Here is a 72089-nt window from a genome sequence, read left to right on the forward strand (position 1 = left end):
ATATCAAATTACAGCATGAATTGAAAGTTCTATGCCTTCACTTGATCACTACACTCTTAACAATACAATACCGGTGGATATTTAAATAAACTTGCGGCGCAAAAAATAATAAATCATTTTAGCCGTTTCTAATTCACTCAAGAATTATTGTTGCAACACTGCATATGGAATATATAAAATGATCAAATTTACAGATCAATGATGATGATGATGAAACGATTTAGGGAAATCACGGAAAACCTAAATCAGGATGGCCGGAGACGGGATTGAATCGTCGTCCTCCCGAATGCGTAGGGGAGCGCCGCGGGAGACCCGCGCCGCCTTACTAGGCAAGGTCCTAGTGGAGGTGGTGGTGGTGGTGGTTAGTGTTTAACGTCCCGTCGACAACGAGGTCATTAGAGACGGAGTTCAAGCTCGGGTTAGGGAAGGATTGGGAAGGAAATCGGCCGTGCCCTTTCAAAGGAACCATCCCGGCATTTGCCTGAAACGATTTAGGGAAATCACGGAAAACCTAAATCAGGATGGCCGGAGACGGGATTGAATCGTCGTCCTCCCGAATGCGAGTCCAGTGTGCTAACCACTGCGCCACCTCGCTCGGTACCTAGTGGAGGTGGTTTGCCATTGCCTTCCTCCGACCGTAATGGGGGATGAATGATGATGATGAAGACGACACAACAACACCCAGTCATCTCGAGGCAGGGAAAATCCCTGACCCCGCCGGGAATCGAACCCGGGACCCTGTGCTCGGGAAGCGAGAACGCTACCGCGAGACCAAGAGCGACGGACTACAGATCAATAGCAACAGCAATTCAGAGGTACCAGGTACCCATACTGAAACACCGGTATCAGTATGTTTGTTTTTATTTTCTTTTAGGGCGCAAAATCAACTAAGGTCATACGAGCCCATGTCAGAACCGTGGAACATTAAGATGAAGAAGGGATTAAAAGTGACTGCACTGAAGCCCATTTCACAGAAGGAAAGAGAGCTAATAACGAGGACATCCTCTTAGAGAAAAATCCCCGAAATACGCCGCTGAGATAACGAAGGTCCCGAACTAAAGATTAAATGTCCTTCGCCATATTGCTATGACGGATAAAAAGTAAAACGCGGTCGACAGCCCGCGTGTTGTTCGCAAAAATGAACGATAACTCAGACGGGGACTACGTATTACAGTGTAACCGGTTAAAAAAAAGGGGTATTCCGCCAGGAAATGGCGAACCGTCAAAGCTTGAGGACAATGAGCACAGAGCGGTGGGGGGTAACCGCTAACAGATGGCGATGGCTAAAACCTCAGCGACGCAGCACAGCAAAGTGATCTCGTTCGCGGTGAGAGGGACGGGAGCAGCCGCTGCGAGAGGTTTAACTCCCCGGAGCTACAGAGTAGTATTTCACTCTTCATCCAATTGTATACTTCAATAGTTTTAACACTTGTATATAAACACCTGTTATGTTATACAAATTGCCAATCAATCATGTACAACATAAATGACAAGTCCTCAGTTAGACAGTTCTCTACCAATGTTACGCCCTCACAGAATATGGTATCATAACCATATAGCGTGTAAGATCGTAATATTGTCTATTTTAATTGTTGTGTTCAATATTGTCCACTGCGTAAAATGCAATTTCAGCGTTAAAAAATAAGTTTGCTACACAACAATCTGTGCAAGCGGATTTTATCTTTTCCTATTGCGTATGGTTACCTTAGGACTAGAATCCTTTGCAGACACAAGTCAGTTGTTTCCTGAAGGTGACCTAATAAGCTGAAAACTAGTTAGAAATGAACAAAAATCAGTAGAACAAAAACAGCTTATTTGTTATTCAACCTTAAATATTTGTTGTATTCATCCGATGTAAAAGCAAATCTATTATCTGAGGTCAGACGCTAGAAGTGCAGGTAATAACCTGAGAATGAATGAAAACTTTCGAAAATCGCCAATAAAAATGTTATCTGAAATTCTGACGAAAATCTTAATTAATGTATTGTGCCACTGCAAGTATGGTGGCTCTGACTTCCAATATCTGTAAGCTGGAGATAATTTCTAAAGGAGACACCAAATACGAAAACTTGAACGAGACAATAAAAGCTGATAAAAGGATCGATATAAAAAAAAATGGAAAAATTACAATCAAATTCAAACAATAGCCGTGAATGTATCTTGCAACAGAAACAACTTCTTTTACGTAAACTTGTACGTTATAATGCGCAATGGTATTTTCAGAAGAAGCATTTGATTTTGAATACATTGTCCGGGCGCAGTCGGTCTCAGATTCGTGAAAAGAGCGGGGAATTCGGTAGAACTGAAAGGCAGTCCTCGAAGCTTTCATCGGCAACGCACCCACGTGCGAACAGGCAGCAACAGGCGAACGATTCCGGCCAACAGCTCATTACCTGCCCAACGCGGTCGACGGCATTGTTCGCGCGCGTGTCGCGACAATAACAAACTCCACACGTCTCGGCGATACCGTGAAAGTCGATAGATCGCCGCGCTCGATAGCAACTAGTTAACGCAACGCGTCGTGAGCGGAAACTGGGGAAAATTTCAGGCATTCCTTCCCCCTGCTCGCACGACTGGACGCGCTAAGAATAAAGATTGCGTTCGTGTGCTCAGCACACTCTCCACACACGCTACTCTTTTTCTCTCACGTCATACACCAGAGAGTGGGAAGAATTATCTGGTCGTCGCAAGGAACGCACGCAGTCGACGCATCTTCTTTCTTTTCATTTGGAATGTTGCTGGTTGCCTCATGACTCTCTAAAATCCGTATTTTTATTCAGACTGTAAGCGTGCTTAATTTCAATACCGAATATTAAAATATGAGATGCACTGTAAATTTTAATTGGTAGGCTCACCAGAAGAAATGTTAGCCGCCCTCTAAAAGAGCTCTGGTGCGCTGTACCTGGTGCAGAATTAGTACGAGGACCTCGTGTGACCCTCCGACGCAGATGGAAGACAAACTTTGAAGTGGTGCGTACGTCAGTCGGATATGTGCTATCACTCAAGTAAAATTCTGCGTAATAAAAATTGATTTGTTATGTAACTTAATACACGCCCGGGTTCCCGGGTTCGATTCCCGGCGGGGTCAGGGATTTTCTCTGCCTCGTGATGGCTGGGTGTTGTGTGCTGTCCTTAGGTTAGTTAGGTTTAAGTAGTTCTAAGTTCTAGGGGACTTATGACCACAGCAGTTGAGTCCCATAGTGCTCAGAGCCATTTGGACCATTTTTTTTTGTAACTTAACAGGCACATCCGATCACTACATAAAATTGATTCGAATTAGTGGTCCCCTTTATAAGATCCCCCTCTCACTATGCTGTACTACTACCTTGTTCCGTCTGTTGCTATAGTCCCTACTCACACGTCACATTATAAGATGGCCTTCGGCTACTTTATAGGAGGAGGAGGATATTAGTGTTTAACGTCCCGTCGACAACGAGGTCATTAGAGACGGAGCGCAAGCTCGGGTGAGGGAAGGATGGGGAAGGAAATCGGCCGTGCCCTTTCAAAGGAACCATCCCGGCATTTGCCTGAAGCGATTTAGGGAAATCACGGAAAACCTAAATCAGGATGGCCGGAGACGGGATTGAACCGTCGTCCTCCCGAGTGCGAGTCCAGTGTGCTAACCACTGCGCCACTTCGATCGGTGGCTACTTTATAGATGACTTTGATTTGTGCTTGGATTTTTTACTACTACCTGTTTAATTGTAGCTATCAATGAGTGTTTCATCAATCAGATTTTTTTGTTCATAAAACGTTCTGTTAGGTAATGCTGAAAAGCAGTTATCGTAAAGAGAGAGTGATTATTTGTTTTTCTACGGTACACTAAACTCGCCACACTGCTGTATTCGACAAGTAGTGTTCGAAATTTCACACTGGAACTTGGTATTTAACCACCCATGCTACCCACGTCTTTAAGTGATTAAACACTTATGCGACCGACATTAGCCTCATAAAACAGTAAACTGTCATTGTCCAAGAATTCTTTACATCATACATGTGCCCTCCACGAACGCCCGTCTATGACAAGATTCCCACACAGACTGCAACACTGTTAGAAGGCTAAGCTATGCGACAACGTATCCACAACAGCGCGTCAGGGAGGTGACAGTAGCAGAATGCCTGCGCCAGTATCGTACATATACTCTTGCAGCATGATTACGGTATATTAATAATTTTTATTTATGGACCGTCTGACAGCAACTGAATGCAACACTATAACCATCATCCTACAAACATGGAACAAAAAATGAAAATAATGAGAATAAGCAACCATGACAAACATCTTATACAAATGCAAGAAAACTTCCACATCCAGAAAGCCATAGCAGAAAACAAACATGTGATAAATGAACAAACACACATCAGCACAGGCTCCCTACTACACTTAGTAAAGGAAATGATAACATAATAAAAAAATAATAATAAAAAAAATAAAAAATAAAAAAAGAACTCTTCCCCACATCATCTGGAGACACACACACACACACACACACACACACACACACAGGGAAAAAAATATACACACACACCAGGCACAAAAAATATATATCACACCAAAAAACACTCACACACACACACACACACACACACACACACACACACACACACACACACACACAAACGCACACACAAATGTATACACGAACAGACCACAGATACTTCAATAGTTACACTCATAAGTTTGGCAATAACATTCGATCTTTGGCAAAAACATTTGACAGTCGTCAACAGAAACCAAAACATTGCTTTAAAACAAGCGTTCTGTGCATAGTGTTGTGGAATGGCGAAAAAAACCGCAAATTGTCGTTCATAAGAAGAAGAACAACACCAAAAATGCAACAGGAGCGTAATATGTAGGAAATTGTCCACGCAACCTGTAAGTACAGTTCTAAACATTACTACTTAATAGGAAATACCAACCACCAGAACTGTTTATAACCTATAGGCACAATGACAAAAATGTAAATAAAATAGCTAACATATGTACATATTCCAGGCCACTGATGATGCCTTGCAGAAAATAAAGGCGAAACGCGTATGGCACTAAAATTGTGTTTTATTCAGTTGCTGTCAGACGGTCCATAAATAAAAATTATTAATATACGGTAATATTGCGCGCAACTGAGGAGGACAGGACTATAAAAGTTGAAGATGTCTTGCAGCATGAGTCCGAAAACGTCCTCGAGGCAAAAGCAATAGCGCAGCACCCTTCTACTGGCGAGGCAATTACTGAGGGCAGCATTACTGCCCCATCACCAATGTGAGAGTGCGTGGGTTACAGTGAACCTGCGGCGGTGCATCGGCTACGTGCTGCTGGACGCCTAGCAGAGGTTCCGTGCGGTGGCCATAGCTGAGAGCCAGCGCCGGTATTACAGCGGAACGACTCCGGCAATGTCTTCGGTGGGATTTGCAATAGCACTGCAGCCGTCTGATGGAGGGCAGTATTAGCAACGTGGAGAGACGTCGGCACGGAGCCGGCGGCATGCAATGGCGAAGAAATCTCCGTGCCCCTTCGTCAATGTGAGTCTACGAAGGTCACAGTAGACTGTGTAATGGTCGCCTGGTCGTAGATATTGCTAATTGCTATAATCGCACTATTTCACTCCCATTTACGGAGCTTGTTAGCACTTGATGTTAGGTTGGCGCCATTAAAATGCATTGTGTTGTAGTAATCGCTGCTACTTGCTGGATCGCTGCTGTCTCTCGATGCTGATGCTGGCTCTAATTCTGGTTGTCTAGGGTTAAAAACATGAGGTCCCGTGTTTTTTATGTGCTTTTGATGATAAAGAACGAGCGAAACCAACAAATATGTAAACTTCAAATATTTATTATTCTGGTGGCCATCTTAATTCCACTGTCCACCAAAGACCATGACTCAACACAAAGTAGTACTTCCGTTACATGTTCTTTGCATTGTTTATCCACCTCAAACAATAACACACAAACACACTTTACCAAAGTGACATTCCGACTGCCTCCTCGACCGTTCTTGCTGCTTGTACTTATAACATTGTCAAAGAACTACTAAAAAGAGATATAGTTTACAAGTCACATGTACATCTGTTATCATAATTTGTGCAGAAAAGTTATTAATTTGCATCGAGTGACATAATTTAACATGTTATTAAAATGACAGACAGATTTGTTGACTTGACAGAATAATTCTTTGTTACAAAAAGGCCGTTTTTAGAAGTTTGTCAATTGACTTCTCTAATTTGCATAAATAAGTAAATAACATGAATTATTAAGAATTACATTGGTTTTCGTCTAAAATAGGATTTCTTACGTGAATACTGAGTGAAAACGCTCCTAGTGAACAAATAGGTTTCACTGGGTGATTTTTATTTAAGGAGATCCAAAATACCTAAGTTGGCCACTATTTTTCGTACTTCATATTAATTATTTAAGATGAACTTAGTGTTTTTACATGATGACATTTGCTGTATCAGTGATCAAGTGATATAAACTTTTGTGTGGGTCAGTTATTCAGTATAATTTAATGGGTTGACTGTTTATGGAGACATGTTATGCAATCATTGTTAACATACACAATAATTTTTCTATAATCATAAATACTCTTTAAACTGGTTGAATTTGGAGGGTATCGCATACTTCGGTACAGTAAAGCCTTTAATATGTTCCGTTACAACTGCAAGCAGTGCATAGGTTACAAGCTACTGGAAACCCAGCAGAGGTTCCATGCGCTGACTGTAACCTAATGCCAGCGCTAGTACTATAGATATACACTAGGAGAATGACAGAAAAAAATGCCCTGGAGCTATAGACAGAGTAGGAACGACACGTCACATGGAGGGAGATGCGGCTCCTTAGCGCAGCGTTAGCTTCTCGGAGACGCGACGGCAGGTGGCCCATAGGCTGCAATGGCGAAGAAATTACTGTGACCCATCGTCCATGTCAGGGTGGGAGGCTTATAATATGGCGGCAAAAGTGCATCAGTCAAAAGCTACTGGAGACTGGAGAGGTTCCTTGCGGTGATGGTAGCCGAGTGCCACGCTGGTGTCATAGACATACGCAAACAAAATGACTCAAAAAATGATCCAGGATCATATGCAACAGTGCAGAACCCGTCCAATGAACAAGCAGCGCACGGGGCAGCATGAGTGTCTTGGAGGGACGTCGGCAGAGAGCCCGTAGTATCCAGTGGCGAAGAAATTTCTGTGCCCCATCGTCAACGTCAGGATGCGAGACTTATAATAAATAGACAAAACAGCATCTGTCACAAGGTACTGGAGCCTCTGAAACTTCTTTACAAATTTTTTACTTAAACTCAAATAACTGGGAAGTTAAAACTTCTAAATTTAATTCTGAAACTGCTGAGTGATATTGAATGCACTGTCAATTTGCTATATTTTTATCATTTAATTTCTGACCAACAGAATTGTTTCTGACGAATACAACTCAGACTTATTCATTTATAACCCACAATATACGACGATAACGTAATCTGACTATTAGTTAACACAAAAGAGTAGCTCTGAATAAGAAGAAATCCAACAATAACCCATACATTTCATAAGTTACTTATATCACAGAAAATCTTCATTACACTGACTGGAGAAATACCGCAAGCACCAATACAGCCAGCTAAATAGAAGATTCTAACTACTGAAGGCTCTAACTACTAACAGGCATGTGGTTAGCAAAGGAAAGATTTTGTTTCAGAGCAAACAATTATTTAGCAAATTTTATCTTAATAATGTGACAGCCAGTTAAAAACGTATATAATCGTTGACATCCAGTTCCAAAAATTATATAAACGTCCACAATATTACATTTCCATGTCGGACACACGTCCAGATCGCCTACACTCGAGACCTCCAGCCTCCATCACTGCTAACTATTAACTTCCAGCTTCCATCACTGCGAGTCCGACCAGCCACACAGAGTCTCTTACAGAGGGCGCACAGCACATGAATGGTGGGCTCCATGTGGTTCCCAAGTCGTGCAGCGACCGTAAACCATAAAATTACCAAATATGCCTCAAAAGCGATTAAATAAAACATGGTTTTGCGACTGGTTGCTGGATATTTGGTAATTTTACTGTCTGAGTTATTAAAGCAGTCTATCGCGCTGCCAACATACAAACATATAAAGAAACTACTTAAAACACAGGAGAGGTTCCCTGCGGTGTTCGTAGCCGCGTGCTACGCCAGTATCATAGATGTACACTAGCAAAATGACTCCAGAAATGTCCTGAAGCCATATGCAATAGCATAGCACACGTCTAATGAACAATCTGTCTATGAAGGCTTCATTAACGTCTTCGGGAGACGCTAATGACGAGGCTGTAGTAATCAAAGGCGAAGAAATTTCTTTGTCCCACAGTCAAAGTCAGGGTGCGAAGCTGATAATAAAGCGGCACAAGTTCATCGGTTACAAGCTGCTGGACACACAGGCGACTTACCATGCGGTGATACAGGGTGTTTCAAAAATGACCAGTATATTTGAAACGGCAATAAAAACTAAACGAACAGCGATAGAAATACACCGTTTGTTGCAATATGCTTGGGACAACAGTACATTTTCAGGCGGACAAACTTTCGAAATTACAGTAGTTACAATTTTCAACAACAGATGGCGCTGCGGTCTGGGAAACTCTATAGTACGATATTTTCCACATATCCACCATGCGTAGTAATAATATGGCGTAGTCTCTGAATGAAATTACCCGAAACCTTTGACAACGTGTCTGGCGGAATGGCTTCACATGCAGATGAGATGTACTGCTTCAAATATACCCGTCATTTTTGAAACAACCTGTAGTAGCCGCGTGCAACGGCAGTATCATAGATGTACACTAGCAAAAGCCAGCCGGGGTGGCCGAGCGTTTCTAGGCACTACAGTCTGGAACCGCGCGACCGCTACGGTCGCAGGTTCGAATCCTGCCTCGGGCATGGATGTGTGTGATGTCCTTAGGTTAGTTAGGTTTAAGTAGTTCTAAGTTCTAGGGGACTGATGACCTTAGAAGTTAAGTCCCATAGTGCTCAGAGCCATTTGATCCATTTGAACACTAGCAAAATGACTCCAAAAATGTCCTGAAGCCATATGCAATAGCGGAGCACCGGTCCAATCAGTGAGTATCTTTGCTTAGTAACGTAAATAGAGATCGCAGTTTGGTTCGTATTGAGAAATAATTTAAAGATATAGTTGTATTATAGACAGTTCAACTTTAAGCGCTTTCCACTAGTGATCATAATCTTTCGACAAGCAATTACACATAAGTTTCGTTTGTCTGGAATCAGAATAGCGGGTTTTGTGGCCGCCCTGAGCGGACGCGCTTTGGCGCTTCCGTTTGGATGTTGCGTTACATTGTTGTGTAAAATTGTGATTGTGGTGATGCAGTATTTTAGTTTCCTTCTTCTCGCGTGCTGTTAACTGCTGACGAGGTAGCCATGTTTCCCAGAAACCTTACCTTAAGATTTGGATTTGTCAAAGCAACCCGTAACGTTTAGCCAGATTCACTGGAAATTCATGACTGAATCGTTGATGTTATTGGCATTACGCATACTGCTTCTTTTGTGAATCTGCTTTCCCCGTTAGTGCTGGAATGGATTTTCAGAAACTCGAAGGAAAAGTTGCATTCCTCCATCGCGATAATTCGGTGAGTACAGTTACCATTTCAAATGCTGATTTTGATTACAAACAAGTCAGAGTATTTGATTTGCCCATGAGGTAGAAAACTGCTAGGGTAACTCAGGGAGAGTTAGACCACTTTTTTTCTTTAGGGTGAAATTCATCGGTTTTAATTTTTTTTAACTTCTGGCAGCATTTTCCTATAGATTGTCATTTAAACTTACTTACAGTACATTATTGAGGCCTTTCCACTCAAAGTGCAAGTCACACAACGAAATAAAAATATACATCAGCGGTCCGTCTCTCCCGTAAGTGTGTGGGTGAGATGGACCACGTAAATAATTGTTGCACATGAAGAAAAGAGTGAATGGAAATCACGTATTTTTATTGTAATATGTAGCAATGTGTTGTATAGCTAGAGAAGGCCGCAATGCACGCGTTAAACTCAAGTAGGCTGGCGTGAGGTCTGCAACAGGATACGGAATGAATGCTATAAAGAAAAGTACGTAGCTTCTGGAATACTTAACTTTAATCCACATTTGTAGAACATTGCTCTTGATGATACAGAAGTATTATAGCAATTGAATACGGCGCCTTGCTAGGTTGTAGCAAAATGTAGCTGAAGGCTATGCTAACTATCGTCTCGGCAAATGAGAGCGTAATTCTCAGTGAACCATAGCTAGCAACGTCGGCTGTACAACTGGGGCGAGTGCTAGTAAGTCTCTCAAGACCTGCCGTGTGGTGGCGCCCGGTCTGCGATCACTGACAGTGGCGACACGCGGGTCCGACATGTACTAATGGACCGCGGCCGATTTAAAGCTACCACCTAGCAAGTGTGGTGTCTGGCGGTGACACCACACAATGAATACAGTAAGGCGTTTCAGACCAAAACAATTTTATCAGTTTTTTGTAAATAGTAGGCGAACACTGGATTTTCATTGATTTGTAGATATTGTGCAAACTGTAGGGCATTTTTCTCCTCCCACAGCTATTACATTTATTAGCAAATGATGACCAACATTCTTGGGACCATCGTGAGCAGGAAATAAACTGAATCCAATCGTCTTTTCTGTTGGTTTCGTAAAAGATTTCATCACACCCCGCACATTCATTTTCATCCCATTCGTCAAAGCTATTTTCAGTATCTTCTACAGTCTTCAGTGTTGCAACTTTCTGCATCTGATGAACATGGTGGACTGTTTGCAGCATTTTTCTTTCGTCGTTTCTTGGGTCTCTTTTTCTCCTTCGTAGTGCTCTGCTTTGTTGGTAGTTTTTGTTCCCTTGTTTCTGTCGCCTTTCTTTTCTCTTCCCTCTTTCCCTTTACACTTTTAATATTTTCAGCAGAGTTCGGTGCTTTGGAGGCAGTTGTTGTGTTCCTCTTGAAATTCGGTGTTTTGTCAATAGAAGGAACAGGTGATATTTCTTCCGAAAGCTTTGTCGGTGTTTGCTTAGACATCGGAGTGGTTAGTTTTGATGTGGTAATCGTGGAAGTCTCGAATTTAGTAGTAGTGGTGCTTGAAGTTGTGTCGGCGGAGGAACTCGGCTCTTTCGACGTGCTTGGGGTCGCTAGGTTTGTTGATGAGTTGTGAACTGGTTGGTTGGCTCGAGTGCCAGATTCAGCTCCTATATTTGTTGGCACTGACTCGACTTCCGACAAAAAAGCCTCGTCGGGGAGTGCAGACATACTCAGTGGAATTATTCCACATGCCTTGAAGACACTTGCACCATTTTCGACGGTGGCTGATTTAGCCCACGCTGAATTTAGTAGTTTTCCAAACGGAAGACAGTTTATTTTCCTCCCTGGATTATTTATCAAGAAATTGTTGCAAGCTTTGTAAAAATAGTTTTTCAGTGATTTGAAAAATGTTCGATCCAACGATTGTAACCAGTGGGATGTACGAGGGCAGTTCAATAAGTAATGCAACACTTTTTTTTCTGAAACAGGGATTGTTTTATTCAGCATTGAAATACACCAGGTTATTCCCCAATCTTTTAGCTACACAACACTATTTTTCAACGTAATCTCCATTCAATGCTATGGCCTTACGCCACCTTGAAATGAGGGCCTGTATGCCTGCACGGTACCATTCCACTGGTCGATGTCGGAGCCAACGTCGTACTGCATCAATAACTTCTTCATCATCCGCGTAGTGCCTCCCACGGATTGCGTCCTTCATCGGGCCAAACATATGGAAATCCGACGGTGCGAGATCGGGGCTGTAGGGTGCATGAGGAAGAACAGTCCACTGAAGTTTTGTGAGCTCCTCTCGGGTGCGAAGACTTGTGTGAGGTCTTGCGTTGTCATGAAGAAGGAGAAGTTCGTTCAGACTTTTGTGCCTACGAACACGCTGAAGTCGTTTCTTCAATTTCTGAAGAGTAGCACAATGCACTTCAGAGTTGATCGTTTGACCATGGGGAAGGACATCGAACAGAATAACCCCTTCAGCGTTCCAGAAGGTCTGTAACCGTGACTTTACCGGCTGAGGGTATGGCTTTAAACTTTTCTTGGTAGGGGAGTGGGTGTGGCGCCACTCCATTGATTGCCGTTTTGTTTCAGGTTCGAAGTGATGAACCCATGTTTCATCGCCTGTAACAATCTTTGACAAGAAATTGTCACCCTCAGCCACATGACGAGCAAGCAATTCCGCACAGATGGTTCTCCTTTGCTCTTTATGGTGTTCGGTTAGACGACGAGGGACCCAGCGGGAACAAACCTTTGAATATCCCAACTGGTGAACAATTGTGACAGCACTACCAACAGAGATGTCAAGTTGAGCACTGAGTTGTGTGATGGTGATCCGTCGATCATCTCGAACGAGTGTGTTCGCACGCTCCGCCATTGCTGAAGTCACAGATGTGCACGGCCGGCCCGCACGCGGGACATCAGACAGTCTTGCTTGACCTTGCGGCGATGATGACACACGCTTTGCCCAACGACTCACCGTGCTTTTGTCCACTGGCAGATCACCGTAGACATTCTGCAAGCGCCTACGAATATCTGAGATGCCCTGGTTTTCCGCGAAAAGAAACTCGATCACTGCCCGTTGTTTGCAACGCACATCCGTTACAGACGCCATTTTATCAGCTTCGTACAGCGCTGCCACCTGTAGGAAGTCAATGAAACTATACGAGACGAAGCGGGAATGTTTGAAAATATTCCACAAGAAATTTCCGGTTTTTTCAACCAAAATTGGCCGAGAAAAAAAATGTTTTGCATTACTTATTGAACTGCCCTCGTATATGGAGGTAGACTCATTAAAATAATCCCTTGTTCCTCTGCAAACTCTAAAGTTTTCAAACAGCTTGTGTGAGACGTCCATCAAGTATTAACAGCACTTGTCCTGCTGGTTTCCTGGGAGTGAAATGGATTTTTTGCCAATCCAGGAAAACAAAACTGTTTACATATGCAGATTTTTCAGACATTCTTACAATTGCACCAGGTGGCATTCCATCCATAAATTCCTGCTTTAGGTTTTTCCCCTTCATTACGGAAAAGGGTGCAAGAAATGTTCCTTCGCCATTGACACAACACAGAACAGAGATTGTCTCTCCTTTCTCGCCAGGTGTGACTGACGCAACGTTTCTTGAACCTTTAATTGCTAAAACATTGCCAGGTTTGTTGTTCAGCTGCAGCACAGTTTCATCCATATCGTAGACGTGGCCTGGTTTGCCAAACCATTCGTTTTCGCCCATGACAGTTGCAAGAAGCTTGAAATACTCTTTCACAGTGTCTTTATTCATCCCTTTGGCTCGAGCAGCTGACACACCTTCCGCTCTTCTTACAACTACATTGGGATTAGGTCTAAGAAAGGAATGAAGCCAGTCGTAACCAGCCCTTTTTAGTTCCTTATTGAAAGTATGTTGTTTATTTAGCCTTTGAGCTAATTCAAATGCCATACTCCTTACCGAATCTCTACACGGTGCAAAATCTCGCTCTTGAAGTTTCTTAATGTGAGCGATGACTTTTCGTTCATTCTCAATACCCAGTAAAGACTGAGGCCCATACTACCCTTAGAATAATTTTTTGACTGCAGTCTTCTTTTCAATGTAGTTTTAGGTACACCAAAAGCTTTAGCTGCAGCATTGACACCCATGATATTATCCCACACAGCATGTATGGTCTTCATCAATCCATCTTCGGTCCTTTTGAAATGGAAAAACATGTTATTCGATTAATTTTTAAAATATTAATGTAATTTCCATGGTCAATCAAGATATATTTAATTGTGGTCCATATCTTCCGATTGTCTGGGAGAGATGGACCAAACCGATTTCAGTCTGCAGTTTTAGAGCTCAGTGACTATTTTAGATTACGCACATGCCAACACATTTGTCAAGCTTTCTGTAATAACACTGCAAGAAATACTGTGCAAACTGTGCCATAATACTAAAAGAACGTAACTGCATGATAAAACTTTTCAACTTACCAAAACAGAAAATGGGATTTTTTTTCTGAACTAAGACGATAATGACAAAAACATTTTTGCGAGACGTTCGTTCAACAAGGAGCTTACTCACAAGTGAACGGTGCTGCTGTCTAGCGGCGCATTCACAAAATACGTCACTGGTCCGTCTCACCCAGTTGTACAACTCGCCCCGAGTTACCCTACTTAAAAGGCGTATTATGTAAATACAGAGACACAATCAATTTCGTAATGAACGATGTCCAAGCCAGCATAGACTGCAATGCTTTAGTGGTGTTCGTTCTGTCGATATGCATGTCAAACAAAACATTCCATCTCATATTTTGGTTTATGGTAACAAAGCGCACGTTATTTACAATGGACAGACTTTGACTTGTCACATATGCAACGAAAGTGGCCATCTCCGGCAAAACGGTCCAAAAAAGCTGTTTGTGTTGCAGAATAATTTACAAAAGCGTAAAAAGTTAACACTAGCTGATATTGTGACCGTCGGGTGGTGAAGGTCCCAGCATTACGGAAAATGTGGAAGACAGGCCATAAAACGATCCTGAGGTATTTCTCCTTTACCTAAGAGAGACACTGTAGACAATCCGGCTGCGAAAAGTAGTATAGCTACTAACAAGAGACGTCGAACTTGTGTCGGCAGTAGCACAGATGAAGAGGAAATCAACCTGTCGCTGAGTGCTGTAGGTGACATTCAGAAAACAGTACTGGAAGCTATTGTTTCAGACAATTTTGTCAACATAAACTCAAACTCTCAGTCAAGTATATCAGCAGACATATCGAGTACGCCACCGTTAACCGAACAGGTCGAAGTGACGTCACAGTCCAATTCTGTAGTTCAAGACGCGCCAGTAGATGGCGATGCGCGGCTCTTGGTGACGTCACAACCCTGCGCTGTAGTACCCGGTATGACAATGAACGCAGACACTCACACTAGGATGTAACTGAAAGCACACATGACGAGGTAGCGAGTGACTGTCAATAACAGGCGACGTCACAGCCCAAATCCCACGACGACTAACCTGAGTTTTACAGCAAACGAAAGTGATCACAGAAGTGACCGGACGTTGGATAAATGTTCGCAAACTTTGGCAGACGACATGGTGGCACAAGACTGCCCCTTCAGATTCACCAACGCCGCCCTCAGTGGGAAACTACTCAGGGGGTGGGAGGAGCATACATTCGGTGAAGGCCAGTGTCAATGCAAACCGTAAGAAAAGTAAAAAGAAAGGTTCAAATGCAAACCGGGGCGGTAGTTTCCCGTTTCTCAGAAACTATCCGGCATGGAATGGCGTGAAATGATAGTAGCGGTAATAGTATGGTATTCTGCCTTACGGTAGGTCTCGTCATGGGTTAAGCCTCTTTGTCTGTCCATAGCCAGTCTTTTCATTTCTGAATATTTGTCTCCTTTTATATTGTCCAGCATCTGATATCTTCTTTTTCATCTTCCCCTTTTTCCCTCCACCATTCCTTCTACTTCTTATCATCATCATCATCATCATCATTTAAGACTGATTATGCCTTTCAGCGTTCAGTCTGGAGCATAGCCCCCCTTATACAGTTCCTCCATGATCCCCTATTCAGTGCTAACATTGGTGCCTCTTCTGATGTTAAACCTATTACTTCAAAATCATTCTTAACCGAATCCAGGTACCTTCTCCTCGGTCTGCCCCGACTCCTCCTACCCTCTACTGCTGAATCCATGAGTCTCTTGGGTAACCTTGCTTCTCCCATGCGTGTAACATGACCCCACCATCTAAGCCTGTTCGCCCTGACTGCTACATCTATAGAGTTCATTCCCAGTTTTTCTTTGATTTCCTCATTTCCTGCCATTGTTCCCATCTACTTGTACCTGCAATCATCCTAGCTACTTTCATATCCGTAACCTCAACCTTGTTGATAAGGTAACCTGAATCCACCCAGCTTTCGCTCCCATACAACAAAGTTGGTCGAAAGATTGAACGGTGCACAGATAACTTAGTCTTGGTACTGACTTCCTTCTTGCAGAAGAGAGTAGATCGTAGCTGAGCGCTCACTGCATTAGCTTTGCTACACCTCGCTTCCAGTTCTTTCACTATGTTGCCATCCTGTGAGAATATGCATCCTAAGTACTTGAAACCGTCCACTGTTCCTCCTAATTGGCACTCAATCCGTTTATATTTGTTTCCCACTGACATTACTTTCGTTTTGGAGATGCTAATCTTCATACCATAGTCCTTACATTTCTGATCTAGCTCTGAAATATTACTTTGCAAACTTTCAATCGAATCTGCCATCACAACTAAGTCATCCGCATATGCAACACTGCTTATTTTGTGTTCACATATCTTAATCTCACCCAGCCAGTCTATTGTTTTCAACATATGATCCATAAATAATATGAACAACAGTGGAGACAGGTTGCAGCCTTGTCTTACCCCTGAAACTACTCTGAACCATGAACTCAATTTACCGTCAACTCTAACTGCTGCCTGACTATCCATGTAAAGACCTTTAATTGCTTGCAAAAGTTTGCCTCCTATTCCATAATCTTGTAGAACAGACAATAACTTCCTCCTAGTAACCCGGTCATATGCCTTTTCTAGATCTATAAAGCATAGATACAATTCCCTGTAGTTGTTACAATCTTTTCTGTTTCCATGTTTAAAGATTGGTGTGATTACTGCTTTTGTCCAGTCTGATGGAACCTGTCCCAACTCCCAGGCCATTTCAATTATCCTGTGTAGCCATTTAAGACCTGACATTCCACTGTATTTGATGAGTTCCGACTTAATTTCATCCACCCCAGCCGCTTTATTGCACTGCAATCTATTAACCATTTTTTCCACTTCCTCAAATGTGATCCTATTTCCATCATCATTCCTATCCCATTCTACCTCGAAATCTGAAACATTACTGATCGCATTTTCACCTACATTGAACAACTCTTCAGAATATTCCCTCCATCTGCCCAAGGCATCCACAGGATTCACCAGCAGTTTTCCTGACCTGTCCTGAAGACTGCTAATTACACTCCAGAATGGTTTTCCAGCAGCTTGACCCATAGTCTCCAACCTGTTTCCAAAGTCTTCCCACGATTTCTTCTTCGATGCTGCAATTATCTGTTTGGCTTTGTTTCTTTCTTCAACATAACTTTCTCTGTCTACCTGGGTTCTGGTGTGTAGCCATTTTTGATACGCCTTCTTTTTCCTTTTACAGGCTGCCTTGACTGTATCATTCCACCAAGCTGTTTGCTTCATCCTACTTTTACACACTACTGTTCCAAGACATTCTTTAGCCACTTCTAGTACTGTGTCCCTGTACCTTGTCCATTCCTTTTCCAATGACTGTAATTGACTACATTCAACTAACTGGTACCTTTCAGAGATCGCTGTTATGTACTTGTGCCTGATTTCCTTATCCTGAAGTTTCTCCACTCTTATCCTCCGACATATGGACCTGACCTCCTGCACTTTCAGCCTCACAATCCCAATTTCACTGCAGATTAAATAATGATCAGTGTCATCAAAGAATCCCCTGAATACGCGCGTGTCCCTCACAGCCTTCCTGAATTCCTGATCTGTTATTATATAGTCAATGGCAGATCTGGTTCCCCTGCCTTCCCAAGTATACCGGTGAATGTTCTTATGTTTAAAAAAGGAGTTTGTGATTACTACGCCCATACTGGCACAGAAATCCAAGAGTTGTTTCTCGTTCCTGTTGGCCTCCATATCCTCTCCAAATTTACCCATAACCTTTTCATACCCTTCTGTTCGATTTCCAATCCTGGCGTTAAAATCACCCATGAGCTGAACACTGTCCTTGTCCTTTACTCTAACAACTACATCACTGAGTGCCTCATAAAAACTATCCATCTTATCTTGATCTGTCCCTTCACAATGCGAATATACTGACACAATCCTAATTTTCTTGCAAGACACTGTCAAATCTATCCACATCAATCGTTCGTTTACATACCTTATTGCAACTATGCTGGGTTTCATTTCTTTCCTGATGTACAGCCCTACATCCCATTGTGCTATTCCTGCTTTGACTCCTGACAGGTAGACCTTGTATTCTCCCACTTCCTCTTCTTTCTCCCCCTTACCCGAATGTCACTAACAGCTAAAACGTCCAGCCCCATCTTACTTGCAGCCTCTGCCAGCTCTACCTTCTTCCCAGAGTAGCCCCCATTGATATTAATAGCTCCCCATCTCATTACCATTTGTATGCCAAGTCGTATTTTAGGAGTCCCTGGTTTTCCAGTTAGAGGTGGGACTCCGTCACCTCCAAAGGTCCGAGGCATTTTGCTCTAATTGTTGCCAGCATCATATTTAAAGTACTTCTTCCTTCAAAAAACAGTCCCTCCTCAAACAATGTCCAATCCAGTTCCGTTTTCTCTTTCTGATATCTTTCAGCATGTTTCTTTCTTCTCCAACTCTTCTCAATACTTCTTCATTCCATACTCGGTCTTCCCATTTCACTATTTTCATTCGTCTCCCTATCCACATCTCTAGTGCCTCCAATCGTCTTTCATCTTCCTTCCTCAATGTCCAGGTCTCCGCGCCATATAGTGCAACGCTCCAGATGTAACATTTGGCAATTCTTTTCCTCAGATCTTTGGTTAGTGGTCCACAAGGATATTTCTGTTTCCTCTCGAATCCTTCTTTTGCCATAGCAATTCCTTTCCTAATTTCTGTTGAGCAATACATATCATCCACTATTACACTTCCCAAGTAATTGAAGTTATTCACTTCCTGTATTTCCTTTCCCCCTATTTTCATACGGCATTTTCTCCCCTTTCCTCCAATTACCATGCTTTTTGTTTTCTTCTTGTTAACCTTCATTCCATATTCTTCTGATTTTGTGTTTAGATCATTTGTTCCATCTATCTTGCACTCTCTGCCATCGCAACCATTTCGTCTGCAAATCTTATACATTCCACTCTCAGACCCCCTATATAAGCTCCTCTCCTTCCATCAAAACTTTCACTAATAATTTCCTCCAGATATATATTGAACAGTGTTGGTGATAAACAACAACCTTGTCTTACACCTCTTCCCAGTTCTATTGCTTCACTCATCACACCTCCTATTCTTACTCTCGCTCTATGGTTCGAATATAAATATCTAATTAGCCGTCAATTTGTCCCATCTGACACAGTCAAAACCCTTTTCAGGATCAGTGAACACAACATACACCTTCGTTTTCTTCTCCGTGTAGCTCTCCCCTATCACTCTCAATAGCCCAGTGGCATCTCTAGTTCCCATTCCTCGCCTAAAACCAAATTGCTCATCTCCTACTACGCAGTTCTGATTTCCATATAGCCTTCTGTTGAGCGCCCCCAGTAAGACTTTGGCTGCATGCGGTATCAGGCTCAGTGTTCTATGTTCCTCAAACTTTTTCCTGTTCTTTTTCTTTTCTATAGGTATTAAGATACTTTCTGTTAAGTCCTTTGGCCATTTCCCTGTCATGTATATTCGATTACAGTAGTCAATCAACTCCCTTTTCCCTTCTTTCTCCAGTGACTTTAACAGTTCCACAAGGAATGATAGACAAGGGGGAAAGAAGTCACTTCCATACGCTACAATCGTATACAATTACCACATTAAACATCAATAGGATACAGTCGGATGTTAAAATACTTGCTCTGAAACAGTTTCTATATGAGTCAGTGACGGACAGGAAGTGGTATGCCCACAATTAAATTTTTCCAGTTATGTTGGTTTTTACAATATTTCCACTGAAGCGAGTGTTGGCACTCCCATTTTAATTAAAGAAGTCATCCCCGTACGTAACGTTGATAAATTAAATTGGGGCGAAGTATTGGAATAAATAAAGCACGAGCTACTATTGTCAGTTTATATGCGCCTTCTGGCAGCGGTAATAGAGCTGCAAGATCCACATTCTTCAAAGAAAGCGTAATTTATTTACTGAGGAAAAACCCTCTTCAACTTATAATCGGGAGAGCTTTTTACTGTTTATTGAGTCGTAAGGACCAAATTCCCAACTTCAACTACTCGAGTGACTGTTGTTGATTTAAAATTAAAAGATACGTGGGAAATAAAATACCCAACAATGGTGAACTTCACGTATATTGTTACGAATTTCTGTGGTAGGACTGACAGAATTTATGTATCGGAGAATTTAGCAGACAAAGTTCCGAAAACAGAAAGTGTTTTTCCGATCACAGTGCGTTGTTGACCAGCGTAAATTTAACACCACAACCTACACTAAGGGTAACAGGCCAATGGAATCTACATACATCTACATACATCTACATGCATCGTTATTATCAGAAGAAGACTTAGAAGATGAAGATGCCCTATCCAGAGCTTGGGAAATGGGTCTCCGTTCACTGAACAACTTTCCAAGTGTGATAGGATGGTGGACCCAATGAGCGAAACCGAAGATACCATGCGCCGATGACATCATAGCCCAACAGCAGACTTGTGCTTTCGAAGGACAAGTTTACAAACTGCGGCTATGTATTGCGATGTCATTGCGCTAACACAGGCAAGTAACAAAATGTGGACTGCTTTTCATAGACTTCCATAAGGCGTCTGATCAAATTAATCACAAATACCTGGTAGAGGCAATGCGCCGAATGGATTTCCTGCCAAAAATAATCGACATTATCAAGAACATGGCAATGGGTGTTACTGAACAAATCTCTGTTACTGTCAACTTACAAAACAAATTGAAATAAACAGCGGTGTTACCCAAGGAAGCCCTTTATCCGTGCTCCTGTTCTTATATTGCTGGAACCTTTCCTGAGACAGCTACAGTACAGGCTGATAGGCATTACTATTCAAGGCCTTGATAGGTGGCTACGCGCGTGACGTAGGCGTGATCATCAGAGACCTAGCAGATGAGACACAACCAGAGATGGTACTTGCAAAATATTGTTCGCATCAGGTGCGAAGGTAAATGAAAACAAACGTAAATTTCTAAATATAAAGTGGCTTGATAACTTGCACATTGAGTGGGCAAACCATGTTAATGAACACAAGTCTCTTGGAATAGCATTGACAACTTCCCTTTTAAAAATGATAGCAATAAATTGGCCGGAGGTGGTAAGAAAAATGAAGGGAGCTTTGACAGAAAACTGTCAACGTAGCATAGACCAGTTCCAGAGAGTACAGTTTATCAACACGTCTATTTTATCCTAGGTGTACAACAGGGCACAGGTTGTCCCCATCCCAAGATGATCATGTCCAGCGTAGCAAAGTTTTTGTGGAGAGGGGAATTGTTTCGAGTGCCAGTGAAGACAGCAGGGTTGGATCCCAGCAATAGAGGAATGGGAGTAACCCATATCAGGTCTATAGCGATGGCGTTGTATGTCGAATGGACATTGAGCACAATGTGTAAGGATCCAGGGTGCATTACAGCAAAACTATTGTCAGACCAGAAAATGTAGAGCCGCAATAAGTTTTAAACTAAAACATTCTACGAAGTCTTCTCTTGAACTAAGCTAACTCAGCAAAAAGTTTTTAAACTCCAAAAACGTTACAGCAAAGGCGATTTTAACTGAAAGACGGAAACATGAAATGAAAAATAACTTAGAAAATAAATATGCCGGAATAGCATGGAATGTGGTCTGGAAAAACATCAGTAGCGATGTTCTTACGTCTGACGCTTGAACAGCGTGGTACAAAGTAGTCAGTAACATCATCAGCACTAATGAGGGACTCGTCGCCATCGGTTTAAGTGAGACTAACCTCTGCAGCAAATCGGTACACATGTGGAGATCGGTATATCAACTGGAGGTGGACCAGGGAGGAAATTGCTCAAATAACAAGAACTTCAGCAAACAATGTACCGACTAATATTTTGTTCAGACCTGAAGAAAGTTACTACCCTCAGGCAAGAAATAACGCAGAGATTTGCTTAATGGGCAAATTTACAAGTTTCATTTTAACAATACTGGGAGCGATGAACATACTGAATACAAGATATATATGGAAAATGAATTCGAGAAAACACTTAAGTGCCAGAATCACAATAAGAAATATCGTAACATGCTCCGAATTGTCTTCAACAGAACGGGTATAGGTTAGGGGCACGTGGATTCCCCGTGGAGAGGGGATGGGTTGGGTCACGTTCCCGACCCTTACCTCACCTGCAAGTGGCACGAGGAAAACAAATCAGTAGTACAGCAAATACAAGCATATGACGGCAAATACTGGTGTCTGTTATAAAGGAAGATCTTGAACTCAATAAGGATGCGTTCAGAAGGCTGAAACTGACAAAAAATAACGAAGTAGTGAAGGACTTTGCGATGTCGCTGTTCGGGACTGCTCTTCTGTCCACGTAATCTACCCTGGAAGGAGCACACATCAAGGATTTACTGAGTGATTAATTTGGGTCTGGGAAGTGATGAAGAGGAACCTCAGGCTGCAGAAGAACAAAATGTGCATGCCGAACTGCCACAAATTGAAGGTGCCAATGCAGATGCTAAATGTGTGCTATTGCTGAAGACTGAATATCATTCCTCATTCTATGAATGCTCTGAGAGCAGCATTAGTGTCTTCGAGAGACGTCGGCAGTGAGCCTGTAGTATGCAATGGCGAAGAAATTTCTGTGTCCCATCGTCAATGTCGGGGGGTTCGCCGATTATAGTAACGTTGCAGCAGTGCTAGTGGACACACAGGAGAGGTTCCACTCGGTGATCGTAGACAAGTGCCACGCCAGTAACATAAATACAGACTGCCAAAATGACTCTGAAACTGTCTTCGAGCCAGATGCAATTGCGCAGTGTCAGTGAATGAAAAATCAGACTCTGAGGCAGCATTAGTGTCTTCGACGTTTTCCAGCCAAATTCAATTGCGCATTATCCGTGTAATGAAAAATCAGTCTTTTAGGCAGCATTAGTGACCTCGGTAGACATCGACAGGAATCAGTAATATGGAACGGCGTAGAAATTTCTGCGTCCCATCGTCAATGTCACGGTGCGAGGCTTATACACAGTTTTGCATCACCTCGGTTCCGACAGTTCCGGAACTTGTACAGAAAATTGGAATAGACATCAACATAAACATCGTGTCCGCCCTTTTTAGTGCTCATGAAAACTACACATTGTATGTTGTACCAGCATGCAACGAGACCTTCAGAGTTGGTGGTCCAGATTGCTGTACGCACCGGTACCTCTAATACCCAGTAGCACGTCCTCTTGCATTGGTGCATGCCTGTATTCGTCGTGGTGTATTATCCTCAAGTTCATCAAGGAACTGTCGGTGCAGATTGTCCCACTCGTCAACGGCGATTCGGCGTAGATCCCTCAGAGTGGTTGGTGGGTCACGTTGGCCATAAACAACCCTTTTCAATCTATCCCAGGAATTTTCGATAGGGTTCATGACTGGAGAACATGTTGGCCACTTTAGTCGAGCGATCCCGATATAGTTGCTCTCTCGGTGAGAGGATGGCATTCAAGTATCGTACAGCCGTTAAGGCCCATTTCATGACCACAAGCGGCGTACGTCGGCCCCACATAATGTCACCCCAAAACAGAAGGGAACCTCCACCTTGCCGCACTCGCTGGACAGCGTGTCTAAGGCGTTCAGCGTGATTGGGTTGCCTACAAACATGTCTCCGACGATTGTCTAGTTGAAGGCATATGCGACACACATCAGTGAAGAGATCATGATGCCAATCCATTCGGGATGTTGTTGGGCCCATTTGTATCGCGCTGGATGGTGTCGTGGTTGCAAAGATGGACCCCGCCATGGACGTCGGGAGTGAAGTTGCACATCATGCAGCCTATAGCGCACAGTTTTGAGTCGTAAAACGACGTCCTCTGGCTGCACAAAAAGAATTATTCAACATGGTGGCGTTGCTCCGAGCCATAATCCGTAGGCAGCGGTCATCCACTGCAGTAGTAGCCATTAGGCGGCCTGGGTAAGGCATGTCATCGGCATTTCCTCCCTCTCTGTACCTCCTCCATGTCCGAAGAACAGTCCTTTGGTTCACTCCGAGACGCCTGGACACTTTTTGAGGGCGGTTTATGGCACAAAGTAACAATGCAGACGTTATCGGACCGCTGTATTGACCGTTAAGGCATGGTTGAACTACAGACAACACGATCCGTGTACCTCCTTCCTGGTGGAATGACTGGAAACGATCGGCAGTCTGACCCCCTAGGTCCAATAGCCGCTGCTCATGCATGGTTGTTTACATCTTTAGGCGGGTTTAGTGACATCTCTGAACAGACAAAGGTACTGTGTCTGTGATACAATATCGACAGTCCAGGTCTATCTTCAGGAGTTCTGGGAACTGGGATGATGCAAAACTTTTTAGATGTATGCAATAAAGTGACAAAAGTCCTTCGGTTACAAGCTACTGGAAACACAGGAGTCGTTCCATGTGCTGATCGTAGCCGAGTGCCACGCCAGTATCGTAGATATAGTCTGTCTGTAAACTGAAGAGCGAGCAAGCGAGTCCCCACTCTGCCTACCCTGCTACGTCCCAGGGCGCTTCTACAGGCTGTTTCACAACGTAGTACCGGCCCTGCGGCGGTGCGCGCTTCATATCTGTGGCGACGCCGCGTACAGATACGTCCCGGCTGTGTTTATTTTTAGACAAATGCATTAAGAGTATAAGGAAAACAAAAGACGATAGCTTCTTCGAAACAAAACATTATAGAGTAAATAATATTAACATAAGAACGGAAGTCAGTATTCTACTACAAACATAGAACCGAATGCCTCTTCATGTGAATGTATGTTCCTCTATTCGTAAGACGAACCAGATATAGTGCAATCAATCTGTAGAATTTAAGGTTTGTTCTTACTTTGTGTTTCTACTAAAATGTAGAAGTTTTCTTTAAAGGGTCTGCATTGGAACTTAACAATTCTTGCAACACGAAGAGTGTTTAAAAAGTAAGCAGAAATTTATAATTCCGTGTTTTGTATTAGTTCGGTTTGCACTGCTTTTTTTGCCACTCTCTTCGTAAACATGTCTGAAAAGTATCTGTGCAATGTTTTGCATATTGGGTATTTACCCAGTTCTCAGTTGTCAAATGGTTCAAATGGCTCTGAGCACTATGGGACTCAACATCTTAGGTCATAAGTCCCCTAGAACTTAGAACCACTTAAACCTAACTAACCTAAGGACATCACACACACCCATGCCCGAGGCAGGATTCGAACCTGCGACCGTAGCAGTCCCGCGGTTCCGAACTGCAGCGCCAGAACCGCTAGACCACCGCGGCCAGCTCTCAGTTGTCAAAAAAGTTATATGTGTTTTGGTAGCATCAACTATTATTTGTTTTGTATAAAAATAGATTAGAGAATCTGTACTAAATTTTGTTATAAGAATGGAATAAAGTGTATCAAATTTTTAGGAATGTTAAATATTGCTTTTGGTGAGTCTCTTATGAGTAAACCCAGAACACACAAGTGGTATAAACATTTCAAAGCAGGCCTTAAAGGACAGCAGTTTTACAAGAATGGGTGAGATTAAAAATGCAGTCAAAAGGCCTATGAACTATCCCGAGGAAATAATTCCTAAAGTGTTTTGGGAATTGGAAAAAGCACTGGCATAAGTGTATAGCATGTACTGGGGAATATTTTGAATAGGATAACATTGTTGTAGATTAACAAGTAAAGTTCTTACCAAAAAATAAAAATTAATATGTGAACGCACCTTGTATGTCAAGCTTTTTACATAGAAGTCCAGAATCGGTATACGTGTCTCGAAAGAAATTTCAGTAGTGTTTAGATTAGCTATTGCACACATGTTTTAAGCAATATTCCTTAGAATCATGTGAATAGTAACCGAGATAGAGTTTTAGTGACAGAGTATATTCAAATGCTGCTGTTCTCTAGGCATTAAATGTATTACGTGATTGAATCACGTTCTGCTAGCGAAACGTTAATTGATTTTACCATGAAGCTCTCAAGTTATTCCTGGTTTTGTACAACAAGTGATAATGGTATTTATTGCTTTGGACAACATTTGACTGTATTTATCTTGGAAAATCTTTTACTACCATGTACTACATTTCTACCAAAAGAAATTTCATACTGTATGAGCAGAGTCAGGCTTGAAAGAACACACAACATATTTTTCAAAAAAATATTCATTGCCTGTTTACATACATCGTATTTTAGAGGTCATCATCAACATTGTCACTATCATTACTGTCGTCGTCGTCGTCGTCCTCGTCGTCATCACTTTCTAAATTAATAACTATAGCGTCTATTATGTCTTCCATAACCCCATCCTTAACCCAATATTCTCTTTCAAGTTTCTCCACATGGAGGCAGTATGCACTCCAGTCATCTTGACTTATCGTTTCAAAACCTGTAACAATTGGGACAAGTTTTTGTATACGCTCTCTTTCGGTTACGGCAAAATTTAGTTCGGAATAAAACATGGAAGCTCAGAAAATGTCTACATACCTTCTTTCACCAACTGCAGCAACTTCGTCATGCAAATATCTCCAAGAATATTTCTTCCTCTGACGAAATTCTTGAGCTTTGCCCACGCCATTTCAATTGGATTTAAGTCACAGTTGTATGGTGGAAGTCGCAGCACAGTGTGTCCATGGGCTTCAAGTATTTTATTAATTTCAAATACTTTGTCTTCCGGCTTATGTTGTTTAATTAAATCAAATAATTTTGTTTTTCTCATTGTCAACTCAGCTTCCACCTTATTTTTTAATAACCATTCAATCATTTCGCTGTTATTCGAGGACCTAGTTGGAGCTTTGTTGTGTTCGTTGTTGTGATATGAAGCGTTGTCCATAACAATAACACAGTTCGGTGGCAGATTCGGAATCACTTTATTCGATATCCAATTAGAAAAATTTTCGTAGTTCATTTGCCCATGGTAGTCTCCTGTTGCACAACCCGCTTTATAAACCAACTGTGCGTTGGGTAAGAACCCATCTTTTGATCCAATATTCACCACTATAATCCTATTGCTTCCGCTAACATTGTCCATAATGCCCTCAACGCCAGGGCCCTGCCAACATTTTCTGTAAGTAATGTTATTGTCCACCCAAGTTTCATCAATATAAAAGAATTTTCTGCCTAGCTCCCTTAATTTCCTCACTTGGATCAGATACTTACATCGCCAGTCAATTATATCCGTTCTTTCTACGAGAATCTTTCGTTTACTTACAGATCTTTTCCAGGTAAATCCCATTTCACGCAATGTCTTGTGTAAAACATCTTTCTGCCAAGGAAAATGTATTTTTTGTTTCACGGCATTAAGCAATTTCCGTAATGTCGGCACTATTTTTTGGTTTATGTAAAAGTCCTCCATCGTTTGTCGAATGACTGATTTTGTGAAACTGTCTATGACGATGGGTTTCCTCCCTAAATTATCAGTTTTCCTTCGCGGCGATTCCAGTAAACCATGTGGCTTGTTTTCACGTTCCTTCCTTATGCGTCCTATAGTGGCGAGGCTGACGTTTGCATAAACTGCAGCCCTTTGATTGGGGCTGTTAATGTTAACCAACAGTTCTTTTTGTGCTGCCTCCTTAACACACGCTGTAATAACGTTAGAGACGATCGAACGCTCGTTACTCCGCAAATACCTCCTCTTCTTCGTATTCCGCACATTTTCTTGCAATGCAGGGCGATTATCCATCACTTCGGGATACTGAAGTATATCAGTGAGTACACAAAGTCAACTGACTGACGCTGGCAACAAAGATTCCACAAACAGAAACGACGTATATCAGTATATCACTGCACGCTGAACTACACCGCTAGACGGGTAACAGGGCAACTGATTTTGGGTGGCCCTGTAGGCCAGTGGCAGCGTTCTTCCGGGAAAGGCCACTTCCCCCACCAAAGGCGCTGCTCGCTCTTCAGTTTACAGACAGACTATATACACTTGCAGAATGACTCCAAAAATGTCCTCGAGCCATATGCGAAAATAGAATAGGAAGAACACATCACGTGGAGGATGCAATTCCTTAGTGCAGCGTTAGTGTCTTGGAGACGCGACGGCAGATGGGCCATCGTATGCAATGGTGAAGAAACTTCTGTGTCCCATTGTCCTTACGTTGTCGTGGTGGTGGAACTTGCGTGGTCAAATGATCCTGCATACTGCATAGGTCAAAGGTGATGGTCCAGATTAAATGGGACACCCTAGTCCTCCAGAATGGGGGTTGTGCGTGGGGCCAACATCCCCACACCGTAAAAAAGATGATTGTTACGAAACACCAAGAAATAGTCTCGGATTCGGTATGGTACAATGGAACAGACCCCTGAAAGTCAAAGGTGAATGCGAGGAGATCACTTAACAAACATGGAGTGAAGTGTGGCTCTTGAAATGTAAGAACACCATTCTCACCTGGATAGGTGGATTTCCTTGATGAAGAACTGAACAGGTACAGGCTAGACATAGTGTCACTGCAAGAAATGAGATGGCCTGGAGAAGGAATACATAAAGAAAAGTGGTATAGCTAATTATACAGTGGAAATAAAGAAGGTAAACATCAGTTCGTAGTGGGCTTTGCAGTAGCCAACAGAGTAAGGGCTAATATCATACCTTCAAGGCTGTTAGTGAAAGAATATGCTGGATAAGAATAAAAAGAAAATTCGACAACGTAACTCTTGTTTCATTCCATGCACCTACAGAAGATAAAGATGACAGTGAAAAAGACAGTTTCTACAAAGACCTAGAACCAGTGTATGAGATGAGGGTGCACCATCATACGACGTGAAGGTTTCCTTGGTGATGCCAGTGCTAAAGTAGGAAGAGAAGATATTTTGAAGCATTGAGCTGGCCTTCACAGTTGTAAGTAGGCTGTTTATGTTTTCTTATTGGCAACGTTAGGTAGCGCTCTATATCAAAATCACTGGCTGTGCTGTGTGCAGTCTGTGGCTAGTTTGCATTGTTGTCTGCCATTGTAGTGTTGGGCAGCGGCAGCTGGATGTGAACAGCGCGTAGCGTTGCGCAGTTAGAGGTGAGCCGCCAGCAGTGGTGGATGTGTGGAAGGAAATGGCGGAGTTTTGAAATTACATATATTATGACTTTTGATGATATTAAGGTAAATACAGTGTTTGTTCTCTATTAAAATCTTTCATTTGCTAACTATCCCTATCAGTAGTTAGTGCCTTCAGTAGTTTGAATCTTTTATTTAGCTGGCAGTAGTGGCGCTCGCTGTATTGCAGTAGTTCCAGTAACGAAGATTTTTGTGAGGTAAGTGATTTGTGAAAGGTATAGGTTAATGTTAGTCAGGGCCATTATTTTGTAGGGATTTTTGAAAGTCAGATTGCGTTGCGCTAAATAATATTGTGTGTCAGGTTAAGCAGAGTCGTGCATAAATTGTTCTAAGGGGACGTTTCATATGTCGACCCTTAGCCGAGGATACCTCACTGGAATCTTTTGATTTTTTCTTGTAGTTTGTGTTAGAGAGAATTACCTTGGTAGTTGTGGTTTTTCATTGTTGCACAGTAAAACAGTTGTGGCATGCATGTAGATTTGCACCAAGTATTTCGCAGCTGCAATTAACTAGATATTATTTTCAGTGCTATGTTAATGTGTTCTCTTATTTTTGCTCTTCAAATTGTGTTTTTCTGTGTTATCGTGTGAAATATTGTGACAATAATGGCGTGTGAAAAACGTAACACTAGGCTCCAAAGTAAACTGAGAAATAATAGTGACGACGAGCGTAGCTTATCAGCACCACTTGTAAGTAGGCTGTTTATGTTTTCTTTATGTAAGTTTGCTGTTTATGTTTTCTTATTGGCAACGTTACGTAGCGCTCTCTGTATGAAAATCACTGGCTGTGCTGTGTGCAGTATGTCGCTAGTTTGCATTGTTGCCTGCCATTGTTGTCATGAACTGCTATAGCTGGATGTGAACAGCAGATAGCGTTGGGCAGTTGGAGGTGAGCCGCCAGCAGTGGTGGACGTGGGGAGAGAGATGGCGGAGTTTTGATAATCTGTAAGACTGAATGTCAATTATGAATATTAAGGTAAATACATTGTTTGTTCTCTATTAATATCTTTCATTTGCTAACTATCCCTATCAGTAGTTAGTACCTTCAGTAGTTTGAATCTTTTATTTAGCTGGCAGTAGTGGCGCTCGCTGTTTTGCAGTAGCTTGAGTAGCGAAGATTTTTGTGAGGTAAGTGATTTGTAAAAGGTATAGGTTAAAGTTAGTCAGGGCCATTGTTTTGTAGGGGTTATTGAAAGTCAGATTGCGTTGCGCTAAATAATATTGTGTGTCAGGTTAAGCACAGGCTTGTATAATTGTTCTAAGTGGACGTTTCACATGTAAAATTGTTCAGAGGGGACGTTTCATATGTCGACCCTTAGCCTAGGATACCTCACTGGAATCTTCTGATTTTTTTCTTGTAGTTTGTGTATTTAGTGTAGCTTTTGTTTATTGCTAGTGCGTAATTGTAGAGAGAATCTCCTTTGTAGTTGCAGTCTTTCATTGTTGTACAGTAAAACAGTTGTGGCATGCATGTAGCTTTGCGCCAAGTATTTCGCTGCTGCAATTAACTAGATATTATTTTCAGTGCTATGTTAATGTGTTCTCTTATTTTTGCTATTCAAATTGTGCTTTTCTGTGTTATCGTGTGAAATATTGTGACAATAATGGCGTGTGAAAAACGTAACACTCGGCTCCAAAGTAAACTGAGAAACGACAGTGAAGACGAAAGCAATGTGTTAGCGCCACTGTGTAATGAGTTAACTAATGTTCAAAGTAGTAATTTGGTAACTGTGCATAGGGAAATGGAGCGGACGTCAAACAATGGCGTAGACAGTCAAACAGGTAGTGAACAGGGAAGCATTATCGATCGGTCGGTCGGCAACAGCTCGCCTCAGGAATCCGAAATGATAGGACACAATATTGCAAATACTGTAAATTCAGGTTTTGCGTCCTCACCGTTTTCTCAAATAAGTCAAGACACATTTTCAGCTTGTCAAAATGTGAATGTTGCCGGTGCAAATGCACTGCCGAAAAGAGTAGAGGAACAGTTTCCAGACACTAATGCATTGTTATTACAACTAATGCAACAAATGGAACAAAATCAGAGACAAACACAGCAAAAGCTTCAAAAGTTAGACACAGTGGAACAACACCAGAGACAAACACAGCAAAAGTTAGACACAATGGAACAAAATCTTCGGAAGTTAGACACCACACTTGAACAAACACGTGAAGATCTAACTACTGAGTTACATAACATTGAATCGAAATGCCAAAAAGTCTGTAATGACGTAAAAACACAAATTTGTGAGCATTTTCAGCCTATTTTTTCGCGGCATGAAAATGCATTACAGAATCACGAAGCAGCCATAAAAGAGCTGCAAACTATTGTTCATGAAAATCATGAGACCTTGCAAGCTAAAATGGACTCAGTTGCATCTACCGATTCGGTTACGCAACTTGCAAAATCTCAGGAAAACTTAAAGGACACAGTAGAAAGACACATGGGGGAAATTAGTTCATTATCAGAGAAAGTAGCCAAACTTTCGGATCAGGTCACTAACTTATCTACAAAGGTAGATGATGATCTGAATGACACAAGACCCATAGCCTTCACTGACACAGAAGAGTATGAACAAATTAGAAAATTCAAACAAAATCAAAATCAAATCAATACACAGTACAAAAGAGAAATCCGGGAAGTACAAGATCAGTTGACACAGGTAATACAAGAATTACATATTTCAGAGGATACTCGCGCTCCAACACGGGAAGAGGAACTTATAAATACGGAAAAGCCACAAAATAATAGCACAGGGCATTTCGGTAATTATGAAAGAAATTGGCAAGGTACACCGAATTTTGAGATGGAACCGCCGAAACGACGTGACAATGACCGACATGCTACTCGCCGACACGATGATTTTGACTATAAGCTGTTCATTACTACAAGTAAATTCAAAACATTTAAGAATTCTGGCAACGACATTCATCCACAAGCATGGCTCCATCAATTCTCTCATTGTTTCCCTCCCAACTGGTCATTGGAGCACAGGTTAGAATTTATGTGTGGCTACTTAGAGAATGAACCAGCTGTAAGAATGCGATCGGTCATTCACGATTGCCACAGTGAAGGAGAATTTTACCATGCCTTCCTCTCAGCATATTGGTCACAAGCTACACAAGATCGCGTAAAACATAGCATCATGATGATGAAACACTTTGAACAATCTGAATTTTCCAGTCTTGTCAAATATTTTGAAGACATGTTGCACAAGAATCAGTACCTATCAAACACATACAGCCCCTCAGAACTCATCCGCATTTGCTTAATCAAACTGCCTGAACATTTACGACATATTATTTTGGCAGGACGTTGCAAAGACGACATTGAAGCTTTTCAGGGATTGTTACAAGAACTGGAAATTGACACAGACAGTCGCGGGATGCGAAAACAGGAAAACAATCACTACAGGTCACATCCGTCTCAATTCCGTGACGACAGAAACAATAAATGGCCACGACAAACCTATTCTTACAACGTAAATCGTGACCAAAACAGACACCACCCATATGATAACCACTGGCAGAGTAATAGTTACAGGGAAAGATCACCTTTCCGCGGTAATGACTATCACAGAGACAATCAGAGAAACAGACAATATGGGAACCAAAATAACTATTATCAAGGGAGACAGAATAACTTTAGACGCAACGGTCCAGCGCGTAGTTACGATTCAAGGAGAAATTCTCCACCACATGACCGACAAGAAAGAAACTATCGAACCTACCGACATGACGACAGACGATATGATCGTAACGACAGACCTGAATTGCATCAGAACTGGCGAGATTTAAATAGAGCAGAGCACTCTCGTCACGATGAATTTGTGGAAGTTAGGCCTCCTAATCCCAGTAACGGCGCGCGCCAACAAAGAAACAGACAATGAGTCGCACCGCAGGCAGCTGCGTGCGCCGGCTGGCTCCGAGAAAAATAACATTGACGCTAACCTTGAGCAAAATTCCCGTATTCTTTACGGACGAATACCGTATGATACTTGCATTCAAGTTGAAACTCTGCGTACTGAGAAGAGCAAAGGGTAAAAGATTACACCACATTTCTAATGTAAAACCATTTATTGACAGATAATCTGCTTTTTAACTTAGTCTTTGCAATTTTCACTTCACGCTACTTGTACTATTTGTCACACTGAGAAACTGTTAACATGCAACTATGTTTTAAAGCTAACTAACCATCCAGTCAAGAACATAGGTAACTTAAACAAGTAATTGCTAATGCATTGTTATTGCGAACAGACGACACAGTGTTGTTATTTATACATTCCTCCTTGTTAGTTGCACGATTAAAACATTTACCAGCCCTGCTAATGAAATTTTCATGCAACATTTTGGTTTGCTTGAGAGTGGATTCTGGATTTGAGGTGCTTTCTGTGAAATGCCAGATGACACAGTGGTTAGTTTATGTGACAGCTACACGATTTTATCACGACGCTGCTAATGCGTGACAATTTACAATGTTGCTTTTGCGGTGTATCTGTTTTATATCTGCACAGTTTTTTCTGAATTCTTCTATAAAGTGAGACATGTTTTAGTGGTGACTTTTGTGCTATTGCTACAAGGAGACAGCCTTTTCCGTAGGACAACAATACGTTACAGCACAGTACTTTCCTCATCACGGCAATAAGCGTAATAACTAAGTTATCTATACGCAAAGCATTTCACTTTTGTTTATCATGAGGTAAGTACATTGACTTCTGCAGAACTTAGCTTTCGGAGGACAATAACTACGACACTTCCCAGAGATTATCTTACAGCAAGACGCACATTTAGCGCTACTGGACACGTATTTGAGTGATTAATTTTGTACTTAAGACATTTATTTTTAGAGATTTTTGAATTACAAAGAAAGTTTTTCGTGACACATTTCATTTCATTGCTGTAAGATGTAATACCTGAGGATACAATTACAATAAACCTCAGGGGGGTACACGCCTACTTTGTGTACCATGTGTTTGGCAAGCACAAGGAGCCCTAGCTAATATGGTATTTGCTTATACAATTTAACACATCGGTACCATATTTCTCTAACACATAAATTACACAGCTATCTGATCATTTAACAGAGAAACAAACATCTTTTTACTACGTCAGTGACACATGCTTACGCAATTACACCGTTACTTACGAAATTGTATTTTGTCTGAGCTTCGTGCACTGTTCATATTTTTTTGGAACCATTGTGATACTATGAGAGCTTTGAATGATGTATTTGGTATGAGATCATGATTTTTAAAGTATGTTTGAGGTAGATGACACTACTGAAATGAGCAGAGAATTTTCTTTAGGTTTTGAAATTATTGGAGGAAGCTACGACGATTTTGAGATTTGACTGAGGTTTTATGATGTTATTTTTACGACGACGATGTGTATTATGCTGTTGCGGTAAGTTTATGATCCATAAGCTGATGCTATATGAGTTATTTGATTATGCTATGTATCTGTTATGATGAAATATGGAAAAAGTGTCGACGAATAAGGTAAGGAGTAATGAATAGTGGTTAGGGACTCTTGACTTGTGAAAAAGGATGTTGGAAACCAAGAATTGTACTTTAAGAGTTATGAGATGTGTGTGTAAATGCGTGAATGTATCACAATGCAAGCGAAAATTTTTTGGACACTGTCATATCAATAGCATTTTGTTTCTACAGATTTGTAACGCAAATTCTTGACCTGTGAAATATTTTTATATGAGACTGTCACTGTAGCGGAAACTACTGTCGTAAATATTTCCGTAAGAAAGTTAAGTGACCACCTGCACATAATGTGACGTGGGCACCCAGGTGTGTCAGACACCTGGAGAACAAGCCTTTTCAGACGCTCAGGTAGAAAAGAAAGCCATTAGGGTGTGCCAGAGGCACAGGTGGAAGAGAAGGACAAAGAGAGGCCTATACCACTGTTAATGACATTCCTTTGTAGAGGGCATCGCTAATGCGACACGCTCGTTACTTGAAAACATATGATTTTTGTAATGCGTTGTGGACACACAGCTGTGTCAAACACCTGGAGAACAAGCCATTAGGGCGTGCCTTTCATCGCTAATGCGACACCCTCGTTACTTATAAACATATGATTACTCGCACTTTGTGCTAATTACTGAAATGCTTATGAATTGATGGGAAATATTCGTACATCTGCACACCTGATTATGACAAGTGTCTTTTTACGAGAGTTGAGAGCAATTAATTTATGAAACGAAATGCCACATGACTATTGAATGATATTTTTATGCTTTGCTTTTCGTAGTTGCTTATTTCATTTGATATCTGGTTTCCAGCTGTGTTACAGCATTGCTTTGATAAAATAAAATGCATTTGCTAATGTGAACTCTTTCTGTCAACAGATCTATTAAATAATTATTTTATGATCCACATTCTTTAAAAAAGGAGCACTTGGAAAGGAAAGAACAATAAGAAGGAACTAGTAACTGGACACATAGTTTTCTTTTCAAGTACATGGTAATATTTTTTTTACAATAAGTTGTTATGGTGCACCACTTTAATTACATAGACATTAAGATGTGTAATATTGCACTTGCTTTGCTAATTTATGCTGCTAGCTTTGCCAATTTGCATTTTTTGTCATTTCTGTTTGTGTTGATTTGTTGTCATGCTGCATTGCCTCGTCCCTTGGTATATATATCTGAGCTCAGTAGATTTAAGTTAGCTTAAAAGGGGGTAGACTATAAGAAACTGACTATGGAGAATAAGTAAAGAATGCATTGCGAAGAAAGATTTGGGCCCCAATGAGTATTGTACAATCAGAAATAATTATTTTGAAAGAAATATGAATAGAATACAGGAAGGAGGTATAGGTAGGATTTTCTTGTAAATAAATGATGAGGTAAGCAATATGTGAACATATAAATACAGAAAGCATGCTTAGATAGACATTTTTGGAGAAAACAAAGGTTGAAATAAGACGAAAGATGTACGAAATGAAGTTTTGGGGTGGACTGCAGTACCAAATGTTACACTGAAAACAAACCCTGTCCTTTCCTTTTGTGTTATTCCGCTATATGTTTGTGTACCCTTGTGTATTTGTGTTTTTCCTGTCTTTATGTGTTTAGCTGATGAAAGCTATGCTGTAGAATTTTTCTAATACTCTGTTATTTTCTTTGTAAAGATGTTAGACATTATTTATTCTGTTTTAATGCTCATGTGTGAAGTTGACGTTTCAAAAGTGATTCTGATCTTTTATTTTTGTACTCATGTCATCATTGCTGTAACACTGATGTATATGTTTATTTCTATTCTTTTGTAAAGCCCCTATTACCACAAATATTATCTGTATTGTTATGTTTTTAATGATGTTTTTTGTACCTTTGTTATTGTATTCTTATGTTATATAATTGTAATTGACGCCACTTAATCAAATTAAGTAACTTGTAAGCATTCATTTCACTGCACACATTCTGTTGGTCATAGTATATGGACAATTTGTGAGAAGTAGGGACTGATAGTGTTTGCACGTGTGTTAATAATTCAGCAAGGGACTGGATAACAACATTGCTGGTTCTAAGGACAATTCCACAAACTTTGTGAGTGCACAAGTGGGGATATATGGACTTGGTATCTTCTCTGCAAGACTCTTCGATGGTGATTGTGCACCTGCACAGTCGCAGCAGATGGCTGCTGGCCGTCTCTACAAGGACTACAGTGGGTCTGCATCTCTGGTGGCCCACCAATACCACAATCTCTACCAGGACTACAGTGGGCCTGTCCACACTCTCTACAAGGACTACAGTGGGTCTGCATCTCTGGTGGCCCACCAATACCACAATCTCTACCAGGACTACAGTCGGTCTGCTCTGTGATGACCTACCTACCAATATTCTTCAACACGTCGACTGACTCTGCTGTGGGTTTGCTCCATTGTGGCGCATTACCTGTCAGCATGTCAAGCGTCAGCACTGTCTTTCTGTTAGAAGGACAACACTACTTCTTCAAGACTGCATGGACATCCACTACTTCCGTGTGCATTGTCTTTTATTGCTCAGACTTTGATAAAAGAAACGGCAGTTACTGTGGTGAATGATCAGGACTGTCTTTATTGACTGTGAGAAAATTTTAGCTTTTGACCAACATTGTATTAATCAGTGTGTGCATTTGATATCTTTGTGATTGTAATTATGAAAAATTTTTTCAAATCTGTATTGGCCAGTGCCCAACACCATTTGTAAAATTTTTTGTGGGGAGCATGGGGGCTATGTAAGTAGGCTGTTTATGTTTTCTTTATGTAAGTTTGCTGTTTATGTTTTCTTATTGGCAACGTTACGTAGCGCTCTCTGTATGAAAATCACTGGCTGTGCTGTGTGCAGTATGTCGCTAGTTTGCATTGTTGCCTGCCATTGTTGTCATGAACTGCTATAGCTGGATGTGAACAGCAGATAGCGTTGGGCAGTTGGAGGTGAGCCGCCAGCAGTGGTGGACGTGGGGAGAGAGATGGCGGAGTTTTGATAATCTGTAAGACTGAATGTCAATTATGAATATTAAGGTAAATACATTGTTTGTTCTCTATTAATATCTTTCATTTGCTAACTATCCCTATCAGTAGTTAGTACCTTCAGTAGTTTGAATCTTTTATTTAGCTGGCAGTAGTGGCGCTCGCTGTTTTGCAGTAGCTTGAGTAGCGAAGATTTTTGTGAGGTAAGTGATTTGTAAAAGGTATAGGTTAAAGTTAGTCAGGGCCATTGTTTTGTAGGGGTTATTGAAAGTCAGATTGCGTTGCGCTAAATAATATTGTGTGTCAGGTTAAGCACAGGCTTGTATAATTGTTCTAAGTGGACGTTTCACATGTAAAATTGTTCAAAGGGGACGTTTCACACTGTGTAGTGAATTAACAGACATTCCAAGTAGTAATTAGGTAATTGTGCATAGGGAAATGGAGCGGGTGGCAAATAATGGTGCAGACAGTGAAACAGGTTGTGAACAGGGAAGCATTATCGATCGATCGGTCGGCAACAGTTCGCCTCAGGAATCCGAAATAACAGGACACAATTTTACAAATACTGTAGATTCAGGTTTTGCGTCCTCACCGTTTTCTCAAATAGGTCAAGACACATTTTCAGCTTGTCAAAATGTGAATGTTGCCGGTGCAAATGCACTGCCGAAAAGCGTAGAGGAACAGATTCCAGACAGTAATGCATTGTTATTACAACTAATGCAACAAATGGAACAAAATCAGAGACAAACACAGAAAAAGCTTCAACAGTTAGACACAATGGAACAAAATCTTCAAAAGTTAGACACAATGGAACAACACCAGAGACAAGCACAGCAACAGTTAGACGCAATGGAAAAAAATCTTCAAAAGTTAGACACCACGCTTGAACAAACACGTGAAGATTTAACTACTGAGTTACATAACAGTGAATCGAAATGTCAAAAAGTCTGTAATGACGTAAAAACACAAATTTGTGAGCATTTCCAACCTATTTTTTTTGCGTCATGAAAATGCATTAAAGAATCACGAAGCAGCCATAAAAGAACTGCAAACCATTGTACATGAAAATCATGAGACCTTGTGGGCTAAAATTGACTCAGTTGCATCTACCGATTCGGTTACGCAACTTGCAAAAACTCAGGAAAACTTAAAGGACACAGTAGATACGATTTCAACACAAATGGACACTCTGAAACTTGGTTCAGAAAAACACACTGAGGAAATAAGTACACTATAGGAGAAAGTAGCCGAACTTTCGGATCAGTTCACTAACTTATCTGTAAAAGTAGATGATGATCTGAATGACACAAGACCTGTAGCCATCATTGACACAGAAGAGTGCGAACAAATTAGGAAATTCAAACAAAATCAGAATCAAATTAACACGCAACACCAAAGAGAAATCCGGGAAGTACAAGATCAGCTGACACAGGTAATACAAGAATTACGTATTTCAGAGGCCACTCGCGCTCCAATACGGGAAGAGGGACATAGAAATACGGAACACCCACAAAATAATAACTCTGGGCACTTCGGAAATTATGAAAGAAATTGGCAAGGTACACCGAATTTTGAGATGGAACCACCGACACGACGAACCAATGACCGATATGCGACTTGCCGACACGATGATTTTGACTATAAGCTGTTCATTACTACACGTAAATTCAAAACGTTTAAGAATTCTGCCAACGACATTCATCCACAAGCGTGGCTCCATCAATTCTCTCATTGTTTCCCTCCTAACTGGTCATTGGAGCACAGGTTAGAATTTATGTGTGGCTACTTAGAGAATGAACCAGCTGTAAGAATGCGATCGGTCATTCACGATTGCCACAGTGAAGGAGAATTTTACCATGCCTTCCTCTCAGCATATTGGTCTCAAGCCACACAAGACCGAGTAAAACATGGCATCATAATGATGAAACATTTCGAACAATCTGAATTTTTCAGTCTTGTGAAATATTTTGAAGACATGTTGCAAAAGAATCAGTACCTCTCAAACCCATACAGCCCCTCAGAACTCATCCACATTTGCTTAATCAAACTGCCTGAACATTTACGACATATTATTTTAGCAGGACATTGCAAAGACGACATTGAAGCTTTTCAGGGACTGTTACAAGAACTAGAAATTGACACTGACAATCGCGTAACACGAAAACAGGAACACAACAACTACAGGTCACATCCGTCGAAATTCCGCGATGAAAGAAATAATAACTGGACACGACAAGGCTATTCTCACAACACAAATCGTGACCAAAACAGACACCACCCGTATGACAACCGTTGGCAGAGTAGTAATAATTAGAGGGAAAGATAACCTCTCCGCGGTAATGACTATCACAGAGACAATCAGAGAAACAGACAATATGGGAACCAAAACTATTATTATCAAGGGAGACAGAATAACTTTAGACGTAACGGTGCAGCGCGCAGTTACGACTCAGGGAGAAATTCTCCACCACGTGACCGACAAGAAAGAAACTATGGAATCTATCGACATGACGACAGACGATATGATCGTAACGACAGACCTGAACTGCATCAGAACTGGCGGGATTCTCGTCACGGTGAATTAGTAGAAGCTAGGTCTCCAAATCCCAATAACGACGCGCGCCAACAAAGAGACAATAGGCAACGACTCACACCGCTGGCAGCCACAAAACGTACTTATGAAACTGACGACGCAGCTGCCGTAGCTAGTAATTACGTAAAAATGGAAGACTTTAGGGACATCTTACTCCAGGAACACGACGTAAAACATAACAACATTGCATATCCTGTGATTCACATTACTGTAAATGACGTAAAATTTACGGCAGTACTTGACTCTGGCAGTCCCATTTCAGTAATTAGTGAAACAGCTTTTAGCAAATGCAACAAATCGAACGATTGCCCCACACTTCCGTTACGTAAGATTAAATTACAAGGTGCAATCTTTGGAAAAAGTGTAGATGTACACCAACAAACCAACTTAGAATTCTTTTGTCAAAGCCACAGCTTCTCTATGAACTTTCTTATTGTTCCATTATTGTCGACGGAAATTATACTGGGAGTAGACTTTTTGAATGAATACAAAGCAATCTTAAGCTTTCACGATGCTGAAATAAGTTTAGAGAAAGAAGGTAAGTCAATAGCTTTGAAATTTGAAGACTGGCTCTCAAACCATGATGAGGAAATTAATCGGCTTTACCTTCTGTTAGACAACAGTTCGGAATTTTCTACGGAACTAGACACTAACAATCACTCTGCAAGTACTGACAGGGATGATATCGACGACATATTTGAAATTAATGAGTTAATTCAGAATAAAATTCAAACAATTGACAATTGTAATGACACTGATAGGCAGGACCTTTTTGAGATTTTACAAGCACATTCCACAGTTTTTACTCACAAAACAGGGACAATCAAGGGATTTCAATACCAATTTCGTGTTCGTGAGCATACTAAATTTTGTGTTAAACCATACGTAATTCCGGCGCATTATAGGGACCGTGTTAGAACAGAAAGACAATCTACGCTTAATGAGGGCATTATTGAGCCTGCAGTAAGCTCATACAACAACCAATTACATGTTGTGGAGAAGAAAAATGGATCGATCAGGCTTGTTTTAGATTCGAGACAAATCAATACTATCATCATTCCTGAAACAGACAGGCCGCAGACGATGGAAGAACTTCTTCAAAATTTTAATGGTGTAAAAGTGTTGTCCTCCATTGATCTCAGATCCAGCTTTTATCAGATCGAACTTCATCCAGAATGTAGAAAATACACAGCTTTCCTTTGTTTCGGCGTTTGTTATCAGTTTCGGAAATTTCCTTTTGGTTTGAACATTTCTTCGGCAGCATTCATTCGTGGGTTAAATTCCATATTACCTGAGTTCTTAAAACGTCACATCACCTTATATGTGGACGATATTCTGATAGCAGAAGCTTCATGGGAACAACACAATCGCATCCTCAACAGTTTGTTACGTATTTTTGCAGAATCTGGAATTACAGTTAACTTGGAAAAGTCTGAATTCGGTAGGTCAAAGGTGAGGTTTTTCGGACATATTATTTCTTCTGAAGGCATTCAGCCGGATCCTGAAAAGTTAGAAGCAATCAGAGCCACTCCAGTTCCATCCACAAAAAGACAAGTCCGCAGTTTTCTAGGTCTCGTAAATTTTTACCGTCGTTTTCTGAATATGCAAATTCTAGTTACACCAAAACTTTTTTCTCTCACTGGAAAAAATACTATTTGGAACTGGGACGAACAAGCACAGTTGGAATTCAATTCTTTGAAAGAATCGCTACTTAACGCGCCAATACTAGCTCATCCAGATCTGTCACAAGATTTCTGCCTTAGCACGGATTCTTCTAAAGTCGGTCTTGGTGCTCATTTATTTCAAGAAGCCACAGAAAATGACACTACTGTTCAGAAAACCATTGCTTTTGCTAGCCGAGTGCTAACAAAATCTGAAAAAAAAAATTATTCCGTTACTGAATTAGAAGCTTTAGCTATCGTTTGGGCATTTAACAAATTCCGTTTCTTTCTTTCTGGTAAGCTCGTAAAAGTATACAGTGATCATCGTGCATTACAATTTCTTATGTCTTCAAAATTAAATCATGACAGGTTAAAACGTTGGGCATTGTTTCTGCAAGAATTCCGCTTCACAATAGTCTACATTCCCGGCAAGGAGAACATTGTTGCGGACGCACTGTCACGCGCACCGGCTGGGCTTGACAAAAGTAACACAGAAGGCAACCTCGAGAAAAATTTCAGTATTCTTTACATTCAGAAAGTCGCCTTTGAAAACTTCATCACCACATCTTTAAAGTACATTGCTCATGAACAAGATAAAGATCCGATTTGGAAAGACATCAAAAGTAAATGGCATGAAAAGACACACACTCAGATTCGGCATTATTACCTGGTTAGAAATAACGTACTCTTCAAACGCTGCACCATTGATGACAAGCTATGGGTACTTTGCATTCCAGACGATTTTGTTAATAAGTTCATTTGGTATATTCATTTCAGCTACGCACATTTTGGTCCACGAAAATGTTATCATATTCTACGAACGACTTGTTATTTTAACAATATGGAAAAGAGAATTCGAAGAGTGTTGTCTATTTGTAAACTTTGTCAAAAGGCGAAACCATCTACTACCTCACATCATGCTCCGTTGTTTCCTATTATTCCTTCTAAATTAAAAGAATTTGCTGCTGTTGATCTCTTGGGACCCCTTGTCAGAACATCGAATGGATTTTCGTACGTTCTAGTCGCTGTTGAACTTACTTCAAAATTTGTTTCTTTCACTCCGTTACGTAAAGCCACTGGACGGTCTGTATCCAACGCCTTTGTTAAAAATTTCTTACGTGAAGTTGGCCACGTTGCTAAAGTCATTTCAGATAACGGACCGCAATTCAGATCTGCTGTTTGGTCACGCATGCTTCGGAATCATAATATCAAACCAGTTTTTATTTCATTGTATTCACCACATTGTATACCCTCCGAACGGATTATGAAAGAAATCAATAAGCTTTGCAGACTTTATTGTCACAGAAAGCATCAGCATTGGGACAGATATTTACACTTATTTCAAAACGTGCTGAATGAAATGCCTCATGACTCCACTGCTTTACCACCTACTCTTGTACTGAAGAATGTAGAACCTCCGAACAGAATCAGAGAGCTTGTACCTTTCCCGAATACACGTAAACTTCGACACAAAGACATAATTGATTTGGCTCTTAAAAATATAAAATCTGCAGCAGACAAAAGGAGAAAACTACACGGTAAAGCAAATGCAAAGAAATTATGTATTGGTCAGAAAGTTCTCATTAAAGCTCATTCATTGTCACATAAGAAGAAACACTTGAGTCACAAATTCTTTCTAGTTTACAATGGACCTTACAGAATCCGACGTATACCACATGATAATTGCGGTTAAGTTGAAACTCTGCGTACTAGGAAGAGTAAAGATTTACACCACATTTCACATGTAAAACCATTTATTGACAGATAATCTGCTTTTTAACTTAGTCTTTGCAATTTTCACTTCACGCTACTTGTACAATTTGTCACACTGAGAAACTGTTAACATGCAACAATGTTTGAAGTTAAATATCCAGTCAAGAACCAAGAGAACTTATTTAAACAGAAATTACGAATGCATTGTTATTGTGAACAGACGACACAGTGTTATTCTGTGTGTGCATTCTTGCTTGTTAGTTGCACGATTACATAACGACTATAAGGCTCACATATTTAGAACATTTACCAGTACTGCTAATGAGATTTTAATGCAACATTTTGGTTTACTTGAAAATACATTCCGGATTTAAAGTACTTTCTGTGAGATACCAGATGAGACAATGGTTAGTTTATGTGACAGCTACACGATTTTATCACGACGCTACTAATGAGTGACAATTTACAATGTTGCTTTTGCGGTGTTTCTGTTTTATATCTGCACAGTTTTTCTGTATTATTCTGGAAAGTAAAACATGTTTTAGTAGTAACTTTTGTGGTATAGCTGCAAGGAGACAGCCTTTTCTGTAGCACAACAATACGTTACAGCACAGTACTTTCTTCATCACGGCAATAAGCGTAATAAGTATGATATCTATACGCAAAGCATTTCACTTTTGTTTATCATGAGGTCAGTACATTGACTTCTGCAGAACTTAGCTTTTGGAGGACGATAACTACGACACTTCCACAGAGATTATCTTACAGCAAGACGCACATTTAGCGCTACAGGACACGTATTTGAGTGATTAATTTTGTACTAAAAACATTTATTTTCAAAGATATTTGAAGTACAATGATACAAAGGTTTTCCGTAATACATTTCATTCCATTCTTGTAATCTGTAACACCTGAGGGTATAATTACATTAATCCTCAGGGGGGTGCACACTTACTTTGTGTATCATGTGTTTGGCAAGCACAAGGAGCCCTAGCTAATATGGTATTTGCTTATACAACTTTACACATCGGTACCATATTTCTCTAACACACAAATTACACAGCTATCTGATCATTTAACTGAGAGAGACAAACATTTATTTTACTACATCAGTGACACACGATTACGCAATTACAGCGTTGGATAACTTCACACTTACGAAATTGTATTTTGTCTGTACTTTGTGAACTGTTCATATTTTTTCGGACCCATTGTGATATTATGAGAGCTTTGAATGATATATTTGGTATGGGATCACGATTTTTAAAGTACGTTTGAGGCAGATGACACTTTTGACATTAGCAGAGAATCTTTTTAGGTTTTGAAATTATTGCAGAAAGCTACGACGTTTTTGAGATTTGACTGAGGTGTTTGATGTTATTATTACGACGACGATGTGTATTATGCTGTTGAGGAATGTTTATTATGATACATATTTGTAATGATGAAATATTAAAGAGTGTCGATGAATATGTATATGTGTAATAAGGTAAGGAATAATGAGTAGTGGTTAGGGCCTCTGATTTATGAAAAGGATGTTCGAAACCAAGAAACGTACTTTAAGAGTTATGAAATGTGTGTAAATGCGTGAATGTATCACAATGACGGCGAAACTTTTTTGGACACTGTTATATTTATAGGATTTTGTTTCTACAGATTTGTAACCCAAATTCTCGACCTGTGAAATATTTTTATATGAGACTGACACCGTAGCGGAAACTGCTGTCGTAAATATTTCCGTAAGAAAGCTAAGTGACCACCTGCACGTAATGCATCATGGGTAGAAAAAAAGAAAGGGAAGGCCATTGTCCTCGTTATTGACATTTCCTTGTTGAAAGCATACTGTGGAGCTCGTAATTTATGATATGTACTAAAATGCCTAATGAAATGATTAGAAACATTTTACATCTATTGTCTTTATAGTTGAGAGATTGTTCATTTTGTTTAATATCTGGTTTCCAGCTGTGTTGCAGCATTAGTTTTATAAAATAAAATGCATTTGCTAATGTGAACACTTTCTGCCAACAGATCTATTAAATAATTATTTTAGGTTCCACATTCTTCAAAAAAGGAGCTCTTGGAATGGAAAGAACAATAAGAAGGGACTAGTAACATTAACTGCATACATAATATTCGTTTCAAGTACATGGTAATATTTCTTTTTACAATAAGTTGTTGTGGTGCACCACTTTAATTATATAGACATTAAGATGTGAATATACATTTCCCTTATCTGCATTGTTGTTTTTACTGTAATATTTTTTCTGCTTGAGCTATGTCATGTTTAGATATAAGTTGCTGCTGCTGTTTGCCAGGCATAATGTTATTGAATTTGACTTTGTATTATTCTGTTAAGCCAGTTTTACAAATGATTTATTTTTATTGTTTGCTCCACATTGCCTTATATTAGTTGTAATATTACAATTGCTTTGCTAATTTCTTAATGCTGCTTGCTTCGCAAATCTGCGTTTTTTTTCATTGCTGTTTATATTAATTGTTTTATGTGATGCTGCATAGCCTCGTCCCTTGGTATATATATCTGAGCTCAGTAGATTTAAGTTAGCTTAAGAGGGGTACACTATATAAGATACTAACTATGATGACTTGGAAGAAATGTATTGAGAAGCTATATGAAAATGGTTTGGGCAAAAAAAAAGGATACTGTACAGTGGAGAAAAACTATTTTTGACAGAGGATGTGAACAGAATACAGAAAGCAGGCTTAGATAGGACTTTTGGGAATAATGATGAATGAAGGGAGATCTCCATGCAAAATACTGCAGTGAAACAAACCCTGTCCTTTCCTTTTGTGTAATCCCACTATGTGTTTGTGTACCCTTGTGTATTTGTTTTCTTCCTGTCTCTGTGTAGTTTCATAGAATTTTTTCTTCTAATATTAAGCTACATTCACTATGATGAGGAATACTGTTCTCCTCAAATATAATTGGCATTAATAATATGTTATTTTCTTTGTAAAGATGCTTAGACATTATTTATTCTGTTTTGTTTTAATGCTCATGTGTGAAGTTGATGTTTCAATAATTATTCTGATCTTTTATGTATTTACTTATGTCATAATTCCTGTAACACTGATGTACATGTCTATTTCGATTCTTTTGTAAAGCCTATACTACAAATGTTATCTGTATTGTTATGTTCTTTAATGATGTATTTTGTACCTTTGTAATTGTATTCTCATGTTATAACAATGTAATTGACACCAGTTCATCAAATTAAGTAACTTGTAAGCATTCATTTCACTGCACATATTTCTGTTGGTCATAGTAATGCACAATATGTGAGAAGTTGGGACTGTTAGTGTTTGCACGTGTGTTACTAATTCAGCAAGGGACTGGATAACAGCATTGCTGGTTCTAAGGACAATTCCAAAAAACTTTGTGAGTGCACAAGTGGTGTTTATGGACTTGCTATATTCTCTGCAAGACTTTTCGATGGTGATTGTGCACCCGCACAGTCACAACAGATGGCTGCTGGCCATCTCTACCAGGACTACAGTGGGTCTACACCTTTGATGACCCACCAATACCATTATTTCTACAAGGACTACAGTGGGTCTACACCTTTGCTGACTCACCAATACCATTATTTCTACAAGGACTGCAGTGGGTCTGCACCTCTGGTAGCCCACCAATACCGTAATCTCTACCAGGACTGCAGTGGGTCTACTCTCTGATGACCTACCTACCAATCTACTTCACAACGTCGAATGACTCTGCTGTGGGTTTGCTCTGTTGTGGCCCATTACCTGTCAGCATGTCAAGAATCAGCACTGCCTTTTAGTTGTAAGGACAACACTACTTCTTCAAGACTGCATGGAAATCCACTACTTCCGTGTGTATTCTCTTTTACTAATGAGACTTTGTGAAAAACAAAAACTGTAATTACTATTATGATGAATGATCAGGACTATCTTTATGGACTGTGAGAAAATTTAGCTTTTGACCAACATTGTATTAATAAGTGTGTGCATTTGATATCTTTCTTACTGTAATTATGAAAAAAATTATCAAATCATTATTGGCCACTGCCCAAAACAATTTGTAAAATTTTTTGTGGGGAGCATGGGGGCTATGTAAGTAGGCTGTTTATGTTTTCTTATCGGCAACATTACGTAGCGCTCGGTATGAAAATCACTGGCTGTGCTGTGTGCAGTCTGTGGCTAGTTTGCATTGTTGTCTGCCATTGTAGTGTTGGGCAGCTGGATGTGAACAGCGCGTAGCGTTGCGCAGTTGGAGGTGAGCCGCCAGCAGTGGTGGATGTGTGGAAGGAAATGGCGGAGTTTTGAAATTACATATATTATGACTTTTGATGATATTAAGGTAAATACAGTGTTTGTTCTCTATTAAAATCTTTTAGTTGCTAACTATCCCTATCAGTAGTTAGTGCCTTCAGTAGTTTGCATCTTTTATTTAGCTGGCAGTAGTGGCGCTCGCTGTATTGCAGTAGTTCCAGTAATGAAGATTTTTGTGAGGTAAGTGATTTGTGAAAGGTATAGGTTAATGTTAGTCAGGGCCATTCTTTTGTAGGGATTTTTGAAAGTCAGATTGCGTTGCGCTAAATAATATTGTGTGTCAGGTTAAGCACAGTCGTGTATAAATTGTTCTAAGGGGACGTTTCACAGTCTGCATGATTCCTCTAACAACAATGGAATGAGATTAGGCAATCTGGAAGCTTCAGAAACTTTAATAATTATTATTACCTAGTTTCCTCGCAAAGACATCCGTAAGATAACATGGAAGTCACCTGACCAAGAGACTCAGAACCAAATAGACCACATACTTGTGGGTACCAGAGACAGAAGTGCTATCCAGAATGTAAAATTTCAAAGAGGTGCAGAAATACGATCAGACCATTACCTTGTGAAGACAACCGTACATGAAAGCTGTAACAGCTGGAGATGAGAAACATACGAGAAAATAAATGCAGAACTACTGACAGAGGACCACATTAAGGAAATATTTGCACTTGAAATTGGAAACAGGTTTGCTTCCATAGAAGAAGAAGAAGAAGAAAAAGACGAAGTTGATATTGAAAAGGTTTGGTCGAAAATCAAGACAGATTTGAAAGATGCTGCAGGTGAGGTGCTGAAACCAATGGAGAAAAGGAGGAAGAGCAGAGGATGGTTTAATGATAGGCGTAGAGATGCAGTCACCAAGAGAAAAGCAGTGAAACTGTTATGGCTGACAAACGAACTTGATGAAAAAGCAAGATTAAGAGACATGGAAGCGGCTAGAGAAGCAAGACAAATCCTTCGAACAGGAAAGCGAGAGATCATAAAAAGTAAAATAAAACTGACACAAGAAGACCAGACAGTAGGAAATACAAGAGACTTTTACAGGACAGTCAGGTTCTTCAAGAAAAGATACAGTCCGAAGAATGATGTGATCAGAGGTGAAGAAGGACAGATAATCACAGATGAAACGAAAGATATGGAGGAATGGAAAAACTACTACCAAAACCTCCTTAATGTGGATGTAAACACCATGAGTGCTACAACAAAAAATGAAGAAGAAGAATACAAGGAAAACATAAATACTGTACCATTGGGGAGTATGAACTACCAAGCATCGGAGAGGTAAGAACGACCATAAAACTACTGAAGAGGGGGAAGGCACCCCGAACAGATGGCATACCTGCAGAGATGCAGAAGGAGGGAAGAGCTAATCTACAAGCGAGACAATACCACTTAATCTGCTTAATTTGGGAGAAGGAAAGGATGCTAGAAGCATGGAAGGAGTCCGTCATCTGCCCTATACTAAAGAAAGGAAACCCAAATAGATGTTGCAACTAAAGAGGAATCACACTACTATGTACAGCTTATAAGATCTTGAGCATGTTGTTACTGAAGCGACTAACACCACATATCCAGAAAGTACTGGAATTCCAACAAGCAGGTTTCAGAAAGGGAAAGCCAACTCTAGACCATTTCTCATACAATACAGCAAGTGCGAGCAAAGAGCTGGGAAATCCGCAAAAATACTCACTGCCTTTTGTGTACTTCCAAAAAGAATATGATAGTGTGAACAGACAAACAGTATGGCAAGAACTAAAAGAGCTCAAGTGCCCAGAAAACTCATAAAAGTGACACAGATATGCACCCAGGAAACAACATGCATGGTGAAAGTAAATGGAAACATATAAAAGAAGTTCAAAGTGAGGACTGGAGTGCTTCAAGGAGACTGCCTCTGCTCCGCGCGGAGTGGTCGCGCGGTTTCAGGCATCATGTCACGGACTGCGTAGCCCCTCCCACCGGAGCTCCGAGTTCTCCATCGGGCATGGGTTTGTGTGTTGCTCTTAGCATAAGTCAGTGTAAGTTAGTTTAAGCACTGTGTAAGTCTAGGGACCGATGGCCTAAGCAGTTTGGTCCCTTAATAATCCACACACCTTTGAACATTTTGAAGAGTGCCTCTCCTCTCTCCTGTTGAACGTGGTACTGTAGAGAGTCCTGAGAAGGTAGCAAGTCTAGAGACAGGAATACAGCTTGGAAGAAGGACCAACACCCTGGCCTATGCGGATGTTGTAGTTTTAGTAGCAGAGAAAGAGCAAGACCTGGTTCAGATGACAAGAACGTTAATGGAAGAGGCAATGAGAGTAGGCCTGAAGCTGAATATGGATAAGACAAAATAACTCGTAGTTGGCAGAGAAAATGATTACAGACTCCTAAAGGTGGAGCACAAAGTCTTTGAAAGGGTAAAAGACTTTAAATATCTTGGAGCTATACTCAATGAAAGGAACGAGACAGACCAGGAAGCTACCGCACGAATACGAGCAGGAAATAGGTCATGGTTTGCTCTGGGAAAGCTGTTTAACGGCGTCTATAGAGATCCTCAAAGACCAAGATCTGCAAGATAATAATACAATCTGTAGTCTTATATAGAGCAGAGACCTGGACCATCACGAAAAAGATGGAAAGAAAACTGTCATTTGAGAATCTCATTCTGAGACAGATTTTTGGGCCAGTGAAAGATGAATTCCAGAATGACATTTTCACTCTGCAGCGGAGTGTGCGCTGATATGAAAATTCCTGACAAATTAAAACTGTGTGTCAGACCGAGACTCGAACTTGAGTCCGAGTTCGAGTCTCGGTCTGGCGCACAGTTTTAATTCGTCAGGAAGTTTCAAGGATGGAGATGAACGGAGGAAAAGAAATAACTGTGCATTGCATGAGCTATACAAGTCGATGAATATCGTGGCAGCGATCAAAGAAAGAAGACTGAAGTGGTATGCAAACTTAATGCGTCGAGAAGGCCGTTTCATCAGGCAGGTACTGGAGGAAGATACTGGAGGCAAAAGACAAGGGGAAGACCATGACTCCGATGGGTTGATCAGGTCAGAGAGAATATGAGTACGCTGAGGTTGTCTGAAGAAGAGTGCATGGGCCGAGTACGCTGGAGGAGGCTGACAGATGAGGCCAAAGACCGACTGCGGTTTCTGTGGCCAACGCAGTAAGTAAGTAATTGTCTAATCAAGGTGCGGGGCTTATAACACACTTGCCGCAATGGATCGGTTAAAACTATTGGACACACAGGAGATATACCATGGGGTGATCGTAGAATAATGTCAACGCCAGTATCGTAGATATACACTATCACAATGACTGCAAAAATGTCCTCGAGGCATGTGCAATAGCGTAATACCCGTCTAATGAACAATCAGTTTCTGAGGGGAATTATAGAATCCTGGAGAGACATCGTCAGAGAGCTTGTAGTAGGCAAAAGTGAAGATAATTTCTGTCTCCTATCGTCAAGCTCAGGGAGAGAGGCTTATAATAAAGTGACAGCAGACTTTCGGTTACAAGCTATTGGACACACAGGACAGGTTCCATGTGGCATTCGTAGAATGATGTCAGAGAATCATAGGGATACACCATCAGAATGACTCAAAAATTCTCCAAGTACCAAATGCAATGGAGCAACAACCGTCTAATCAACAATCGGTCCCTAACGGCAGAATTTGTTTCTTGGGGAAACGTCGGCAGAGACCCTATGGTATGCAGTGGCGAAGAAATTTCAGATTCCCATCGTCAGTGTCAGAATATGAGGGTTATAATAAAGTCCCAGCAGTTTGTCGGTTACAAGCTACTGGACACCCACGGTAGGTTCCGTTTGGTTATCGTATTCGAATGCCACGCCAGTATCATAGACATGCACTAGCAGAATGACTACAAATTGTCCCCGAGCCAAATGCAGCAGCGCAGCACCCGTCTAATCAACAATCGGTCCTTAAGGGCAGCATTAGTGTCTCGGAGAATCGTCATCGAGAGCCTGTAGAATGTAATGGCGACGAAATTTCTTTGTTCTATCGTCAATGTCAGAATACAAGGCTTATAATAAAATGGCAGCTTCGTTCGTCGGTTACAAGCTACCGTACACCCAGGGGAAATTCCATTCGGTGATCGTAGTCGAGTGACACACCAGTATAATACCTATACACTAGCAGAATGACCCCAAATTTTCCACGAGCCATATGCAGATAGCAAAACGCATCTAATCAACAATCGATCACTAAGTTCAGCATTATTGTCTGTGAGAATCGACGGCATAACTTCTAAGGTTTTCAATGGCGAAGAAATTTCTGTGTTCCTCGTCTGTGTCTGAATGCAAGACTTATAATAAAGTGGCAGCTGTTCCTCGGTTACAAGCTACTGCACACCCGGGGAAAGTTCCATTCGGTGATTGTAGTCGTGTGCCACACCAGTATCATATACAGGGTGTTTCAAAAATGACCGGTATATTTGAAACGGCAATAAAAACTAAACGAGCAGCGATAGAAATACACCGTTTGTTGCAATATGCTTGGGACAACAGTACATTTTCAGGCAAACAAACTTTCTGTGTTCCTCGTCTGTGTCTGAATGCAAGACTTATAATAAAGTGGCAGCTGTTCCTCGGTTACAAGCTACTGCACACCCGGGGAAAGTTCCATTCGGTGATTGTAGTCGTGTGCCACACCAGTATCATATACAGGGTGTTTCAAAAATGACCGGTATATTTGAAACGGCAATAAAAACTAAACGAGCAGCGATAGAAATACACCGTTTGTTGCAATATGCTTGGGACAACAGTACATTTTCAGGCAAACAAACTTTCGAAATTACAGTAGTTACAATTTTCAACAACAGATGGCGCTGCGGTCTGGGAAACTCTATAGTACGATATTTTCCACATATCCACCATGCGTAGCAATAATATGGCGTAGTCTCTGAATGAAATTACCCGAAACCTTTGACAACGTGTCTGGCGGAATGGCTTCACATGCAGATGAGATGTACTGCTTCAGCTGTTCAATTGTTTCTGGATTCTGGCGGTACACCTGGTCTTTCAAGTGTCCCCACAGAAAGAAGTCACAGGGGTCCGTGTCTGGCGAATAGGGAGGCCAGTCCACGCCGCCTCCTGTATGTTTCGGATAGCCCAAAGCAATCACACGATCATCGAAATATTCATTCGGGAAATTAAAGACGTCGGCCGTGCGATGTGGCCGGGCACCATCTTGCATAAACCACGAGGTGTTCGCAGTGTCGTCTAAGGCAGTTTGTACCGCCACAAATTCACGAAGAATGTCCAGATAGCGTGATGCAGTAATCGTTTCGGATCTGAAAAATGGGCCAATAATTCCTTTGGAAGAAATGGCGTCCCAGACAAGTACTTTTTGAGGATGCAGGGACGATGGTACTGCAACATAGGGCTCTTCGGTTCCCCATATGCGCCAGTTCTGTTTATTGACGAAGCCGTCCAGGTAAAAATAAGCTTCGTCAGTAAACCAAATGCTGCCCACATGCATATCGCCGTCATCAATCCTGTGCACTATATCGTTAGCGAATGTCTTCTCGTGCAGCAATGGTAGCGGCGCTGAGGGGTTGCCACGTTTGAATTTTGTATGGATAGAGGTGTAAACTCTGGCGCATGAGACGATACGTGGACGTTGGCGTCATTTGGACCGCAGCTGCAACACGGCGAACGGAAACCCGAGGCCGCTGTCGGATCACCTGCTGCACTAGCTGCGCTTTGCCCTCTGTGGTTGCCGTACGCGGTCGCCCTACCTTTCCGGCATGTTCATCCGTCACGTTCCCAGTCCGTTGAAATTTTTCAAACAGATCCTTTATTGTATCGCTTTTCGGTCCATTGGTTACATTAAACCTCCGTTGAAAACTTCGTCTTCTTGCAACAACACTGTGTTCTAGGCGGTGGAATTCCAACACCAGAAAAATCCTCTGTTCTAAGGAATAAACCATGTTGTCTACAGCACACTTGCACATTGTGAACAGCACACGCTTACAGCAGAAAGACGACGTACAGAATGGCACACCCACAGACTGCGTTGTCTTCTATATCTTTCACATCACTTGCAGCGCCATCTGTTGTTGAAAATTGTAACTACTGTAATTGCGAAAGTTTGTCCGCCTGAAAATGTACTGTTGTCCCAAGCATATTGCAACAAACGGTGTATTTCTATCGCTGCTCGTTTAGTTTTTATTGCCGTTTCAAATATACCGGTCATTTTTGAAACACCATGTAGGTGCGATAACGTGTATATACACCATGTATATACACCAGCAGAATGACTCTCAAACTGTCGGGAAGCCATATGCAATAGCTCAGAGCCTGTCTAATCAATTATCGAACCCTAAGGGCAGCATTAGTATCTTGGAAAATATTCGCAGAGAGCCTAAGCAATGTACTTTCGTAGAAAATTTTGTATCACATCGTCAGTCTCATGACGCAACGTTTATAATAATGTGGCAACTGTTCGTCAGTTATAAGCTACTTTACTCCCAGAGAAAGCTCCATATGGTGATCTTAGTAGAGTGCCACGCCAGTATCATAGATATACACTAGCACAATGGCTCCAAAATTGTACACGAGCCAGCACCCATCTAATCAACGATGGAACCGTAAGAGCAGCATTAGTATCTTAGAAAATCGTCGCAGGGACCCTGTAAAATGCAATGACGAAGAAATTTGTGTGTCCCATCGTCAATGTCGGAATGCAGAAGCTTACAATAATGTGGCAGCTGTTTGTCTATTACAAGCTACTGAACTCCCGAGGAAGGTTCCATTCGGTGATCGTAGTCGAGTGCCACTCCAGTATCATAGATACACAATAGCAGAATGACTGCAAAATTGTCAGCGAGCCATATGCAATAGCGCACCATCCACCTAATGAACAGTCGGTCTCTAAGGGCTGCAGTAGTGTCTTGGAGAATCTTCGCAGAGAGCCTGTAGAATGCAATGGCCTAAAAATTTTTGTGTCCCATCTTCAATATCAGAACGCAGCGCATATTATAATGTGGCAGATGTTCGTCGATTACAAGCTACTGCACACCCTGGGGAGTCTGTATTCGTTGATCATAGTCGAATGCCACTCCATTATCATAGACATCCAACAGCCGAATGATTCCAAAATTGTCCGGGAGCCATATGCAATAGCGCAGCACCCGTCAAATCGACCCTTAGGGAAGCGTTAGTGTTTTAGAGGATCGTCGCAGAGTGTCTGTAGAATGCAATGACGAAGAAATATTAGTGTCCCATCGTGAAACACAATGTAGTCAAGTGATTGTAGCATGAATCAACACCAATATTGCACCTGTTGAAGATTTTATTCATGGGCTGCGTAACAGCGAAATGCCCAGTTTGGGAGATGTCTGACTACTTAAAGGTGGGTGGAAGAATAAATTGAATACTAAATAATGATTCACAGATGGCCTAGGCTGGAATGTACTGTTTTTGATGTACTAATGTACTACAAGGACCAGTAGAATTTTCGATTATAGATGATGTTGCTGGTAAGGAATACATAAAAATAATATACATTATATAAATAACAATAATAATAGTAATAAAATTATAAACAGCCGACCAGTTGCAATGGATAAAGAATTCTTTACCTAGGTTTCGACAAATGTAAATTTGTCTTCTTCAGAAGGTGGCAATTTTACATTAGCAAGGACTAATGTACCATCGCCCTTTTTACAAATGTCGGTATAGATCCATTTGTCAAAATTAAAATATAGCCCTAGAATTAGGGTCTGTCACGTAAATATATGCAATGACGAAGAAATTTTTGTGTCCAATGGATACCAGTTTATCATCTGCATTTCTTCTTGGTGAAGCAATTTTAATAGCCAGTAGTGTACGATCGAACCCTAAGGCAGTATTAGTGTCTTGGAGAATCGTCGAAGAGAGACTATAGAACGAATTTTGGAAGCCTTTTGTGTGCTATCGTCAATGTCAGAATCCAACACTTGTAATAATGTGTGGTAAGTGGGTATGTTGAGTGCAGTTGCAGATGATTTAATGATGTTCTTCCATTTCTTATAAACAGTTATTGTTTATAAACTGCTAGGCTGAACACACAAAATTTTGCAGCTACACAAAAATCTCCAGATCATGAAATTCGTTATCATTACTTTTAGTAATCTTCATTCCTTTATATTTTAGTCCAATGTCACCATCTTTAAAAAATTGGAAGTCTCAGTTATCTATTATTTTATTGAACCTTTCTGGCAAAAAAGTTTTAATTTATTATCAAGCTCAAGAAAAATTTTATCACGATATCTAGTTTTTAAATGTTCACAATCAGTAATGTAATAACACTCATTAACATCAAGATCACAAATATTTTTAAACAGATTAGAATTGTTTGCATTGTTGAGCTTCTTCAGTAGAGTGTCCATTTATACAGAACAAAATTTACTAGTGTTTTAAATTTTTAATCTTTATAAATATGACTAATGAATGGGATGAATTTAAATTTGACATCTTTTTGGAAAGAGAAATAATCCAAGAGAGAAACAAGTCGAGTGTAATACTTGCAAAGCATATTTTAAACCATCACTAATTACAGAACGCTTAAGCAGTCAGGATTATACTAAACATGTTAGAGCTTAAAGAGAATTTATGGAGAAGAATATGAAAAGTACTTTGATAGCTATAAGGAAACTGATATAGAAATATGGGAGGAAACAGAATATTCAGATTCACTCTTTTCTATAACTGTAAAGCAAATAGTGAATTCTAATTTGCCACTTAATAATTTACCTACAAAATTATATTAAAGCTTATTTTGTATTTTTAAACGTTTATCACTCTATAACCAAAAAGTTAGACAATGTAGAATATAACAAAATGCAACTAACTAATTTATTCTATTTGTATAAGGAATGTGGTATGAATTTTTTATTTACATTAGAAGATATAGACAAATTATTTAATTTTTAATATCCAAAAGGCACTGTATCATAATTTTCTAAAACAATTCTTTTATCATACTGAATGGAGAATTCTTTCTTAACCTGTTTGTTAACTAGATTTTAGTATCAAGATCTGTCGTTAGCTGATTGTATTCTAACTGGTCTTTCCTTTAATTTCACTTTCTATTAACCTTATCATCGATTCACCATTCAACTTTTTAATATTCTTGTAATTTAAAGTGAATCCCTTTACTTTCATTTCTGTCTTCTTATCATTTTTCTCGTAATAGTATCTTTTGGGACCGGTGGAAGCCCAATCTGTAATCCACATATTACCTACCTCATTAGTCCATTCACCTAACATACAACCTGTTTCCACAGTATTTTTATCATCATCAATTTACAACAGATTCTCCTAGTTTATCAAACATATACAATCTAAGCCTTGCATTTGATGTAGTGAAGGCAGCTATGAAATTATTTGTAGCTGCATTGTTTTCCACGTAGTAATCCTTGAAATTGTACCTCATCTGAACCATCTGCTGTGTAATAAAATTCGCATGTAAGTTATCTAATCGATCATCCAGTAATATCTCATAAAACCGTTGTAAATCTGTTACATGTTCTGTTTGACTTATATTTTGCCTTTCCCCTAATTTGCCCCATAATAAATTAAGACATATCTTAGCAACAGCTCGTTTTCCAGGATTTTCCTTTGTTTTATCAAGTTCTTAGTCAATGTCCAATTTCTCTTTCACTGTTTTGATGTATTCTTCGTCACATCCAAAATTATGTGAACTAGTTACTAATTTTATTTTCATAAAGTCTTTCACATAATTTTTAAACAGCATATTGCTTAAATTTTTAAAATTCATAGTCTTCTAAAACTTTATATCCTTTTTCTACAGCTTTCTTTACTTCATCTGGTACCCAAGTTCCAATAAAACTTCTTTGTTCATCACAGTGATTGCATTTACCTATTTGTTCTTCTGCATATTTGACACACAAAAGAAACAATAGTTTTTCATTTTCATCGATTTGTATGCGTACAGATAAAACAGGATGATACAATCCTCTAGGAGCCAATACTTAACATTTTATTACACCATACCAATTTTTAGAATAATATCTTGGACTATGTATTTTTCTTTCATCTTGTTTAGGATAATAATCGTAATATTGCAAGCGTCTGTACCCAGATTGGGTGGCTTGTGGGCAGCGTCTGTTCCTCATGTTAGAGGCGGCTGTTTCAAGAAAACCTTCTAACGCTAACGTTAGTCGTATTCCTGGTAGGTTACGCAAGTAATCTCCCCAACTTTGAAGAATTTCAACAGTTACAATCTTAACGCATGATGGAAATGTCTTTCAATAACGAATCTACCCCAGGTGGCCAATCCACCATCGACAATGACGCAAGCAGACCCATGGATTCTGGGGAGTCTGCAACACCATGCAAATCCAACAAGATTAAACCCAGAAAAATCTTCAACATAGCAACTCTCAACATAAACTCCCTTCTCAAAGTGGGAAAATTTAAGCACCTTACAGACCAGTTACACACGGAAGACATACAAATTGTGGCGCTACAAGAAACTCGCTTCACTGATGAAAACACATTTGAATCAAACAAAAATCAGAATATTTAAAGGAAAACCTGGAAAAATTGTAATGAAGAAATGCCCTCAGCTTGGCGCAGCTTTTGCTGAAGCACAAAAATTCTGAACTCTGACGAACATTTTTGGTCAACATCATCGAGAACATCTTTCCTCACTTTTCGATGTGCAAATAAAAAATACACATTAATCAATGTTCACGCTCCCACAAATGACAAAAATAATGCTAAAAATAGGGAAGAAACAGATGAATTCTGGGAAAACCTTAAGGATCATATATTAGAAATCCCAGAAAACAATGCAAAAATACTTCTAGGAGATTTTAACGCTCAGATTGGAAAAGAAAAGAAATTCCGCGATATTGTCGGCAACTTTCCCGCACACAAACGAACCAACAAAAATGGAGAAAGGTTAATTATGCTCTGTAAGCAGTTTAAACTCAAGCTAATGTCAACACGTTTTAAACATCTTCCCCGAAAACAAAAAACCTGGGTATCTCCAATAAAGAGTATCGGAGAATTTCAAATAGATCACGTTGCCATCTCCTCCAAATGTGAAAAAGAAATATTGAACACACGTGTCTGAAAATCTCTAAACCTCGACTCCGATCACTATCTCACGAAAATAAAAACTAAACTGATCCCACAAAACAAACAGAAAAACAGAAACGGTGAATATAAAAACAGAAATAAAATAAATATTTATCTTACAACCCTGAGAAATTACAACCTTAAGCCCAACTCTAACCTCAAGGATTTTCAGAAAAAACTAAAGACATTCTCCCCTTCACAAAACCTCCAAGAATTTCAGAACAACTTGATTGAGGCAACAGAAACAACCTTTCCAAAAAAAGAGCAAACCGAGACCCCCGTGGTGGGACAGCAACTGTAATGAAGTTCTGCATGAAAGACTTAAAGCCTGGAAAAAGTGGAACTCACATAAAACTGAAAACAACTTTGATGAATTTAAGCAAGCCAGAAAGAATGCCTCGAAAACTATTCGCAACACCAAGAGACAATATGAAAAACAACAACTGGAGTCAATTGAAGAGAATTTCAAGAAATGCAACACGGCAGCTTGGTACAAAACATTCAACCAGAAACTCCGAGGATACCTTATGAGAAATAATAAGACTCTCGCCACCAACAATACAGAAAACTGTGAAATCCTGGCTGAATATTTTGAGACACTCCTAAACTGCCAAACACCCATCCAGACTCTCAGTTTTACGCAACCAGAAACATTACCAACACACTCAACACCTCCGACACAAGAGGAAATCACAAACATAATCAAAAATCTCAAAAACAGGAAAGCATGTGGAGAAGACACAATTACAGCAGAAATGCTCAAGCTTGGGGGAGAAACATCAGTAGAAGCACTACACAAAGAACTTGAACAAGTATGGGAAACCAAGAAAATCCCAAGTCACTGGAAAACTGCCCTAATTCACCCTTTGTTTAAAAAAGGTGACAAAAGGGATGTTAACAACTATCGTGGAATATCGCTTCTCCCAGTCCCATACAAAATTCTATCAAAAGCCCTGCTCAATCGTGTATCACCAATTATAGACGGAAAACTTGGAGAATATCAAGCTGGCTTCAGACCAGGAAGATCCTGCGCCGAACAAATTTTTAACCTCAAAACAACAATGAACTATTTATCTACAAGGAGCAAGAAATATTTCATAACATTCATTGATTTCAAAAAATCTTATGACTCAATCGATAGGGACACACTCATCAAAACACTTCGAGAATATGAAATAGATGAAACAACAATCACCATAATCAAAGAAACATTAACAAATACAACATCAAAAGTAAAATTCCAAGTAGAAATTTCACGTCATTTCGAGGTCAAAACCGGCGTCAGACAAGGAGGTGCGCTGTCCCCGGTACTCTTCAACTGTGTTCTGGATAAAGTCATAGCAGAATGGAGAAAACTCACGCAAAAACATGGAGTTGAGAAAGTCCAAATTGGAGGGAAGTGCTACAAAGCCATTGAAACCAACTGTTTTGCCTTCGCTGATGATCTCGCCTGTTTAGCTTATACACAAAAAGACACAATAAAACAAATAGAATTACTTAAAGAAACTGCTGAAAAAGCAGGCTTGCAAATTTCATTTGAAAAGACAGAAATCATTACAAATATCAAAAATCCACCAAAGAAAATAACTACGAAATACGGGAAAATACAGATATCTAAACATTTTAAATATCTTGGTGAACTAATTCAGCCTGTGGCAAAAGGTCATCCAGCCTGCAGGGCTAGAATACAAAAACTAGAGACAGCAACTCACTACTGCAGACAAATGTATTCAAAAAAATGTATATCCAAAAACATTAAACTCAGACACTACCAGACTGTCATTAGACCGCAGATACTATATGCATCAGAAACACTGGCAAATTTTACATACGCAGAACAGATAGAAAATCGTGAAAGAAGAATTGTGAGGACAATTCTTGGACACAGGAGAATAACAGATGATCAAGGCAAGCCTGTATACAGACTAAAAAGCAACAAAGAAGTGTATACGAAGTGCAGCAAAATTACAGACGAAATTAGAAAAAGAAGATGCTCCTTTTATGCTCACATCATGAGGATGAACCCGAATAGGCTTACAAAACAAATATTTTCGTACATCGCAAATCTAAAAAATAAAAATTTATGGTTTATCAACACAGAAAGAGATCTAAAAGAAATGGACATAGATCAGGAAACAATATTTAACAGAAACCTTTTTAGAAAAAAACTGAATTCATTCACGGGTTTTGGTGTGAAAATTAAGAAGACTTGTGGAACTAAATGGTCTGAAGAGAGAAAAGCCGCCTTCAGCGCAAGAATGAAAGAAGTGTGGACTGAGAGAAAGAAGACTTCCCAGAAGCGCAAGAAATAACTGTTTTCACGGTCTTTAACGGCCAAATTTGTATAATAATAATAATAATAATATTGCACAGTAGGATAAAGACTACATACATAAATATATTTTATTTTTGAGCTAATACCATCTGCTTTAGCTCTTAATTTTATTGCATTTGTTCATCTGCCATAAAATGCATCTCTTGGGTTCAATGGTTCAATCACGTCTGGTAACTGCTTTAATTTTTTAAGAGTTTTATACTCTGTTGAGTTCAGGCAATCACATTCCCACATTTTCACTAAATCGTATCCAGCGTTTCTTATTTCTGCACTTCTTGTTAAAGTCTTTTGATAAAGATCATTCATCGTTTCCTTATTTTTATTGTTAATCGTTTCACTTTTGAAACATTTTTTACATATTTGCCAATAACAATCATGGTATTGATAAACAGTATAAGTTTCTTTATCAAACCTATCTACCTTTGCTCCTGCATCTCTTACTTCACACATAATTTTCTTTAACTCTAGACCTGTGCCATTTGAGAAATGCTTCCCCATCTTTTGGCTTCATAGTGTCAACACAGTGATATTCAGTATCGGGACTTGGTCCTATGTAGTTTTCGTTTTTCTGACTTATTGAATGAATGTGAGAAGTACCCTTTCTCAATTGTTTCAAATCAAAAGTTTCTGGAAAACTTTTAAGTGAACCATATACAAAGTTACTACTATCTATAATTTTTATGCACAACTGTCTGATCTCCAATAACATTAGTTTAGTTCCTGTGTAGATAGTATATGGCCTTATTGCATTTTTAACACAGTAATGCAAAATAAATTGGGAATTGTAACCTTTTGCATAGTGAGTTATGAATGTGTGATAACTGTTCTTGTCAGATATCATCCACTTACAGAATTCATCATTTGTCTTAAATTTATAAAAGTATCACCTATAAAATTTTGAACAATTACGATATTTGGAATGTGTGTTCCAGTTCCTTGAGTTGCTTCATAATCAAACTACGTGTATCTTTCAGTATAGGTACAATTCACTTTCTTTGGAAAGCCTTTTTTACAACATTTAAACTCTCTACCACCAATTATTTTATTACATTCGAAGCACTGGTAAATATAAAAATCTCTGAATTCTTCATTAACATAGCAACCTTCTTTATTACAATTTCGGCAACCTTGCACTATAAATTCTTCACCAAATTTTCTTGCACAGATACCACTTTTTTCAATACAGGTTGCATATAACATTTATGATTTCCAATTTCATCTACTTGTTTACAATTTCTACAAAGTTCAAAGCCACATTTATGTTCTTTAGATCTTAAAGAAATCTTTTTACATCCTTCACACCTGTAAGCTGCATCACAAACTTCTTGGTGATTGTTGAAGCATTCTTCATTGTACAAGTACCTATTGCATTTTTCACAATAAATCTCATTTTCCTCACTTTCATGGTCTGGACTTTTGCATAATATGCACACTTTTCTGTCTATATTACATGTGTGAGCATCCTTGTTGTTATATGGCTTGTTGCATTTATTACAGAAGTATACTGATCCCAAGAAAGCATTCATACTGTTAATTTCATCGAAATGTTTCTGATCTTTGTACAGATAAATATTAATTTCTTTTTCAGGACCCCTATAGATAACAGCATTAAAATTTTAGCATATACAACATTTAATTGGATATCCAACAATTCTGCAACATTTTTAATGTCATCTACAGCAAATCTTTCTTAGTTGTATTCACCCAACTGATTACTTAATATATCAGTTAACAGTAATTTTTATTTATCTCCTTCTCTAATTTTCTTAATCTTGTTTGATGTTAGTTTTCTTCCCAAAATATTATTTGTTTGGTATGTCAAAGCAACAATAACAGCTCTAGGACAGCACAGATTATCATCATTTTTTAATTCTTGTAATGCATCTCTTTGTCTTTTTGTCTTTAGATAGATTTATTATTTTTTTACCTTTAGCACCTCTAGTAATTGCTAACATCTGAATATTAAACGATGTTTCTGCTATATCAACACTTTCATTTGATGTTAAGATATCCCTCATTCTGTTGCACGAAACTTTAACAGACACTCATGTATTATTCGATGCATTATAACCTGTAGAAATTGGGTAAAACATTTTTGCGTTATTGACTGTTATATTCAGCTTATCTCCTTTTCTCAAATTAGTCCTCTTTTTAGCTACATCTACCATTGAATTGAGTGCTTTCATTACGTAATCTGTTTTCCCACTAACAGTATCGATTTAGCAATGTTAGCATCGTTAAAGACAATTTTATAGTCAACATATCAAGCTTTAAATTTTTCATTAAATCTAGATCTAAATCCTTTAATCTCAAATAAATGCTTTTCAGATGGCACAGCTTCCTTTCCTTTGTCAAATATTTTACTTGTAAATGGGTAAATTTGATCTAATCTTATTATTTTTTCCTCTCTTGGTGGACTAGGCTTTTCAATAATATCGTCATCAAATCTGTAAAAGTAATTTACATTTGGTACACTCTTTGGTCTTAATCTAGTTTTTTGAAATACATCTGGATGAAATTTAAACTCTTGTAATACAATGGTGTTAATTAACACTGATTTCTTTAATGTACTATGTCCTTTAATTCCAAGATTTTTAGCTCTATCTTTCAGTTCACATACTTTTAATTTTTTGAGAGCTGTTGTGGGAAGAGGCAAATTATTTGAAATAATTAGGTTGATAAGATCATCCTTTCTAAGAGCATTATTATTCTCATAAATTATTCCTTCTGCAATAACAACGAAGTTGAGCAAATATAAAAATCTCTCAGATAGGCTTCCACTTATTAAGGAATAAAAAATATTAGCTTTGCAAAAAATGAAAATTTTCATTTTTAATGAGTCTATTTGACTGTAAACGTTTTTTGAGATCGCTTTTAACTATTTATTTTCCACACTCAGACACTATTTTTCTTTTTGTCTATATTCTATTTGACAAGTCTTACATGTTCTTGCACACTTATCCCTAGATGTAAGACTTAAGTAAAAACAGCCAAGATTTTTAGTTCTTGACAGCCAATACATCTTTTAAAATCTTTTAACTGCTGCTGTTGTTGATTGTAAAAAGAAAGAAAATCTTTCATATCTTTAAACATTAGATATAAACTGTTTAAAACACCTTTTTTGTTATTATGTGTATATTTGTAATTATTTTATGACATTCTTTACACATATATGAAAGCTTATCCTTTGAGTATTTGTGTGAATAAAAGTTATCAATTGACTTCTCCACATCACATTTTTCACACTTTGTGTGCACTTCCATTTATTAAGATAAAATTTTCATTAATAATTAAAATTATTCCTTAATAAATGAATCCTTTTTCATGTTGCTGTGGGCTTGATAACTGTATAGATATTTACACGCTTAATTTTCCTTCTATCACTAATATTTCTACTGTGTGTTTTTTATTTCATTTAGTACAATACGCGTTTCACAAAAAGGAAATTATTATCTTTAATGACACACTTCTAAAGAAATTGCAGATGTCTGATAACAATGAAAATTTTAAAAAAATTGAATTTACTAATGTATTTTCATTCTATATAAATGGCAGTCATTGAATCATCTGTGCTGAACATTTTAGAATTCATTCAAGAAAGTATGAATTCAAGAAGTATGAATTAAATCTAGGAAGTTGGTTTAATGACATTTGGATTCCTTTGTATAATAAAAAAGATGTTTTGATAACAAACAACATTTTATACTTTGTTCATTATGCTACTGCAAGGTTGCTGAGCGTCTACCTTGAAAATACTAAATGGATAAAAGGAGATTTTCTTAAATCCTTGAAAAATTATAATCTCGAATACAAAGAAATAAGACATTATGATCCATAGATGCTGGAATAGGCATATATTCAAATTGAAACAAAAACACTTGCTCCACATAATTTAATCCAAAGAACATGGAGTTTACTGTCAGTTAGAAACTATAAAAACTTGTAGTGAGTTTGAGAACTAAAGTAGCTAATGAAATTAAAGAGTACTATATTAATCTTAAAGAAATATTTTGTGATTATGCTGACTATGTAAAAGAATATAAAGCCATTCAATCACAAAAAATTATCTTTCAAAAATAATATCAAGCTATAATAGTGAAAGACCTAAAGGCGATAAAATATTTCTTGTGAGAAAATATAAATGTACTGATTACAAATTAATAGAGTAAATGCATAATATTTATTTTGGTGTACACGGAGTAGATAAAAGAAAGTAAATATACAATATTCACTTCAATGCTCTATCTTACTTTGTTGAGAAATTATGTGACCAATCCAATGATATAGTTGATGAAGTAAATGAAGAGAGAAAAAATATTTATGATGAAATTTTAACTGTGCCTGCAGTAGAATTTTACTTTACTAATATATTTTAAATCTATATAACTGGAGGGAGTTACTGATCGTCTGTGTGAGCAAAGACTTAATTCACCTTTGGTGTATGATCTAACGAATAATAAGCTCGCTTATAACATCCAAAACATTTTAGTAATTATTGATGAAAATAATGAACCATGGTTTAAAGCTAAAGATGTTGCTGAAATATTAGACTATAAAAATATGTGGATGCTATTAAAAACATGTGGATGATGAAGATAAACAAAGATTTAAAGATTTTACTGATGCCATAAAACAAGGTGTTTGAAATATTGCTATAAATAATATATTTAATAATGAATCAGGATTTAGATCCTGGAGAAGCTGCCCAGAACAGATAATCACCTTGAAGTTAGTTATGGATATCTACAAAAGAAGGCAAAAACAACTAGTCATAACCTTTGTAGATTTCAAAAAGGCGTATGATTGCATCCATAGATCTTCAATGATGAAAATATTAAGGAATTTTGGACTTCATCCTACATTAATAAAAATGATACAGTTAACCTTAACAAACACCAAATCCAAAGTAAAATTTAGAGGAGAAATATCTGAACCATTTACGATTAAAACAGGGTTGAGACAGGGAGATTGTTTATCACCATTGCTATTCAATTGTGCTCTTGAATATGTAATGAGAGAATGGTACAAGGAAAATCCTATGAATATTAAAATTGGAACTAAGAAAGATAAAATAAACCTAAATTGCTTGGGATTTGCTGATGACCTAGCATTACTAGCTAATAATATTCAGGAAGCCACGAAACAAATAACAAGCTTACAAAATATAGCACAAAAATTAGGACTCCAGATATCATTTGAAAAGACTGAAATAATGGTAATGGATCCACTTGTAATAGATCACATCACAGTGAACAATAGGGAAATTAAAATAGTGAAACAATTTAAATACCTGGGTGAAATTATAACACATAAATTGGACGAGAAACCTGCATGGCGAGCAAGAACTAATAAAATGATAAAAGCTCAAAAACTAACATGGTCTACGTACAATAAAAAATGTCTATCAATTAAAACAAAAATAAAACATTACAAGACGGTGGTTCAACCAGAGGTTACATACAGAAGTGAAACTCTTTTTAAAGTCACCCAGAAAAACAGAATTGACAAAATTTTAAAAGTAGAGAGAAGTATTGCTAGAACATGCATAAATAAGAAATATCAAAAAGCTGGGCAATGGCGGATAGTTCCAAATGAAGTGGTATACAGAGAACTGGAGCCCATCACCGATACTATACGAAAGAAAATGATCTCTTTTTGTGGTCACATTCTGAGGACACCAGAAACCAGATTATCAAGGAAAATTATTGAGAAACTCTGGAATTTGAAACAACAAGGAGGATGGCTTAAGGAAATAAGAGATGATATGGAAGAACTGGAAATAACTCTGGATGATTTGCAGAACAAAACGCCAAATTTAAAGAAGTTGAGGGACACAAAAATAAGATTTAAACCAAAAATTGACATACGACATACAATGAAAAGGGTATTTACAGATGAGGAACGACGAAAAGCATCGGAACGAATGAAGAGATACTGGGCCACTCGGAAGGACCAGAAATGATTGACTGAAGTGGTCCAATGAGGCCGTAAAAGCAGAAGAAGAAGAAGAAGAAGAATCAGGATTATACAGCCTAATATTAAAATCAAAAAAAGAAGACGCAAAAGCTTTCACAAAATGGTTTACATACTAAATTTTGCTAGCAAACACGATTGATGCTTATAAATACCAAATAAAATATTTACATGAAAAATGTGAATTGTATAAAAAACAAATCGAAAATTTGAGGGAAACAGTTAATATGGCTTTTGATGTAATAACGAAAAGAAACAGATACAGATACACTATTACCACATGTTGTTCCTCAAACAAACAATGAAAATATAAGACCAGCTGTTGTTGTTTTAATATTATATAATTTTAATTATGATTACTATATCATCCAAGCACAATTAAAAATTGTACAAATCAAATAGATATAATCAGAAATATGCACCAAAAGACTGAAGAAATTGTAAAAATTGATTATGTGGCAAATTTAATAAATCTATGTCAACAAATGAAAGAAAATTTGAGACTTGTTTGTGTTCGAAATTGTTTTAACACTTTGGATAACTATACACAACAAGAATTAATTGATGATGTAATGAATCTACTTCATTAAATTGAATTAAAGCCAGTCAGTGCTGTTTTTTAAAGTATTCATAAACAATACAAATTTCATCTCCATTGAGATCATATAAATAATTCACACTTTCATCAGTTAATTGATTTATGAATGTAGAGATTATATCTTCTTCATCATCATCTCAATAACATACAGATAGAAAGAATGAAAGTGTCAGTTTCCTCATTTGTACTAATTGGGGCCCTCATATAGAAAAATTTTTTAATAGATTTGTGGTCAACCGACAATTACTTTATCTTTATTTACCCAACTGTTGTGCGAATTATCGAAACCTAACCATTGAGCATAAACTTTATTATCTTTCTTTTTTAAAATTTTTTCAACTGAGTATACATCTGAATATTTAGTTTTTTGTAGTTCTTGTTCAGAAAAATTACCTCTGATATTTCTCAATTTACATGTGATTCGATTAGAACGAATAACATCTTCAATTTCAAATATTTGTGTAGACCAATTAGCTGTATATCCTTTTTCAAAAAGACCTTTAAGTTTACTAATTGTAACTTCATTTCCCTTTCTAAATTTAGCTGTTTCATTAGTTATAATGTTACTTATTTTTAATTTATTTTCATTTCCTTCTATTGGTTTCATTTTTATTGTAGAATGTTTTGCATTATTACATTCATCAATTAGATTTTTAACTAAATTTAACTATTTATAATTTCTTTGTATGGCAAATTTCATCCACATCTTTTCTTTAAGTGTTTTATAATGTTCAACAACAGACGCTTTTAATTCTGCAAAATTTGAATAATGATTAATGTAATATTTCTTCATTAAATCTTTAAATTCTTTGTTATAGATTTCTTTAGCATTATCTGTTTGCAAATTATTTAGGCATCTAACTATGAAAATTTTTTGAAAAGCAGTATCTATTTCAACTAAAACAGCTACCCATAAATCATCTATACCAAGAGAAATTACATTTCTTCGTGTAAAATTTTTTCTTACTGGCTTATGCAGCTCATTAATAATTTCTTCATGAAGAAAAAGGTTGCCATAGGCAACACATTTTTTGACGAATTTATCTTTTCTGCTTTTTACAAATTGAACAAAGACATTCAATTCTTTGCCTTTCTTTTTTTGTTGTTCCTGTGTGTTGATTATGTGTGTCAGTAATTTTTTTACACTACAAGCAATAAATGTGATAATCATGTGAAGTGAGATTGTCCATTTATATACACATAAAATTTATTAAACTTTGACATTATTTTACTAAATACAATTATATTCACATCAGCTGGAACTGTTTTAAGAGAATCTTTCAATCCTACAGTTAGAAAATTTGATTTGTGTACCTTTATAGAGTGATTATTATTATTTATTTGATATAGCTTATCAGCAACACTTACTGTAATATCAAAATCAGCAAAATTCAAGTTTATACTTATATTTTTACCGACAACAATAATTCTTTTAAGTATGAAATCGTATTTGAAAAAAAAAAATTTTTGCTCACCTTCTGTTAAAAAAGTAAATTCAATTAATAGCTTATCATATACTTAATCTTTAAGATTACTTAACTGTTCTAAGTATGGGGTTAAATCTGGTTTTGAAAAATTATCCGAAAAACCTCTTTCTATTTCGCTTTTTGAGGAATAATCTGTAAAAGCTTTTTCTACTTTCATAAAATTCTAAATATTTATGTCATTATTTTGATTAATCTGTTTCATTAAACTGCTTAGTGGAAACACAGTTATTAAATTGTGTTAAAGTACTTGTTCATCTTGGTTTGTAACAAAATTTTATCGTCCATTATAAAAATAATGGTTGTTAACTACATCTTTTGCATCAGTTGGATCATTTACATTAACAAGTCTTCTATTTTTAAAACTAATATAATCTTTAGTTATTTTAAATACAGCTTAAACTCTTTCTGAAATTGTTTCATTGCATTGGCTATCTTTGGGTCTACTAATGATCGAAATTGCTTAATCATATTTTCTAGATTGAATGCAGTTCTGCTAAGCCCTTAAGTTTGTTCTATTTTATTTCCAAATACGTCCATTTATTAAATCTAAAATTTCATTAAACTTATTTATGCATTTATTTTACCTGGCAAGATTAGGGCCTTCAGGCCCTCTCTTACACCTAACCAGGCATACTCAGATTCAACAAATTCCATTTTCTACAGAACATTAAGGACATATAACATGGTATACAGTATTAATGTTTAAGAAAAAAATAGAGGTTATAAAAGTAGTACAATGATAATTATAACAACTTCATTAAAATTTTGAATTCTTTCTGTATTGGAGTATAGTTCATTGTTTCCTAAATAGTTAACTAGCTGTTTTGGTATATTAAAACTAAATGAGTCAAAAATAACTTTCAAACTTTTAGCTTAATAATAATGAATCCAATGATTACCAACATGATCATATGTATCTAAGTTAACTATTCCTCATTCATATTCTTTTGAATGATTCGGTAATTCATCAGTCATGCATATACTACAGAAGTGTTTAATTTTCAAATGTTTAACAAGTTTTCTATATTGAATTTACTTAATGCATTAGGATATTTATCAATTACTTTTTGGACATTTTTTTACTTTCTTCAGTCCAGTGCCAGCTTCCTTTTCCATTTCCAAATTATGACTTTTATGTTCTTCCAATTCTTTATCAGCTTTTTTCTTGTTTATTACTGCATTTGTGTTCGCTGCATATCCTCCAGCTAGTGAACCAATTGTTGCTAAATATGGTAATGCAGCTAATAATAATGGTAAAAATCCACCTTCATGTTGTGTTAATCCTTTACCATCTTTCTTTTTTGTTAAATACACAATAATTTTTTTACAACAGGAATACCTAAAGGAACAAGTAAATTTTCACCAGTTTTTGTCTTTTTTACGTTTTTGAGGTTCAGTTAAAATGATTCAATTGCATTTAAATGTTCATTCTTCAATTTCAATTTAACTTATTTTGGTTTTGTTTTGCCACTAGGTAGCAAAGTATAATCAATAGTGAAATTGTTCAACTATATACAATTAAAAATTTAATAAAGTTTACTATTATTACACTTCCCTCCATTGTCATCCACACCTAAACACATTCCTAATTTTCGTTTTCCATACATTATTCCTCTAACTGCTGTAGCTGCAACGTTTTCTCCTAAAGAAGCATCACTTCCATGCATTCTTTCTTTTACAACTAACTGAAGTACATTATCAGCTTCATGAATTTTTTCTAAATCTTTATGATCATGAAAGCATGATAAGCAATGTCATGTTGTTTACAAGTTTCATCTAATGGATTTATACCTTTAGATCCTCTTAATAGTCGTTCTCCAAGTTTAGTGAATGGTCCACCGTAATTAAATCCTGATAGATGCATCTCAGGCATTAAAACCCAATTGACAAATCCTTTACCATGTTTTTCACTCTACCAAAATTTATGGGGAAGATTATTCAAAATCATAATCAAGTGTGGAATTCCTTCTGGATTATTGACGACAATATCACTAAATTTATTTATCAACATTTGCATTATTCCAACTTCTTTCATTGTGATAATTTTTATTTCCAGATAGTTCTTCACCATGAATAACTGCTAATCTATCAATTAACTGATGAATATCATTCATCCAGACATATTCTATTGGCTGTTTTGTATATTTTTTAACTAAGCCTTCGCCAGTTTTTTAATCTAAACTTGAATCTAAATCTGATGTATTTTTTTTAAAAAGATAAAGTTCAACAATTTCATTTATGAAATATTTATTTATTACCTCTACTTGATTTTATTTTATTTGGATAATTGTCAGAACATAATGCTCCTGAGTCAATCAATATATCTGCACATTTTGACGGATCAGAACTTGTGAATAGTATGTTCATATCATCCATAGTTATTTGTTTTTTAATTAAAAGATTTATTAATCCATCAGTTCCTTCATATCTTCTATTACCAATTGTTAATTTATTGCCTTCAAATTTTAAAGGTAATCTACCAACAAATTTAAATATGCCAACAGGCTTTATTCCAAAAACTTTATCTTCACTATGATTGATGTATTCTAACATACCATAACTTACATTTATTTTTTAACATTTTTTATGATGGTTTGTCTTTTAACTCTTTTATTTCTTAATCATAATTATTTAATAAAATTGCAGCCAAATAGCCATATACAGTTACTTTGCTTAACATTTTACGTTTACATTTTACATTTTTGCATATTCATTTATCGATTTCACTCTTTTAATGCACAGTTCTATGTGATATCGTTCACAGGCTTCGTTACACAGTTCACATACACATGTTGTGGTTGGGTCGTGATAAGTTTTGTTCTTGCAGATTAGATGATGAAAGCCGTGAATAGAAAGCCTAGTTATGACATGTCGCTGTTCGAAGTTTGGTGCT

The 72089-nt window shown here is 38.6% G+C and overlaps 1 protein-coding gene across 1 annotated transcript; it reads right to left on the bottom strand.

Moving 5' to 3' along the window:
• Positions 1 to 25220: 25220 nt before the first annotated feature.
• Positions 25221 to 27838, bottom strand: LOC126106451 (uncharacterized). The gene is made up of 2 exons (XM_049912737.1): positions 26402 to 27838; positions 25221 to 26303 (listed from the first exon to the last, which is right to left on the bottom strand). The coding sequence occupies exons 1-2, from the start codon at positions 27594 to 27596 to the stop codon at positions 26107 to 26109; spliced, it is 1392 nt and encodes a 463-aa protein (XP_049768694.1). The 5' UTR covers positions 27597 to 27838; the 3' UTR covers positions 25221 to 26106.
• Positions 27839 to 72089: the final 44251 nt, after the last annotated feature.

Source organism: Schistocerca cancellata, chromosome 10, assembly GCF_023864275.1.
Source record: "Schistocerca cancellata isolate TAMUIC-IGC-003103 chromosome 10, iqSchCanc2.1, whole genome shotgun sequence".
Classification (NCBI taxonomy): Eukaryota; Metazoa; Arthropoda; class Insecta; order Orthoptera; family Acrididae; genus Schistocerca; species Schistocerca cancellata.

Excerpts from the sequence above, each read along its gene's own strand:
- LOC126106451 (XM_049912737.1), bottom strand. The coding sequence starts at position 27,596 with ATGGATAATCGCCCTGCATTGCAAGAAAATGTGCGGAATACGAAGAAG. Across the intron at positions 26,304-26,401 it reads GCTGCAGTTGGTGAAAGAAG|GTTTTGAAACGATAAGTCAA; the intron begins GTATGTAGACAT and ends CAATTGTTACAG.